Source organism: Myotis yumanensis, unplaced genomic scaffold, assembly GCF_028538775.1.
Source record: "Myotis yumanensis isolate MYYU_CA2020_CCGP unplaced genomic scaffold, mMyoYum1.0.hap1 SCAF_2, whole genome shotgun sequence".
Taxonomy (NCBI): Eukaryota; Metazoa; Chordata; class Mammalia; order Chiroptera; family Vespertilionidae; genus Myotis; species Myotis yumanensis.
The window spans coordinates 3,028,148-3,092,999 of NW_027223753.1; the positions used below are offsets into that span (position 1 = coordinate 3,028,148).

The window sequence follows — 64,852 nt, forward strand, 5'->3', positions numbered from 1 at the left end:
TGATGCAATGTATTAGCTTAGGAATACTTCCCCCATCGGTCATCACCAGTCATCACCGAGTGCTGAATGGATGGGAGGGACTGGTAACATTGACTCTTACCAGCTCACACCAGGAGGGGCGGTGGGGTCTCGGCCTTTTGCTTCCTGCCCAGCTCGCTCCCACTTGGCTGTAAGCTGCCACGAGCAGCCCCGCAGATCCTGTGTAAGGGCTCCGTCCACGGCTTCCAGGCAGCGTGGCTCTGCGCAGTGCCCGTGTTCCCCTTAAGAAGCCGCAATGGCACGAGAAATCTCCTGGCGGTTTCGTTCGAGGGCACTGGAAACGGCCTTGGCCCAGGAAGCTGGGGGAGTACCCAGAGAGCCCGCACCTCATTAACCCGATTCCCTGCCCGGCAGGCCATCGCTGCTAAATTTGTCCGGTTAAAAATAACCTGAAGAGCCAGGACCCGATGAAAGCCAGCCCCTTGCCAAACCCTGTCCCTCACCGGCTTATCTTCTATCCTGAAGTCATCGCGGGCCTCTGCCCTGGGACTGACTGCAAAGGAGGGCGCAATGTTCTCCCTGCCCCTCCGGACCTGCTCTGTCAGCCCCAGTGGCCCAGGGCTGAGCTCCTGGCAGCAGGAAGGTGGGCTCTGAACTCCAGGCAGGGGGAGGAAGAACAGATCATCACACTTGACACCTCACAAGGCCCGGGGCCCTCAGAGCTGCTCCCCAGCTGCTAAGGAGACAAATCCATGGCCCGGAAGGGGCCTTAGATCTGGGTCCACACTGGCTCCACGCGGCAACAAGTTTTCCTCAAAGAGCTGGGGGTGGCTGCCCCCCCCCCCCCTCCATCCTGCAGCCCTACTAAGTGGAGCTGATCTCACGGAGCGCGGTCTGGGGAACAAGGTTGGCTCAGGCCAGCAGTGGCCTTGGCCAGTCTGACTGCACAGCCCTCCCCCGGCCCAGGGCGGGTCCCTGGGTCTCACCCCAGCAGTCAGCGACCCCGCACGCCTCTTTGGTATATGATGACGAAATGATCAATTAGGCCGTGAAATCTAGAAATTAATACTATTTTGAGTTGGTAAAATGCTCTTTTGCACACATTTCCGGCATCTGGTACAGTTAACCGAATGTCCATTTTTGCGCAACTCTCACACAGTACAGATTCCACAATGTCCTCTGTCCTCTAAGCATTAAAAACGTTTGACGTTCTTCTGAGTCTTCACACCCCTGTGAGGTAGGCGGTATTGACCCCATTCTACAGATGGGGAGTCTAGGCACGGAAAGGTAGTGGCTCCTCGGAGGCCGCAGGTCTGCGCTCCGCCGCGGTCCCAGCGCCGCCGCCGCCTTGCGCGGAAGGATCTCATAGACCACGCTCCTGTCTAGTCCGGAACCAAACGAGGGTCTTAACAACTCATGTTTGACTCCTACAGCCAACCACTCTCCCTGAACTGGAAAGACAGAAACAGGACTCTCAGTCGGGACTGTTTGCTCTAGGTAAGACTTTCAAGAGTCGCCTTGCATTGTGCAGCTGCGCGAGCGCTCACACCCCTTTGGAAGACAGTTTGAAGTGGCATCAGGGACGATGAAATTTTGAGAACGAAACATAGAAATCAAGTTAATAGATTTGAATCAAAACACAAAACTACACGCTATGGTAAAAAATAGAACCCAAATCGATGGAGGGCAGTACTTCCCAGTGTCTGACAAGGCCTCGCACAGAGCAGGCGTCCAGGAACCGCTTCTTGGACAAAGGACTAAGGACACATCTCGGACATGCCTGCCACTGATGACAGCCCCACTGGGGGAGGGCAGGGGCAGGCCAGGAGGCCATGGGGGGGGCGGGGCTCCCTGGTAACACAAAGCCAATTGGCCAGGTGTGGATGCTTCCTTTGTGCCAAATAGGAGTTGGGGCTGTAAACACCGAGCCCCTCTGCACTCACACTGCCATTCATAAAAACAGGTGTGTCAATAGGATAAATACATGGAGAGCCTTATCAGGAAGCGGCTTAAAACTGGATAGATGCTCATGCGCCCACGGAGGATGGGAATGAGGTGGTTAGGGCTGGTTTCGGTTAAAATGTATCGATAACGCTAGAAAGCCCTGGTGCCCACGCCCCTTCCGGCGGAAGAAACCTGATTCCGAGTAATGAGTCCACCTGGCCCGGGGGCGGGGGCTTGGTTACAGCCCAAATGCAGCGAGGCCTCCTGTGGCCAGGACCGCCCCGCCCAGCGCTGCCGTTGTGCTGTTACCCGCTCCTGGTTCATCTTTCATCCCCATCCCAGCTCTCGATTCAGCCCAAGAACAGACGCTCCGGGAAGTTGGGGGAGGGGGCCTTTGGTCCTAAGGCCTCTGACCTTTGGTCTTGAGGGATGTTCCCAAAGAGGAAATGGTGAGTATAAAGTGATTAAGAGAATCCATCCTGCAGAGTGGCCCACCGGAGACCGTTTGTCCCGGGCTGCGCGGAGTGGGAGGCGCCGCGCCCCGGGGGTCATAGCTCCACCTTGACCCCTTTTATGAAGGGCAGGCCCGTGGGCACCCGCTTCTTGTACTCCAGGTACTCCTCCCCGAAGAAGTGGATCAGCGAGATCTCCTCCTCTTCCGTCCGGTCCCGGAAGAAGCGCCACACCGTCAGCGCGTAGCCCACGCCGCAGATGGGGTTGCAGAGCATCACCTGGTGGGGACACGAGGCTGATCAGGGTGACGGATACTGTGGACACGAGCGGCACCTGCTTCTGTCAGATCCTCAGGACTCCCCGCCAAGGGCCCGAGAGACCCTCGAAATAAATTAGATGAGGTGTCCAGCCGGCATGGCTGTCGTTGAGCGTCGACCTATGAACCAGGAGGTCACGATTGGATTCCCGGTCAAGGGCACACGTCAGGGATTCGGGCTCATCCCCAGTAGGGGGGTGCAGGAGGCAGCCGATCCATGATTCTCTCTCATCATTGTTGTTTCTATCTCTCTCCCCCTCTCCCTTCCTCTCTAAAATCAATAGAAATATATATATTTTTAAATAAATAAAGAGGACCAACAACCTTGCGAATACACTGAAACCCACTCAATAGTACACTTTGAACTGGTGGATTTTATAGGTACGGGAATTATATGTCAAATAAAAAAATATTTGAAGAAAACTTAAAGGAGGCCAGGGTTACCTCCGATACTGTACCTGGGTTCCGATACTCCAGTAAAACCACCCCACGTAAGAAGGGTGCCGGAACCAGGCATACACCCCGCTCGTCACCAGAGTGTGGGTTTCTGACTTTTCGTTCTGCACCACGTGGTTGAAGTTGGAACCAGCCGTAAACATCGCCGCTTTCCTCAGACACTCTCCGAAGACCACCATCAGCAGGCCCGTGGTGCTGAGCCAGGTGACCTGCTTCAGTTCTGCAGGGGACACGTGACAAGCGAACTGCTGAGTTCTCCCTTCGGATGCTTAAAATGAATCTATTTTCCAAGACAGGAACCGGGGACCGCACCTCGCTGGCTGGGCACCAGCGTTTGTCATCAGGTTAAAATGTAAGTACAAGCAAAACACATCCCCCTAAGTTTTGCTGTTCATCCGTTTAAAGTGCCAACAACCAGCCCAGCTGGTGTGGCTCAGTGGTTGAGTGTTGACCCAGGAACTGAGGTAGCTGGTTCGATTCTCAGTCGGGGCACATGCCCGAGGTGTGGCTTGATCCCCAGTAAGAGGTGTGCAGGAGGCAGCCGATCGATGGTGTTCCTCTCTCATCGATGTTTCTATCTCTCGATCCCTCTCCCTCCCTCCCTCTCTCTAAAAATGCTCCCGTCCTTCCCTTGGGGACAAGGACAGCAAGTGAAACACAGCAGGACCCGGCGCTCCCGCTCTGGCCATTCACTGACTCCTGGGACTACATACATGTGGTTACTTTGCTGCGGGAAGTTCACCTGGGGAGCAGGCTCCTGGTGCAGTGGCTTTTGCTAATAAAATCTCCGTGTGGAATTTCTCAAGCACAGAAAAGCCATGGGTCCAAGTCTCCTCCGACGGGGAAGTTAGGATTACAGCGATCAGAGGAAGGGCCTCGTCTCAGAGGGCGCACTACGCGCTGCAAGGCTTAAAGCAAGAGGTCACCCTGCCCTCGACTTGAACATCCAGAAGTGGGTGCACAGTCCCTCTATAAAGAGCTTAGTGAGGACGGAGGTCTGCGGAAATCGCTCCGGGAGATTAGGCCCGAGGGGAGAGCCCCCCCTCCCCCGTCACTGCCATGACGCCCGCGTGGAAGCCACCCCCGCCCAGGGGCGAGCAGGGCACACTGACCTGGCCAGAGCAGGTTCTCAAGGGTGAACTCTATCCAGGAAGAAAGGGCAGCCACGGTGTACTCCAGGCTGTGGTTCAGGAGGAAGGAGTCCAGGGACAGGCTTTTGGGGTTGTTGACCGCCGTGACCAAGTATTCCGAGTAGTGGAACAAGGACAGGGAGCACATGTACCTATTGACAGCAAAGGAGAGAGAGGTTAAACTTGAACTTTGGGGGGAGGAAATTTTAAAAAAAGAGACAGAGGTCAGCTGGGGCGAAGGAATCGCCATGGGTCCAAGCGCAGATCTGGGCTGTGAAACTACGCCCTCGTCCTGAGGAGCCGCACTGTCCCGCCTGAGGGTGGACCTCAGGCGCCCATACTAATCCCTCAGGCTTGCAGGCAGTGGTCGGTTTCATGGTTTTTTTACGATTCTTTATTGCTTTCATTTATTTATTTATTTATTTATTTTTTAGAGAGGAGAGGGGGAGAGAGAGAAACATCCATGTGGATCGGCTGCCTCCTGCACACCCCCTACAGGCATGTGCCCCGACCGGTATTGCACCCAGCAACCCTTCAGTGACCAGGAGGACGCCCAACCAACTGAGCCACACCGGTCGGGGCAGAAAGGGCGGTTTTAAAGGGACTATGCTTTTGAATGTCATATGCCAAACCAACAAACAAACAAACAAGTGAACAGGAAGGCATATGGGTCCTTCAGCCTTTTTGAAATGGCACCACACACAGTAAAGCATAAAGTGGGAACTAGCAAAATAAAGTAGTAATGCATGTCAAACACAAAAAATTTAAAAAAAAAAGAATGGAATTGAAACAATTCCAGCAACAGAATTGGATGGATCCGTGTTGATAACAGGAGATCAGGCCTTTTACCTTGCAGCCCGGGCTCATATCTAGGTCAGGGACTAGAAGGCTCAAGGGACTGCAATCATAGCTTAGGGACAAGTCCCAGACTGGCCGTGGGGGATGATGCACTAGCTGTGACCTAATAGAAATGAGAGACGCAACAGGCCTGTGAAGGCCAGCCAGAGCGCCCCTCCCCCTCCCCCTCCCCCAGGATGTCCCAGCAGCTGCCGCTGCAGGTGGGGGCACCTGTGGGGAGGGTGCCAGGGAGACCTGCTTCTGCCTGCAACAGAAGTGACCAATGGGCACAAGCTCTCAAGGTCCGAGATGCAGGAATCCAGGTGGAAGGTAGATACCTGGTTTCCACAGAACACCACCAAGCATGTCAAACTCGCAGCCGGAGGCACGTGGCCCTACCCAGCTTTCAGCCAGCCAGAGATGGAATGCCACGACTGCCCTCTGCTCTGCCGCCCTAGCCTCAAACCCACTGCTCCCAAAGGCCTTCTTACCAGCCAAAGTGATCCCAAGAAGACTGGCTGAAACTCAGCAGCACCCCGCAGCCGAACACGAAGCCCAGGAAGCAGGCTCGGACGGCGATCTGAAAGAGACCGGGAGGAGCCCTCAGCCGGCTGTTCCGGGGCACACACCCTGCTCCCTGGGACCCGCAGGCCACCGGCTCGCACCCGGTCTTGTTAACATCCCGAGCCCAGCGCTGGCTGCCTGTGTGGCCCTGGGCAAGTTACTTAACCTCCCTGGGCCCCAGTTTCCCCATCTATGCAATAGGTATGATAATTCCTACCTTTTAGAATCGCCTTGAGGCTTACCATGAAAAGCACAGAAGAGTAAATGCCACATAAGTGTTTGCTGCCTTTATTACTTATTGCTGCTATTATTACTCGGGGCTGTGGGTAAACTGTGACCCTAATTTATTGGGAGGATTCTCCCAGGTCCCCGCGGCGAGTCTGGTCCGAGCAGCCGGGACTGCGCCCGGCCCCCTCCACGGAACCGCGGGGCGCCTGACCTCAGACTTGCCAGCAGGTCGGTCTCCACACCTTCAATTACGTAAAAGGACTCGTGAGCTCGCTCCCTGCTCACCCCACGCGCGGCTGCCGCAGCTGCTGAACCGCACCAACTGCAATTCTGCACCCGCCCCGCCGGGTGGAGGGCCCGGCCCCACGCCCCTGAGCCCGGCGAGGCGCGGTCCCTGCTGCCACCGGGTGACTCCGGCCACGGAGCGCTCCGGGGAAGGAGCCCCGCTCCCGGCCCACCCGGCCCGGCCCCCCGGGAGGGTGCCGGCGTCCCGCCCGCCCGCCGGCCCGCCGGCCCCCGCCCCGGCCCGCACCTGGTAGCGCGGCGGCCGGTAGAGCAGCAGCAGCAGCGCGTTGAGCCCGGCCACGTAGAGCGCCAGCGCCGTGCGGCCCTGCAGGCCGGCGCGCGTGAGCAGCGGCAGCGCCAGCACCGAGGCGCCCAGCAGGAAGGCGGCCAGGCTGAGCCGCGCCTCGGAGCCCGGCGGAGCCCGCGCCGCGCAGCCCGCCATGGCGCAGCCGGCCGACAGCGGGCGCGGCGCCGGCTGTAGCCCCGGGAAACCCGCCCGCCGCGCCTGCGCGCCGCGCCGCGGACGCCGGCCGGGAAGAGCCGCGGGAGCCGCGCGCCGCCCTGGAGCTCTCGCGATACCGCCGCGCCGCCGGCCTGGGGCCGGAATTTGACGGGAGCGCCCCGCCCGAGGCCCCGCCCCTCGGCTCGGCCCCGCCCCTCCCGATCCGCCCCGCCCCCTCTCGCGGCCCCGCCCCGCCGGCCTCCCGGAGACTTACTGACCAGCGCGGCAGAGAAGTCTCCCCCAAACTCCAGAATCCCCTGCAATATGAAGCGACCCCACCCTCGGCGGCCCCGCGCTCGCCCCCCCAAATTCTCACCTGCCGCCTTTAGCGGGGCCGACCCCATCCTCCACGTCCAGGGGTCCGCACGCGGGGACCGAGCGCGGTGACCACCCCCCGCCCCCCCCCCCCCGTGGAGCCCACGCAGCACCGCCTCGGGGATACTGCCCTTGGGCACCCTAAGCGCGGATGACCGCCCACTTGGCCGATGGCGGAGCAACCAGGATTATGTGACTTTTTTAAGAGGCAGAAACTAGAACCTTACAGTGTGCTCTTGATTTCACTTGGGCAAAACAGAATCATTTCTGTGAGCCTGGGAAAATGAGTGACATAGAAGCCAAAGTTATCTAACAGCGGTTATCTTCCGGTGGTAAAACTCCGGGCGACTTCAATTTTCTTCTTTATAGGTTTTTGTATTTTCCATATCGCCCACAATCAACTTACAGTACTTTTTTAAAAATATATTTTTATTGATTTCAGAGAGGAAGGGAGAGGGAGAAAGAGAGAAAGACATCAATGATGAGAATCATCCATCCGCTACCTCCTGCACGCCCCACATTGGGGATCGAGCCGGCAACTCTGACATGTGCCCTGACCAGGAATCGAACCCTGTTCTCCTGGTTCATAGGTCGACGCTCAACCACTGAGCCACATCGGCGGGGCAACAAATTACTTTTATAATCAGAAATTGTCCTTTAAAGGGTTAAGAGTCCCCCCCCCCCCCCCAACCTCCCTCGGGAGCTAAGAAGCAATGGTGGAGGAGAAAGGCACGTCAACAAAGGACTAGAAAAGACTGTGCTGGGTGGGAATGGGGCAGCAGCAAGTAAGGATGGAGAGAGAGGGACCCCAGGGAGGGATCATGGGTGGGAGGGCCGCGGGTGAAGAGTCTGCGTGGGAGAGATGCTGCCACTAGGTCTTGGGGCCCTGGGGAACCGGCAGCCTGCCTGCCTGCCGCTGGAAATGAGATCAAGGGCGGCTAAGGGTAGGAAGGGGGGGAGGGAGGCACAGAGGCAGGAGGAAGCGAGCACGTGGCAGGATAGGGGACAGGCCCCCGGGGAGCTGGAGCCCTGAGTAGCGGGCCAGACATCCCTGAGGCCGGGCGGGCTGCGAGCTGCCGTCATCCAAGTCCTACCCTCCTCTGTCCCCACAGGACCTGTCAGGACGCCTGGGTTCAGGGAAGGATGGAGCCTGGGCTGGAATCCGGGCCCGGTGCTGCTGCGGTTCCACTTTGTGACCTCGGGCAAATCAACTCTTACAGTTTCTGTAAAATGTTTCTGTAAAAATCTGGGGATCCTGACTTCACAGTCAGGCATCGCTAACGTTCGGTAAAGCCTGATGCCATGTTCAAATGGTGCTCAGAAGGCAGGTGCTCTACTCGGTTGGTCAGAATGAAAAGGAGTGTTAATGTTTTAAAATCCAAAGTCGGCTGGCGCCATGTGGGAAGGAGGCCTGGGCTGTATGTTGAACCCCTCTCCTGCCTCTGCCCCAGTTTATCAAGGTCTCCCCCAGACTCACGGCTTCTCCCTCTGTGCCAAGAAGCCTTGAGGCCACTAGGGGGCGCTCATTTCCTCTTCGGTCCTGGGAGTGAGTCTGGTCCTGGGGCAGGGAGCCGCTCTCAGGAACCTCCATCTCTGGCCATTGACTTCTGCTCTCCACGCTGATGTATGGCCCTGGTTTCCCCCAGGGACCACCCCCACTCTAGGGGCACAGAGTCATGTAATTCAAACTGGAGGGCCACCCCTCTCCTCTGCCCACCACTTCCCCTTACACCAGTGGTTCTCAACCTTCTGGCCCTTTAAATACAGTTCCTCATGTTGTGACCCAACCATAAAATTATTTTCGTTGCTAATTCATAACTGTAATGTTGGTACTGTGATGAATCGTAATGTAAATATCTGATATGCAGGATGGTCTTAGGCGACCCCTGTGAAAGGGTCGTTCGACCGCCAAAGGAGTTGCGACCCACAGGTTGAGAACTGCTGCCTTACACCCTCCCAGCCCCATCTTGGAGAAGTTGAAGAGAAGGGGAGCAGTCCCCTCCTGGATAGGCCCGGTCGAGAGGGACGGATGGGGGATTTTTCACAGTCACTGGAGTGGCTGAATTTCTCAGGGCTCAGGGCTCACAGGCCAGTGATGGAGGAGAAAGGCAAAGCGCATATATCCACGCACTGGCATAGGCCCAGGGAAACCGAGGAACACAGAGAGATACTCACAGACAGACAGGAACACACACAGAGAATAAAGTGATCTGATCTAACACATCCACTCTGCACCCAGCTCTCCAGTGCCCCCTACCCCAGTCCAGGGGAACAAGCCTACACAAAATATAAGAAAATACAGGAAAACTGCTCCGCCCTGGGATGCCTCGCTGGCCTTTTTTTGTAAATAAGCATTTGAATGTGTTTTGTTCTAAACTGCAAGGCCAGCACAAAGGGAGCTTTCTCATGCAGGAAGGTCCTTCGGCAGGGCCCTCCCTCCGCCCTCTCCTCCAGCCCCCCGCCCACCAGCTGGGGCGGCTTCCATCCTCAGCCCCAGTCGGGGTCCCTCCTGTTTGAAAGAGTCCTAAGAACACCTTGACTTCCCCCAGTTGAACTGCAGGCTGAGATAACATTAGGCTTCCCTTTCTTCAACGGATTACTTGATTGAGCAAGAGAGAATGGGGCGGAGCAGGGAGCTGCAAGTGCAAGGCTAGGCCTTAACCAAGCACCTCAACCCACATCAGCTTCCCAGGGTGAAAAGTTTGCTCCTCTCCAAGCTTGGCACCAAGTCAGAGAACCGGGCCTCTCCCCCACCTCTGTGTGTGGGTCCCCAGTCACTGGCTGTTAGAGGGGCCTCCTGGTCCCCTCGTCACTCACAGGCTTCCTCCAATTCCCACGAGAAGGTGGGAGTGAGGCTGTCCAGTGTGGCTGCAGCCCTGCAGGGGCGGGGGTGAGGCGGGGGGGGGGGGGGGGGGGGGAGGACCCTGGTTCTCCGAAAGTGTTCTTTTCCCTCCCTGGGCCGTTCTGGGCTCCAGGCATTAAAGCCTCCTCTCCCGCCTCTGGAAATGGGTAAGTGACGCGTAATTTACGAGCACATCAGCCCAAAGTGCATAAGTCAGCCGTGCACAAAGCAGCCGGGTAAATATTTAAAGATTAGAGCCAGCTGGGGAGAGGCACAAAAGGCGGGGACAATGGGGGTCTCTCGGAATTCACTCTCCCAGGGCCGGGCCAGCCGGGTGCAGTGTTGATGCACTCACCGCAGTCCCAGTCTTTGTCCCCTGGAGGACCCTTGGCGGCCGAGCTGTTGGAGTCCCCACCCAGCTAAAGAGAGTTAAACAATCGCGGCCTCTCCAACCCCATCCGGAGACAATCGGCTGAGTCATTCCCGGGCTTTCGCTGTGTCCCCACAGTTAATTACATGGAGCAATCACCCCATTCCGCTTTGAAATGCATCTGCGCGGGGGCGGGCCGTTCCCGCACCAAAGGGGCCTTTGCAACACTCTCCAGTGAGCGCAGCCTAACGTGCCTGGGGCCGCAGGAAGGAAGGGGCTCTCGCCACGGGGGGGTGGGGTGGGGTGGGGTGGGGTGGGGTGGGGTCGGGGCTGCCCAGGGCTAAAGGGCCCTTGTCCGGAGGCCTGAAACCCCTCCCCACCTCGTGTCCTGACCCGACTCCGTCTGCAATTTATTTATTTATTTATTTATTATTTATTTTTGTTGTTATTGTTGCCAAAGTCAAGAAAGCCAGCCCGGCTGGCATGGGATCAGTGGCTGAGTGTTGACCTCTGACCCAAGAGGTCACAGTTCGATTCCTGCTCAGGGCATGTGCCCGGTTTTCGGGCTCCATTCCCAGTGGGGGGGCATGCAGGAGGCAGCTCATCCATGATTCTCTGTCGTCGTTGATGTTTCTCTCTCTCCCTCTCCCTTCCTCTCTGGAATCAATACAAATACATTTTTTAAAAAGTCAAGAAAGCCAAAGGGGAGAAGGGAGGGCAAAGACGCAGTTGCTCTCCGCCGTAACCGCCCAGCGTGAGGAAGCAGGGCCCGGAGAGGTTCCGGGAGCCCCCAGCGCCCTCCCTCCCCAGCGACAGAAGGAATTGGTTCCGTGAATGAGCAGGGGCAGCCTCGGCCTCCCCGGCGCTCGGCCTGGACATGTGCTCCTTTACAGGCGCCCTGGGGACCCCAGACCGTAAAGATGGAAGCGGGTTGGTGGCCTACATCCCAGCCTGCAGAAGCGCGGCCTAAGTTGGTCCATGCCCTTCGCTTTGTCCTGAGTGTACTCTGAGAGGACTTGCGCACCCCCCCTTCGGAAAACGCCTCTCCGCCCCTGCGCGCCTCGGGGGCCAGGCCTGCCCGGGTGTGCGAAGGGCGCCCAGAAGCCGCCTGGCCCACAGCAGGGGAGACGGGTGGAATGGCGTCCCCAGCCTGGGTGTCGGGAGGGACCTCGGTGGACTCATTTAGGATCCTCTCCACGGACATCGCCTTTAACCTAGAGGGGGAAGTGGCCGCCCAGGAGGAGCCGAATTGGGGTCAAGTGGGGAAGGGGTGGGGGACGCTGTCCATGAGTGCGGGAAGGGAGAGGGGGCCTTTCAGCCCTGAGTCTAGGGGAGGGGGAGCTGGGAAAGTAGATGGGGGATCAGCCCAGGCAGGAGGACTCGGCGAGAGGACGTGCGGCGGGTGGGGGTAGGGGGACTCGCGAGCGCACCGGGGTGGGGGTGGGGCTGGGGCCGCGGAGGCTCGGGAAGGGGCAGGGGCGGGGGCGGGCCTCGAGGCTGAGACCCCCGACCGCCGGCCTCGCCCCGGCAGCCAGAGCAGAACATGGCGAATTAGAGCGTTTTGCGGTCCATCTTGCGCCGCTTAAGAAACACTGAGCCGCCCACGTGAGCGGCCCCACCCTGCGCGGCCGGGATCCTCGCGCCGCAGCAGGAGAGGAGAGCGGGCCCGGGGGCCACGGGGGCCCCTTTACGGGGCCCTAACTCTGGAGAGGGGCGGCCCGCGCTCCCGCTGCGGCCGGAGGACCCGCCGAGCGCCATTGGTTTGCTAATGCGCCGCAGTGGAAAGGCGCGGGCGGCGGTTCCCGGGGAGGGGTCGTAATTAGAGAACAAATTGCCCCGCGGCCCGCGGGCGGCGGCAAGTGGGGGGCGGGGGGCGGGGCGCCAGGGCGAGGCGCGCGCCCCGTGTCGGTGCAGCTGTGCAGCAGCTGGAAGCCTGCGCACGGCGGGGCGCCCCGAGTTCGGCCCCGAGGGGGCGCGGCTTTGTGGGGCCGGCACAAAGCCCTGAACACTCCGCTGCCCCCTTTGTGCCCGCTGCGCCGCCCGCCGGCCCCGCGGCGCCCCGTACCGCGCCGTCCCCGCCCCCGCCAGAGCGCGCGCGGGAGGCGGCTCGGCCCGGCGAGCCCGGCGCTTCAAAGCCGCCCGGCGCGTGCCAGCGCCCTCCGTCTGGCCTGGCCCCGCCGCTCGCCCGGGCGCGGCCCGGATCTGGCCCGAGGTCCCTGCGGCCCGGGCGGAGGAGCACCCTGGAGCCGCTGGAGCCGCAGCTTCCGCCTGAAAGGAAGGCGGGGCGCCGTTCTCCTCGCCGCTTGGCGCCTGGGAACGAGGTTGCCCCGGCCGGACCTTCAATACCTCCCGGGCGGGGCGGGAGGGGAGAGAGGCCCCGCTGGAGGGAGCTGGGGGCCCAACCAGAACCTAGCCATTCCCTCCCCCCGCGGAGCCCTGCACAGGCCAAGCTGTTCATCCCTCTGCCGCGGGCTCCACTGCGGAACCCCAGTGCACAGACACTGAAACTGAGGCTGAGTCCAGGACAGGGAGCTGCATGAGTTCGAACCCAGTGTCTCCCCCAGACCTCAGCCTTCCTGTCAGCCACAGCCCCTGCGGTCCTGCTCCTGGGGCCGCACCCAGGCCTGCAGCCGAGTCCTCGCGGGGACTGCGGCCGGAGGCAGGTCCTCCTTCCCTGAGCTCCGAGGTGTCCAGCTCAGAGGTGTCCCAGACCTGCAAAAGCCGCAATGACGCTCCCCCAGGTGGTCGGTGGTCTTCCCACCCCCACCTACCCTCTGGGAGCCAGCGGCGGTGGGAATAAGCCCCCAGGCCTTCCCATGCGGGAGAGGTTCTCAGAGCCCGAGTCCGCCCCACAGCCCTCACACCCTACCGGCTCGGAGGCTGTTCTGCCTGCCCGGCCTGAGGCTGCAGCAGGCCCACCTCCCCAGGGAAGAGCGCGGTTCCTCGTGGCCAGAGGGCACTGAGCCCGGGCACTCCCAGGCCCCAGGCCCGGCGAGTGGGAGGCTGTGGCCCTGCGGGCGGGCTGCACGCTTTAATGGGACACATGTCCCTGTGTGGCCCCCGCGGGCCCGGCTTTGAGTGGCCACAGGCAGAAAATTGCTGCATTGTCCCGACATTAGGGCCACTAATGTGCGTGGCCAGCACGGCCAGAGCGTGAAGCCTGCTGGAAGCCTGGCGGGCGGGTGCTCCCGGCCTCGCATCTTCATCAGATCTTCACCAGGCCCGAGGCCCGGGCTCTGTCATAGTCGCTAGCGGGGCTCAGAGCTGGCTGGGCCCGTGCACCCCCAGTGGGACCCCAAGAACACTCAGAGGCAAGAGCAGCAAGGACGAGGCAGGTGGGCCTGGTGGCGGGGCCAGAACTTCGGGATACTGGGAGAATGGGCCTGGAGGGGATCCCAGACGCGGGAAGTGGTGGGGTGAGAGGGATAAGGGAAAGACTGGGAAGGGTGAGGGGTTGCTGGGGAGGGAGGAGAGGCCCTGGGGCAGAGCTGAAGCCTGGGCGGCAGGAGGGGTCGGGCAGAGGGAGGTGGGGAATTCACTGTGTGTCCCCTTCTCCTCCCCTCCCCCTCAGGGGTCCTGGAGCCCAGGATCCCTCATTGACATGTAAACGAGGGGCCCCTATAAAGGCTTGGCCGCCTCCCGCGGGCACGTACGCGACAACATGGGCACTGAGCCCGAGACCCAGGGCAGCTCTGGGGGCCCTGCGGGCAGATTCCGAAAGGTCCGGGGTGCTGAAGAGCTCGGGGTGGGGGCCCTGCCCGCCGGCGGGGGCAAAGGGCGAGAGGGCTGCAACGCCGCCCTCTAACAGCCTCTTGTCCACAGATCTCCAAGCCACTGATGGAGAAGAAGCGACGGGCGCGCATCAACGTGTCGCTGGAGCAGCTCCGGTCGTTGCTGGAGAAGCACTATTCGCACCAGGTGAGCCCGGGCGCGGTGGTGGGTGATGCGATCCAGCCCTCGCCTCTACCCACCGTGGGCTTTCGGCTGAGAGCCCTTCCCACCAACCGCAGATCCGGAAACGCAAATTGGAGAAGGCCGACATCCTGGAGCTGAGCGTCAAGTACATGAAAAGCCTCCAGAGCTCGGTGCAAGGTAGAGGGGGCCCTGGGAGGTTTGCGGGGGAGGAGCCCTGCATACACACGGGGCCAGATAACTGAGGGATGGATGGAGAAAAAGGCACAGGGCCTGGGCAGCCGGGCGAGGCGGGGCCCAGGCCACTGGAGGCGGGAGGCAGCAAGGGCGGCGGGCTGTGGAGTGGTAATCCGAGTGGAAGAAGGTCTGGACCTCCAGGTGGCCTCGCCTCCCTCCTCTTCCCTCCCTTCTTCTCTTCCTTTCCCCTCCACGCTTCTCCCCTCCCTTTCTCCCTCTTCTCTACAACTTTCCCTTTCTCTTCTCCCCTTCCCCTCTCCCCAGGGCTCTGGCCCGTCCGCAGCGGCGCCGAGTACCCGTCGGGCTTCCGTGGCTGTCTGCCGGGCGTTAGCCAGCTTCGGCGGCGCGGAGAGGGCGGCGGCGGCGGCGGGCTGCGCTTCCCGCTGGTGCCCGAGCGCACGGTGGGCAGCACCATGGACAGCGCCACTCCCCGCCCCGAGGCGCCCACGCGCTGCGGCCCCTGCGCCCCCGCCATTTGGGGCCCTAATCCGGGCGCCAGCGGCTCGCGGTGCCTGCCATCCAGGCTCCTCCTCCCTGGCGGTCTCCCCGGCCCGTCCACCCACGTCCCGGCACCGCAGCCGGGGTCTCGTCACGGCGCCGAGAGCCCGGAGTCCGGGATACGCCTGTGGCGGCCCTGGTAAGGCCCAGGCGTGGCCTCGGACTCAAGGGGTCCCCCGTCTGGTCTGCCGGCGCAGAGACAGTTTGCAGCGCGCCCGTGTGACGACCGGGATCTCAAACGTCCGTCCCGGTCCCGTGGGGAGGGTGGCCGGGAGGGTGCCGCGCGCCCGAGAACGCAATGAAACACGCGTGGCCTCGGTGGGCCGGGGCCTGAGCCTCTAGGCAGAATCCACCCCCGACCCCAGCCTCACTCACTCAGGCAGGACCCGCTCTCTGCTCCTCCCGCCCGAAGGGGCTGGGAGGGGTGTCCTGGGCCGCGCCCCTTGCCCAGGGCCCCAGCGGCAGCCCGCCCTCGCCCCCGCCCCGTGGCCGCGCCGCGGTGGGAAGGTCGCAGCCGGCTGCGGCGCAGAGCAGACCCCTCGCAGCGAGGAGAATCGCTGCCCCGCCCCGGCCCATTCAGCCGGCTGGGGACGCCCGGTTCCCACCGGCGCAAAGCACGCCGGGCCCGCCCCGAGGGCGAGGGGCCCCAGCGACCCCCACCCTGAGCCTTCTCTGCTTCCACGGATCCCCACCCCCTCGGCACGCAGCGCCGCACCCCCGCGGCGGGCGCGCGTTGCCAGGGCTGCGCGGGTGAGCAGCACAGCCCGGAGCCGCCCCGCAGCCCACTCCGAGCTCCGCCTCGCGCCGCGAGATGCTCCTCCCACCTCCCCGCCCACCCGACGCCCCGCCCGCGTGGCTCCAGGGGGACCCAGCGCACTGTAGCGCCTGTGTGAGGGGGGCTGGAAGGAAGCCGGGCTCCTCCCGTGGGAGTGTCCCCTTTCCCACTCGGCAAAGACCCCGCTCCGCAGAGTCCCCGTCTAGAAGCCCACGTCCTTCGACAGTCCTCGGAGGGCTAGGCACCTGTTTCGGGGGGCCCCAGCACGCGACGGGTATCCTGGGGGTGGGGGTTCTCGGGCTGTGCCCAGGAAGAGACTTTGACACCTCCTCACACCAGTTTGAAATGCAGAATAAAGACAGTGCGAACCTGAGAAATGGGTTCTCATTTATCCCACGCGGCCCACTTAGGCGCATCTCTTTGAACTACAAATACCAACTTTGTATAAAACTCTTCTCGTTCTTAGCTGCCCCTGCCTTGCTCGTGTGCTAAAAACCCATACAGATCAGATCGCGGGGAGAGCGCGGCCGGGTTCCCCCACCCGACCCAGCCGGGTCTCCGGAGCGAAGGTGGGGGCGGGGGTCCGGGCGGTAGCGATTTGGGGGCGGCCTGTCTGTCGGGGCTCCGGTTCCCACATTCCTAGATGTGGCTGGTGACCCTAATACCCCTTCCGGACACCAGGTGGCGACCTCGCACCGCAGACCCCAACCCGGGCCAGGGGCATGGTCACGGGGCACAACCGGTCCCGCCGCCCTGGCTCCAAACTGCCCTGCCCTTGTCGGCCTCCTGAACAGACCTTATGAAGGCTTTCGGCCCCTAAGCCATCACCAGGGCAGGGACTGCTCCTGCTATTAGGGCCTCGGTGCCCACCCACTGCTCCAGGCCCCTGACACTCTGTGCCAGTCAAACAGGGCGAGCCCAGCCCCCAAGAATGCCGCAGTAGTAGAGGAATTGGAGAGACACATCTGGGGGCGGTGGCCAGGGGTGCTGTTAGATTCTAGAAAGGTGTTTCCATGAAACCAGCATAGAAATGCCAGGTGCAAATCACAGGTTTTATTGGGTCTGTACAGAGAGAAATGCTTAGTTGTCAAAAAAAAAAAAAAAATGAACGGATCCCTGGCTGTGGGCTGTCCAACAGGGGTTGGACAGAACCCCTCCCTGCTAAGCCCAGGGTCAGGCTGCTATCAACGCAGCAAATGGGCCTGGGGGCCACACAGAGTGGGAGAGGGTCCAGGCCCCAGGGCCCTCCACTTGGGGTCCTGTCTCTTATTTTTGTAAAAACCAGGACTAGAGAGACTCTGGGGTGCCATGTCCCCCTGTAAGTATTGCCGCTGGATAGGAAAGTAAAAACCCCAAGGTGACAAATGGGCCAGCCTGAGGGAGGGGGAGTGGCTAGCTGATCACCTCATGACTGGTCAGTCCTGGAAGGCACAGCAGTACTGGCCGGGCTGGACAGCAGTCCCCTGCCTTGCTCACCCGTGGCCAGCTCATCCCCCAAGGTTACCCCACAGCCAGGGGCTGCAGGGGGCCTCTGAGGCAGAGATGGAGCCAGGCAGTCCCTCCTCCTCCCTCCTCCCAATGGCCTAGTCCGGGGCTGGGACCAGTCTGGGGTGTGCGGACGGAGGTCTGGCCACAGGAGGGGCAGGGGCAGAGCGGGAGGGGACGTGAGCAGGCAGGCTCCGCGCTGGCCCTGGGCCTGGTCCAGTCTGCGTGTGTCGGGGCCACTGCATGAAGGCCGGGGCCGGGACCAGACAGCCTCTGAACTTGCCCCTCTGCCACTCAAGGTCACAGCTGCTCCTGGGCCTCTCCTGAGCCTGTGCCTAGGGGCTTCCCCAACAAAAGACCCAGCAGGCCCTTCCCCAGGGCCCATGCCAAAGCCCAGGCCTGCAAGGGGCTGCCAGGAGGGAGAGCAAAGAAGAGCCCTGTCCACAGTTGGGGGGGAGGGGGAACCCTGTCAGAACCTGGGAGGCTGTGGGCCACACCCGTAGGGCGGGGATGGGGCGGGTGGGGGGGGGCAGAGTATGAAAGCCCACTCCTCCTTCGATCCAATCCTTCCCACCAGGGACCCGCGGCCTCCGTGGTGGTAGTCACAGAGGTGGCCACCGTGTGGGGACAGGCAGTGAGGACATAATAGTGGCAAGGTGGGGGTGGTGCCAACCGCGAGGATGTGTGAGTTGTGCTTTAGTAGGGGTGTGTGTGGTGAGTTCCCAAGGGGCCAGGGGCAGAGAACAGGAGGCCGCAGGCCTGGGGCCGCGGAGGGCCTGAGACTACCTCTCCTGCCCTGTCCGCTCCGTGGTCAGAGCACTGGGACCAGCACTTGTTCAGTCCTGAGTTAACCTGGTCGCCTGCCTCACAGACGGGGGCGCAGAGGCAGGACGGGTCGGCAGGGAGGCTGCTCTGAGCTTGCTTGGGCTCCGAAGACACTGTGCTTAGACCTCCGCGTCCCACCGCAGAGGCGGGACGGGTTAGTACCGGGTGGAGAGCGGCGGTCCGTGGCTCCCCTTCCTGCAGAGCCTGTGTTTGGGGTTGACAAGGGCTCTGTTCCGTCTGGGGGTGGCCTGTCCTGGGGCTCCCCGCCTGGAAGCGCTGGGCGCATGCAGAGCCTCCTTTACCCAAGCCCAGAGCAAATGCCCCGCACAGTCGTCCAGGGCAGCTGTCGCCCTCCGCATGCCCGCATCACGGGGACAAGGCTTCGCCCCTTCGCCCCGAGGGCTGGCCCTGCTCTGAGCTGGGGGGCAGCGGGCATCTTTGGTGCTTTGGCCCAGGGGCGGCCCTAGGTCGCGGAGCCCAGCGAGTCCGAGTGCAGCGTGACGTAGCCCGAGGACTCGGACGGCGAGCTCAGGAAGCTGCTGGTGCTGCCGCCGCCGCCCGCCACGTGTAGGCCAGCCGGCTCGCCCCACGACGCGCTCAGGCCCGGCTGCAGAGGCCGGACGTGCGCATGCGCGGCCGGGTGCGGCCCGGGACTCCGCTGCGCGCCGGGGCCGCCAGGGGGCGCCGCGTCCCCGCCGAGCGGGGCGGGGCCCGGGGCGTCGGGGGCCGGCGGGGCGGGCGGGCGGCGCAGGGCCTGCGGTTCCCGCTCGAAGGCGGTCAGCGCAAAGGTGTCCGGCAGCCGCGAGGCCGAGGCGGAGCGGGCGCCGGGCCCGGGGCGGCGGCGCGGGCTGCCGGGGGGCGAGCTGCGAGCGCGGCGCGGGCCGCCGTCCAGCCCCGGGCGGCGCAGCGGCAGCAGGCTCTCGGCGGAGCGGCGGCGCGGGCGGAACGGGGGCGCGTCCTCCGCGGGTGCCCGCGGGCTGTCGCGGCGCCGGTGGGGCCCAGCGGCCTGCACCAGGGCGGCCAGGTTCTCGCCGGAGCCCCAGCGCGGCAGGAAGGCGGGCAGCGGCACCACGGCCCAGAGGTCCGCATCTTCGTGCGAGAAGCGTCGCGTGGGCGGGACCTGTGGGGACCGACGGGTTAGCCCGGGTGCCGCCTAGCAAATAGGGACCCACGCGGGGCAGGGCGCCTTGCGGATCAGCAACGACCCACACCTGACCTAAGGGCAGGTGTCAATCCCTCCCTCCGAGGCTCAGCGTCACCTGTGTCTTGGGTGGTGAGGGGACCCCTTGATTGAGGCGCTGAGCCCCAAGGAAATACCAAGCGCCAGGTGCACACTCTCCCGGAGCACAGGGCGACGGGGCAGGGCTGGGGCGCCCACCTGCACAGGTCCGTCCCGGGCTGCCCATCTGGGAGGTGAAGGCCCAACCCCCCCGCCTCCCCCTCCCCCTCGCCAGCTGGCGCTCAGAGGGGAGAGGCCCCGGGGACAGGACAGGATGCCCTGCCCGCACCTTCGGAGCCCGCCCCGCCCCGCCCCTACCTGCAGGTACTGCATCTTGTCCTCCTGCAAGGGCCCCAGCGGGTAGAGATGGGGCAGGGCCCCCTCCAGGGGCAGCTCGTAGTTGGCCATTCTGTCCAGGGCCACAAAGTCGCCCCCACAGCTGTAGTCCAGGGAGCGCTCCAGCACCAGGTCCTGGGGCAGGCCCCCCTCCAGGCTGGTGTCTGTAGGGCAGGGCAGAGGCTTAGGGTCAGGGGTCAGGGAAGCCTGGGGGCATCTGAGAGCTAGTCCGGGGTCCCCCACAGGCATGCACAGGGCCGAGGGCTGGTTAGTGGGGAAGAGGAAGGGCCGGGTCCTGGGTACCGATCCCGATTCCCCACCTTCCAGCTTTGGGGCTGGGGAGCCAGTTTCCTTGTCGGTGGGGGTGCGACCTCAGGAGCTAAGTACACACAGGGGCTGACAGTGCCTGGCACGTAGCAAGCTCTTGGCTGAGGATAACATTCCCATTGCCGGGGAGACAGGCCCTGGGCCTGCGGGAGCCGAGCCGCTGGGCACCCCTGAGGTTGGAAGCTCAGAGCACATAGTCTGGGGCACAGCCCTGCCTGGGGCAGGCAAGTGGGACAGAGAATGCCCCCTGGGAGGGACACTGAGGTCCCTTAGGGGTTCGAGCGCATTCGGGAGTAATCCAGGGGGTGTTTGGGGTTGACGGTGGGACCTCAGTGCCATGGGGTGGCCACCTCACAGCTGTTATCACAGTGACTCCAGTGACCTCACCCAGATGCCCCCTCCTCGGGGGCCACTCTCGGGGTAGCCTCACCATCGCCCGAGTCCTCGTCGTTGGCCATGAGCGCGGTGCACTTCTCCCAGACGGCCTTGAGGTCGGCGCGGTAGCGGTCGCAGGCCCAGAGGAAGATGGGCAGCAGCAGGGCCTGGGCCACGGAGCACCACAGCACGCACAGCACCATCCAGGGTGCCGAGGCGTCCGCCCGCAGGCTGCTGAAGCTCACCACCTGTGGGCACAGCGCTCGCCTGGCACCCGGCAGGACCCTCCACCGCGTCCCCTCCCAGACTGGCCTCCCATCTGGGTGGCATGGCTGTGCCCACCTGCCCGAGGAAGGGGGTGGCGGAGACAGAGCGCTAGACTCTGGGGTAGGAAAGAGGCAGAGAGTGAGGGCGGAAGTCCCTGCCCCTGAGAGCTGCTGGCTGCCAAGGTACCCACCCAGTCACTGCCCAGTGTGCCTGGCCCCTCACTGTGTGCCAGCAGCCCTCGGCGTGCCTGCCCTCACGTCATCTTCGGACTGCCCGAGGACAGGGCAGGGCAGGGCATAGGTTCCCACCCCCTTTCTGGGAAGAGGAAACGGGCCTGCAGAACCACATTTCCAGCCTCCCAGTGCAGGGACCATTCTGTCCTGCTCACTTCTGTCGTGGCCTCCTCGGCCCTGCCCCTGCTCTGGGGGGCTAGGCCTCAGGCCCCAGAGGACGAGACTCAGAGCAGTTTTGGAGGCTCAGAGGGTTGGGATGTAGGGACGAGGACCAGACAGGTGGCCTTTGGGTCACTGCCCAGGGTGCCTCCTTCCTCCACTCCCACCCCCCACCCAGAGAGGGAGAGGCACGGTGCAGACATCACGCTGGTTCTGCCACGCGAGCTGCGTGCCCCTCAGAAAGGCACTGAACCTCTCTGGGACTCAGTTTCTTCATCTGAGAAATTGGCAAGAACACCCTATAGGGTGAGGCAAAGCTTCCGGGCATTGTACCAGGCCTGCAGCATGGAGTGGGCTCCACCCCTTTTCTGCCCTGAAGAGAAGCTGGGGGTACAATTTCATACACACTCCTTCCCTCCCTCAGCACAGGGACGGGGACCCCAGGCTCCGCTGAACACAGGAGGACCCCATCCCTGGGGGGGGGGGGGGGGGTGCTGGGCCCACGAAGGTGGAGCCGCAGGTGGCTGGAGACTGCACCCTGACTGTGAGGCTGCCACCCACCCATCACCTTCTTGAGCTGTGTCTACAGGGCACAGCCCCACCCAGCGGCTTGGGCGAGCCCTCTGGCTGGTCCTTGTCCCTGTCCTGCTCCAGACCCTTCAGGGGGCTGGGCTAGGGGCCCACGGTGGGGAGGCCCAGGCTGGCCTCACGGGCAGGACCCCAGTTGGCTTCTATGGAACTTGGACCCTGTTGGCAGAGCCTTCCTCCAGCCAGACCTCACCGTGACCTTCCTCAGCCCCTGGGGTGAAGTCCAACTCCCCAGCAGACATCCAAAGCCTGCCTGGTCCCCCAGTGCAGGACCAAAGCCTCACTCCGCACACCTCGGACCTGGAGCCGTGACCCCACTTTCATGCCTGCTGCATCCACTGGGCCTCACTCAGGTGGAAAAGTCCCCTGTGATGTGGCGGGAAGACCCTGGGCCGAGAAGGCCCCCGAGGTGGTTCAAGTCCCACCACGGCCGTCCTGACTTTGGCTCCTCAGTCCTGTCCCTCTCTGAACCTCGTTTTCCAAGCCTTTAAAGTGAGGATGGGGATGATGCCCCCCCCTTAGAGGATTGGGTGTGAGGATCTAAGCACCTAATGCCCGCAGCGCCCCTGCCCCAGAGCCCCCCACAACCACAGGCTCACCCACCAGCACGGGGAAGCCCATGAGGCAGTCGTAGATGAAGACAATGGTGGCCACCAGGCCCGTGATCTGCAGCGAGGTCTTGGCGGGCTCGGAGCCCTCGATGGAGGAGCGGCGCTTGCCCTGCGCATCCTCTACCACGATGGTGGGCACCGTGAAGGCCCGGCGGCCCGCCCGGCGCCCCGCCCGTGCGGCCAGCGTCTGGAAGAGGGCGATGGCTGTGCACACGGCGCCCATGGCCACGCTGCCCCCCACCAGCAGCAGGAAGCAGACGCCGAAGCCCAGGCCGATCTCGGCCACGATGAAGCGGCAGCCGTGGGCGTAGAAGCGCTCGCTCGTGTCGTGCCAGCCGACGGCAGGCAGGGCCGACAGGGTGAAGGACACCATCCAGATGCCCATGACCGTGTGCACCGCCTGCTTCTTGGCGTTGCTCAGCCTGACACGGGAGGGGGCAGGACAGAGGGACGCCGCGTCACTCACCGGGCCTCCGGGAACCACAGACACCGGTGCACGCGCCCACGCGGGGCTCACCTGTAGTTCACGGGCCAGCGGACCATCCACATGCGGTGGTAGGACAGGGAGGTGACGGAGAAGCAGGTGGCCAGGGTGAGGGTGTAGAAGGTGGACACGAAGACCTTGCAGAGGCCCTCGTTCCACTCGTAGCCGGGGCGCTGCCGCCGCAGCTGCACCACGGCGTAGGTGGCGATGGGCACCGCCACGTTGAGCATGTGCGTGGCCGCCAGCGTGCACAGCAGGAACTCCAGCGGCTTCCACTTCTTCTGCTTGGCACCCACGCTGAGGATGCCCCAGGCGTTGGCCAGCAGGGAGAGGCCCCCGCACGCCAGCCAGCCCACGGCGCTGCCAGGCGGCCGCTGCTCCTCACTCATGGTGCAGGCGGGAGCGGGCGGGCGGCCGGGGCATCCTCCTCGCAGCCAGGCCTCGGCTCGGAGCGGCTGCCCTCACACCCCGCGGCCCGGGGACACCAGGGACCAGGAGCATCTGCAGGGTTGGGGGCGGGGGGACAGGACAGTGAGGCTCAGCGGCTCTCCCTGTGGCTGCGGCATCGGGGTCCTGCGGAGGAGATGGGAGGCGCCCCCAGGTGCCATCACCTGTTGGTCCGGCTTGGGCTGCTCTCCTCTCCTCTCTGTGGCCTCCTGCCCGTGTCCCCGGCCCCAGGGGCTACACAAAGGTGCCTGATAAGTGCCCGTTTCCTCACTTCCAGCCGCTCCGGGTGAAGGGAGGAATCTGGCTTCCTTCCAGCCACCTGTGCCCTCAGGGAGCCAGCAGGCTGGCTCAGGCGGGCATTCTTGTCCCATGTGTGCCCGGGCCCTGGCTGGCAACCAGCCCTCTCGCCAGCAAACGTCCCCAGGTCCCAGGGTAGCCCTGGCAAGGCTCCCCCAGCGCACGCCGGGGCCTCGCCGCCATTTTCCCCTTCATTTGGTAAAATGAGGATGTGCCTGGGAGGCTGAGTCCCCTAAACCCCCCGTGCGAGGGAGGGGTGACCTGGTGACCACTTCCATGGCCACCCCGGGGAAGGGCCGCCTGTGCTGCCCGGGTCTGCCCCCAGCTGGCCCAGAAGGCCCCGCACTGCAAGGCTCTGCATCCCAGCTGCGTGGTCCCAGTGAGGTCCCTGCACACATCCTACACTTAACAGGACAAGACTTCCTCCGGGGGAGGCTGGGTGGGCACGTCTTACACACGGTGGTGCTCTGGGTGGTGGGCAGTGTCACGTCACAGACGCCTTGGGCGCAGCCCAGGGATAGGCCTTGACCCAAGAGGAACCGCCGACGGCCTGGATGTGAGCCAGGAGAAAGGATGGCAGACAGGAGGCACGTGTCGGGAGGCGCCGCATGTGCTGGAGAGCTGGGCAGAGGTCCCTCCCACCCCTCTCCACCCCCAGCCCTCAGCTGCCTCCCACAGGGAGTGCCGCCCCACAGGCCCCTCTGGCCACAGCCTGGAGCAGGCAGCGCGGGGAGAAGCAGCCACTCCGTGAAGGCCCACTGTGTGCTCTGCCTACACTTGGTCCTTTCTCACCGGGGAGCCTGTTGAATCTCATTGGCCACACTTCTGGCCCGACACCCATGGGTGCCTACTGTACCCGACACATCACGTGACCCCCAGGAACTGGTTCCAGCTTGGGAGGGACAGGCCACTGCAGGACCCCAGTCGGGCTCAGGGCAGAGGACACACCCCCAGCAGCCAGGCCTCATGCTTGTCTGGTCCCAGGTTCTTCTGGTCTGTCTGTGGCCTGAGCCCTGGACCCTGAGGGACCTGAGGGATGTGTCTCATTCATCACGGTGTCTCTGCCCAGAGCCCCGGCCCAGGGGGGGTGGTAGTGGGGGGAGTTCACTGGAACACACCCCAAGGGGCTCGGGGACTTCTGGGGCCGGGACTACCTTCTCCACATGAGGCGTCTGCGTGCAGCATGGCCTCCCCTTCCCCATCCCAGACCCAGTGTGGGAGGTGGTGGCCTGTCGGCCCCTCCACCCCGGCTACTCCGGTGTCCAGCAAACCTCCCTGACCTTAGCACGCAGAGGCCAGTGTGAGGGACCGGCTGCCAGACTCCAGCGCCAGCTCCCCACCAGCTACTTCCCTCCGCCAGGCCTCCGTTTTCTCATCTGTAAGCTGGGCATGACAGTCCCTACCTGGAAAAGCCTTGTGGGAAGTCAATGAGCTATGCAGGGAAGTGCTTAGCGTGGAGCCGGACACAGTAAGCGCTCAATAGACGCTTGCCATGCAGACGGCTGCACCCAAGCCCCCCAGCTTGCTGCGCTGCCTCTTAGGGGCCAAGACACTGAGCGTGGCGGTGTGGGTGACCCTCAGACCTGTAGGCGGACAGGCTGACTCCCTGACAGCACTTGGGACAGCCCAGCTTTGGGGGTGACGTGGCCACAGGCTGTCCCCAGCCCCATGGGGTGCCTGGCAGCCTGCTGGGGGTGAGAGCAGGCAGAGGGTGGGTGCTCCCGTGGTCCAGAGGCTCCAGTCACCAGTGATCCTCATCATCAGATAGGAAACTGGATCCAGCATGCAGCTGGTGGGCCAGCACCCTTTCCCATCTGCACAGGGCTGGGCCGTGGGCCAATGGGAGGCCTTCTCTGAGGTGTCCACACAGCTCTGTCTGACCCTGGGGCCCTGGTGAGAGGGTGGGGAAGGAGCCACAGGCTCCCACTGGCACAGCCCTTCACGTGCCAGGGGATGCCCTGTCTGGCGTAAGGGTGCCTCGCTGCAGGGCACGGCTCTTTGTCTGCCCTGTGGGTGGAGGGAGGAGTTATCTTCCTGGGAACAGGCACACTCTACCCTCTGAGCATCTCCAGTGATTGTGTGTGCTGACAATGTCATTATCCCCATTTTAAAGATGGTCAAACAGAGGCAAAGAAAGGTAAAACCATTTTCCCAAGTTATTATGTGCCCGAGCGAGGATCCAAACTCAGTTTGCCTGACATAAAAATCCTGGCTTCTCAGACCTGGCCGGGTGGCTCAGTTGGGTAGAGCCTCGTCCGGATACACCAAGGTTGCAGGTTCTACCTCCGGTCAGGGCGCATACAAGAAGCAACAGTGAATGCACAAATAAGTGGAACAACAAATCGACGGTTTTCTCTCTCTCCCTGCCTCTCTCTCTAAAATTAAAAAAACAAAAACATCCTGACCCCTCAAACCCCAAAATGCTCGAGAACAAGTCACTATTATTATTATTATTATTATTATTATTTATTCCTCAAGTTAAGATGGCTTTTCCGAGCCTCCTACTTCTGCCAGGTGGGCCCGCCTCTGCCCATACTGCAGAGGGGAACACTGAGGCTTGCAGCCCAGTGCAAAACAGGGAGGGAAGTGTGAGGGCGGTTTGGGGCCCGGGACTCCTGGGCGTGGGGGCCCTGGGATGGGAGATGAATGGCACGGGGTGTGGGTGGGGCGTGTGTACCAAGACCTCCGGATTCAGAGTGACAGGGGGCTGGCTCTGTGGGGAGAGGGAGTCCCTTTCCTCCAGGTGGTGACCTACAGATCACACCCCTTCTTCACGAACAGGGGGCACTTGGGGCCCCTCCATTGGGGTCCGCACCCAGGGCTGGGAAGTTTCTCCTGCATCACAGCCAACGCATCCCCACAGCGTTTCCAGATGGAGCTCCCCGCCTGCGCCCCCATCTCTAAGGGCAGGCTGCAGATGCGCAGGCCTGGGACCCACAGCCCAGAAGACTCCCTCCGAAGGGTCTGCGGGGCGGGCCCGGCGTGACGTCACGCCCCCCGGCCAATGAGGCCGCATGGCCCCCGGGCTGGATTGCGCAACAAAGAAGACCTCGAACTTGAAAGGATTCCCCGGGCTGGCCGGCCGCCCTCGGACTGCGCTCCGCCCGCGCCGCCTCCGATCCGCCCGCAGGGCCCGGCCTGGCCGCCCAGGGCGGGGTCGAAGCGTCTGGGGCACCCCCACCCCGCGGTCCCCGTCCACCGCGCTCAGATCCCCCTCCCCGCCCGGCCCAGCGCGACCCCGCCCGCCTGTCCAGCCCCAGCGGGGCCCCCAGCCCTGCCCAGCTCCGAGGGTGTGTCCAAGCGACGGCGGGAGCCGGACGCAGGCGGGACTGCGGGCCCCGGACGCACCCTGACGACGCGAGGCAGGACGGGGGCTCCCAGCACGGCCACCCTCGCCCGTGCCAGCCAGACCGCGGGCGGCGCTGCGCAGCCGGAGGCTGGGGCCGAGGAGGGACCGGCCTCTGGAAGTTAACTCCTCAGCTCCCCAAGTTGGCGGTGCGCAGCCCTAAGCGGTGCCTGGCCCCTCGGACAGACGCCGCGACCGAAAAGCCGCGGAGAGCCGCTCCCCGCCCGGAGTCCTCCCACCCGGCCCCGGGTCCTCCCGCCCGCCCGCCGCGAGCCCGGCGGCGCTCACCGTGCGTTCCCGCGTCCAGGGCGCCCGCCCGCCGCTCCCGCCTCCGGCTCCGGCTGTGGCTCCCGCGCCCCCGGGCCGAGCGCGGGCCGCCGGGGACGGCGGGGGTGGCTGGCGGCGGGGCGGCCCGAGGGCCGGAGCATCCTGGCGGTGGCCGCGGTGGCCGCCGTGGCCGGAGCGTTCTGCTCGGCTCTGCTGACTCGGCCGCGCGGTCCCTCCCACCTCCCCTCCCCGCGCCGTCACCGCCGCTGCGCTCCCGCCGCTCGCCGCTCGGCTGGCTGCGCCCGCGGCCGGGGGCGGGGGGCGGAGCAGGGCGCCGTCTCCGCGGGCGCCTCCGCGCCGCCCCTCGGCCGCCTCGCCCCCAACTCCCGGAGGCGCGGCCCGCAGTCGCGTCGGTCCTGGGGAGAACAGTGCCCCCCAAAGCGCCGGGGCCGTGCCGGGCCCATCGCCGCCCTCTCGGGTGGGTCCACGCTCCGGACCCTGACGCTGAACCCACTGGGCCAGGAATGGATAGTGAGAACCTAGGCCCGGGGGTGGGAGGCTCACGGAGGCCTCCCTGGAGGAGGCCGCATCACAGGTGAACAATGGTGTGGAGAAGAGCAGGTGCAACTTCTAGGAACTGGGGAGCCGTTCAGGGCCAGGCACCGCGGTGCGATATAGGCTGGGTTGGGCCAGGATTCGACACCCTCGGGCACTAGGGATCCACCCCAGGATCAAGTAAATGGAGCCAGGAAATGTTCTCAAACTGGAACTACTGGCTGCGCAGCTAGGAGAGGCCAGGACCCCGCAACCAGAACCCCTGACCTCCTCCCTTCCCTCCTCCCCAGAGCTCCCCCATTAGTGCTCCTGAGGGGGTACAGCTGCATCCCACAGGCTGGGGGACATCTGGGGGTAACCCAGTTAGTCCCCTTGATGGGGGCCTCTGGAGACCGTTGAGTCCCGAGAGTGGCCACTGGCCTCCTGGCCTCCTGTCCAGGCAGAGGACCCGACCTGCCTCTTCAGGCCTCCTGTGACCACGCACACCCTGGGCAAAGGCCTCGGTGCCACTCGGGTTGGCCTGGCTCTGTACCGCCTTGCCCCGTGGTCGGCAAACTCATTCGTCAACAGAGCCAAATATCAATAGTACAACGATTGAAATTTCTTTTGAGAGCCAAATTTTTTAAACTTAAACTATATAGGTAGGTACATTGTTATTAATTAGGGTACTCCTAAGGCTTAGGAAGAGCCACACTCAAGGGGCCAAAGAGCTGCATGTGGCTCGCGAGCCGCAGTTTGCCGACCACGGGCCTTGCCCAGTAGCTGGACGTACCCATGAGTGGCAGCCCTGTCTGGAGGAAGGCGGACACCTGCCCAGGACACTGCTCCACTGCCTCCTGGCTCCTGGCTCCTGCCCGTGCCACGCCAGCCAGGTCCACACCCCTCAAGTAGCGAGAGAGTGAGGAGCAACTTCTAGGGGGAGGGAGGATAGGAGGGACTTTGAGTCAGTCCTCGGAGGCAGAATGAGGGTGTCTGTATAGGGCGGCTCCACAATGAAGTGGGACTGGGCAGGGGGAGCCATGTGCTCCATGTGTGTGGCTTCAGGGTGGACAGGCCCGCTCCCTGCCCCAGTGGCCCTGGTCATAAATAGGCCACCAGCAGGGGAGGCTGGCAGGGAGCATGGCATTTCTAAGGCAAACGGGCGATCCAGACCTCCTGAGCCTTGGGCTCCATGGCTGCCCCAGGCCTGTGGCAGCAAGAGCCCCTCCACTGGCCCTGCTCCCCCGCTGCGGTCTAAGAGTGCCCCTGCCCAGGGCTCCCCTGCCCGGGGCACTGCCTTGGGAGGTGGTTGGGAGTGGCCAAGCCGAGGCTGAACTAGGGAGTGAGGCCAGGACCCCTTATGAAAGGATGTGGGTGCCCTGGGCCCGCCTTCCTCAGAAGCCCCAGAGCTCAGGCACCGTGGGTCCGCGGGCAGGCTCTGGCTTCAGAGCTCGGCTTGGCTGGCCCAGGCTGCTGGGGGAGGCCTCCTTGCTCCTAGCCCAGGGCACTACCAGTCTTCAGGAGGTTGGCACAGGGCGTGGGTGGGGCTGGGGAGGCTCCAGGGGCTGAGCAGGGGTGGGGTAGCCGTGGCCCTCCCTGTGGGGAGCCTGTTCGCTCCTCCCCACCCCGCTCCCAGGCAGGAAATAACCAGTCAGCGGGACTGGGGCCCAAGACAGATTCCGAAGCTCTTGGCCCGAGTTCTGCACATCTGGAGCCCAGTTCCTCTCGGGTCCGCGGGAGCCTGTGCGCGGCCCTGCTGGCGGGGTCTCCGTGTCCAGGCTTCAGGGACGAGCTGAGGGGGAACATCCTCCCAGGCTCCAGGTTGCTGGTGGAGGGGCCTTTCTCAGCTGGTGGGACAGGCGGCGGCCCCCGCAGTGGCCTGGGCAGTTCATCTGCCCCGAGGCTGCTGGACCGGATGCAGACACAGATGCACACAGGTGTGCACGCGGGGCTGTGCACCCACACGAGCGCACACCCTCACACTGGTACCACTAACACACTGGCTCCCAGACCCTCACCCCACAGCCAGGCCAAACCTCCCCCCGCCCTCCCCCCTTGGCTGGGGAGTTTCCACATGCGCCACGGGCCTGGCACAACCAGGAGGCTCCTTCCCAGAGTCCCTGCCTCTTGCTTCAGAGGCCACAGCTGGCTGAGCCCAGCCGCCCCTGCTCATGGCCTCCCCACCTCCTCACAACCCCGCCCCAGCTACGGGTGTCACCCTGCAGGACCCAGACAGACCTCGGGGCCAGGACATGGAACCAGGGCCTGGGGGAAGGGGTGCTCTCTCCAGCCAGCAAGTCCTCAGGGAACGTGGGCGGGCGTTGCTGTGCCTGAGCGTCTGGGGCACCAGCAGGCACTGGCGGGCGGACGAGCCCAAGGAGCCCCAAGACAAAAGACCACCCAGACCGAGGTCCAGCTGAACAGCAGCTTTATTAGTGAAGCTGGAGTCCTGACAGACCGCACTGCGCGGAATGCTCCCCAGCGCCAGGGCGTGTGGGCCGGGACGATGCTGTGAGGAGGACAACGGGATATATAAATAAAGCTTTGGTGTGTATTCGGGAAGGCAGGTTAACACTGCGAGACAAACACTGCACACAACACCAGCTCTCAACGGGAAGTGGGTTTTGGCCAAGGGGGTAACTTCTAAGTGATGGGGTGCTGGGGCTGCTCCGAGCCCAGCAGGGGAGGGGGCATCTAGGGCTGAGGGTCCACCTGGCCCTGCCGCTTCGCCTTCATCTGCAGGTACCGCCCTTTGCCTTCCTCAAAGCGCTTCTTCTCGTCCTCGGTCTCGGGCTGTGGATCACACACAGAAACAGGCAGGTGAGAGACGCGCGGAGGCCGGGGCCCTGGACCTGCCCAGCTCCACTGGCCGCCTGGGACCCCCCCCCCCCCCCGGGCACCCAGCGAGGCCTGTCTGCCAGCCATGCCACCTCGAAGGGCCAGAGCTCTGCAGAGGGGACGCCAGGAGAGAAGACAACTGGGAACGGCCTAACCGTGGGCACCCCCACATCACCATTCACACAGTGAACCCCACACCTGGTGCCTCTTGGTAATGAACTTCAGCTGGAGATGCTGCTGATATGAGCCATTGAGGGAGGGCCCAGAGCAGAGTCGAGTGAGAGGAAGGGAAAGAGGGGCCCTGCTGGGGCCCCATGTTGCTCCATCCCTAGGATGCCAGCTGCTGGCAGTCTCGGCCCCAAAGGACAGTGGGGACAGACACTGTGGCCATGCGGCCTTGAGAAGCCGTTTCATTGCACTGGAGCAGCCCGATGCTTTGTGGGCACGGATGCCCAGGAGGTGGCACCTCGGTCTGCGTCACCCTTCGTCTCTCCTTCCTCTGAGCAACTTGAGAAGCAGGTCCCCATATTGAGGGGGCGGAGCCAACTGCCCAGCCGGGTTGCAGGGGCCGGTGCTGGCTCATGCCTGTTGACCTGGGTGAGGATGACCGGCGCCCCCTTTCATTCAGGAGGGCCCGGCTGCTCACTGCTGTGGCCCCTGGGCGGAGGCCCACCTCCTGCCGCTCGGTTCTCGCCTCTTGCCTCCTGGCTGGGATTTAGGATTAAAGAGCCTGGCAGGTTCCCCTGGGAAGACACTTCCTGGCGATCTGAAAGCCGCCTTTCACCACAATGACACACCGGCGCTATTTTCAGGCGCGAGGGTTTAAGACAAATGGCGTATTGGAAAGAGAGCGATCCCCGTAGACAAGGAGGAGGACGCCGCGTCAGGCTGGACCAAGCACTCCCCGTTCTCCTCAGAAACCGGCTCCCCAGGTCACCAGGTGGGAACCTTCAGAGCTGGCGGCCTGGAGCCAATGAGCCCTGACATTTAATGGACGAGGGGCGAGCGCCTGCAGCTCTGGGGCCGTCCCGAGTCTCAGGAGCTCGGGTCCTGCTGCTCTGGCTGACTTTTAAATATAAATATATATATGTTTTTATTGATTTCAGGGAGAAGGGAGAAGGAGAGAGAGAGAGAGAGAGAGAGAGAGACACACATCAATGATGAGAGAGAATCATCATGCATCATGTGCCCTGCCCGGGAATTGAACTGTGACCTCCTGGTTCATAGGTCGATGCTCAGCCACTGAGTCACGCCAGCCGGGCTGGCTTTTTAAAAATGAAATTGGAGGCTCTGCAGTCTGATGTGAAACCACCCGGGGAAACAAACTTTCTCAGCTCGAGCAGCAGTGCTAAGGGGGCAAGACCCCTGGGCTTCCGGGGCCGGAGGACTTGGAGCCACCCCCGCAGGACATGGCCGGAGGCTCCAGGCAAGAGCAGGGCTCCTCCAGCCGCGGGCCCTGTCAATGCAGATCCTGGCCCAGGGTCTGAGGCTCAGACACAATTATTTTTTAAAATTCATTGATTTTAGAGAGGGAGAGATAGAAACATCAATGATGAGAAAGAATCATTGACTGGCTGCCTCCTGCACATCCCACACTGGGGATCTAGCCCACAGCCTGGGCAGGTGCCCTGACCAGGAATCGAACTGTGACCTCCTGGTTCATAGGTTGACGCTCAACCACTGAGCCATGCGGTTGGGCTCAGACTCAATTCTAAGAAGCATCCAGGTAATGCGATGCGCTGGTCTGTGGACCACTTAGGGTCGCGGGCCCTGCCCCCCTCATCCAACCCTGTCCCACATGGGGAACAGCTGACATGGCCAAGAATGCAAGGTCAAGGCCACTAGGCTAGGAAGGAAGGGTTCTCCCCCTCCCCTGTGGCACCTGCGTGTGTGGCTTCAGAAACGTGGCTCCCATCCCCCCACACAGCCAGAGGCACGGCTCACAGAGCGGCGTGGCTGGCCCTTGCTCGGGGGGAGAAGGGGCTGCAGTGAAAGCTTCCTGCCTGCCACGCAGAGGACCCCACGGTGGGCCGTGCACGTGGGTCCCGGGGCTGGCGGGGGTGGGGAGCCGGAGCACATGCTAGGGTTGCTCCTGCGGGTCCAGCCCCGGTGCGGTGGGTGGGTTCTGACGCAGGCTGGGTCCCGCTGGCGAGTCCCATCCCCGGGGCCGGAAAGAGCGCAGAGGCTTGGGAAGAAGAGCCCTTCTCCAAAGCAAGAGCGTGTGCCGGCTGCTGGGCAAGGCAGAGGGACAGGGCACGGCGCCGGACTCCTGCCAAGCCCTGCAGCCAGGCCCTGCCTGACGTGAGGGGCTCCGTTTCCCCAGCCCACGGTGTTCCTGGAAACTGGGAGGTGTGGCATTCCAGCAAGGAACTTGACCCCCAAGTCCCCGGGTCACCAGCCAGGTGCTCTTGTGGCTCGAGGGAGCTGGGAGGGGCTAATGGCCCTGCGGAGCCGATGTCATCAGCTTAGGAGCCGTCACCAGGGGTGCCCTGGATGGCGGGCAGGAGTCACCCGTCGGAGGCGGGCTCCTCGGGGCAGGCAGCTGGCACTGGCTGAGGAAGGGCTGCTGGGCCAGGAGAACCCAGGGGCCACATCACTCTCTGCAGCCAGCACTCTGTCCACCTGCCATCGTCCGTCTGTCCACGCCATCCCCTTTGGTTCTTTCCCCGAGGACATGTGTCACTCATGCACGTGTGTCCCCGACTCTGGACGGGACATGGAGCCGTCCTGAGGGTCTGTGGCCAAATGGGCTTGGGCACCTGCATGCTGATGGCCCCTCACAGTGAACACGGCCTCTGGGTCAAGGTTCTGAAAATCCTGAAGATAAACCTGCTTAACTTTGTTTAATCTGCTTTCCCAAACTGACCTGGCCAGGGACCCCTTTCCTAAGGAACCCTTCTTGGAAAGTGTTCCCCACATGCTCCACCATCAGCCGGCCGAGTGGGCCCTCAAAGCTGGCCTCGCCCGCCCTGGGAGATGCCTGGACGGGCAGTGGCAGGCTCTGCCAGCCTCCAGAACTGGGTCACTTCTCACACAGGCCAGCAGGGCAAGGCCAGGGCACGAGCTGGACCACCTGGGACCCCACACACCACAGACCTTCCTGGGGTGGCCTCTTCATTCTGCTCCAGCCTAGTCCCCCCCCAGGGCCATCACGGGCGGACCACCAGCCTCCCCTACTTTCCTCTTCTGTAAAACGAGCTTGTGTCCACCCCACAGGTTGCCATGAAGACCAAAGTCCTCCTAGCTGTCCCTGTTTGACACCAGTAGTTAAAACTCAAAGCAGCCCTGGCTGGTGTGGCTCAGTGGACAGAGCGTCACCCTGTGGACTGAAGGGTCTTAGGTTCGATTCCTGTCAAGGGCACATGCCTGGGTTGTCGGCTCAATCCCCAGTAGGGGGTGTGCAGGAGGAAGCCGATCCATGATTCTCTCTCATCATTGATATTTCTATCTCTCTCTCCCTCTCCCTTCCTCTCTGAAATCAATAAAAAACAAACACACACACCTCAATGCAAATGGCAGACTGCACGGTGCGTGAGTCTCTAGTAAAGCTGTTCTGAACCACGGCCGCCTCGGAGGCCAGAGCGCGCTCCTCAGTTACAGACTTACAGACGACGAGGGAAGGTTCGGGGGCGGTGCCCCACCCACCCCAGCAGAGGGGCCACTGGGTGGAGGGAATGCTCGCTCCGTAAAACCAAGCACCACTGCCTCCCTCCCCATGTCCCTGCAGGCACGCGCCACCCCTGTGTGCGCAGGGACCGGGACCCGCCTCGGAGAGCAGATCTAACTGGGCAGGCTATGTACCTGCGGGGAGGTGCACCCGCATGGCCCCAGGACGAAGCACAGCAGGGGGGCGCGAGGGGCAGGTGCTGGGGGTTCCCGGGAAGGCCCTGACCCAGGGCCCCAGGGTCCTGTCTACAGCAAATGGCAGAGGCAGGGCCCATAGGGAAACAAGCCCTCGGGGCGGCGTGCCAAGCCGTTCCCGTCTGTAAGGTGAGAAGAGTGGCCCCGCCCCCCCGCCAGTCCGTGTAGATCGGAGGACCAGGGAGGCTTCAGCACGCGGGGCCCCCGGCAGCGGCCGGTGATCTGCCACTGGGGTGACCTCAGGAGACCCAGGGTCCTGGGGGTCTCCCCGCACACGAGGAACGCTGGTCCTGCAGCTGCCGCGAGCAGGAAGGCCCAAGCCCAGGCCGCGGCCACCGCCCAGTCTACCAGGGAGGCTAAGCCAATGACTAGAGTCCTTCTGCCTGAGAGACCCTGACCTTCACCGTGTTTGGCGCCAGCTGCACAGACAGGACCGCCTGCCCTGGACGATGTGATCTGAGATTTGCTTCCAATGAGCCTGGGTGGGGAGGCGGCCGCGGGCCCCGTGTTGATGACAGTTCTCTCTTCCCTTCATGTTTGTGTGTACGTGAATCCCTACAGTTCGTAGGGGAGGAAAGTCAACTAGACCCGTGGTTGGCAAACTGCGGCTCAAGAGCCACATGCGGCTCTTTGGACCCTTGAGTGTGGCTCTTCCTAAGCCTTCGGAGCACCCTAATTAAGTTAATAACAATGTACCTACCTATATAGTTTAAGTTCAAAAAATTTAGCTCTCAAGAGAAACTTCAATCGTTGTACTGTTGATATTTGGCTCTGTTGACGAATGAGTTTGCCGACCACGGGACTAGCCCATGAGGGCAGCTGCAGCCCTAGAAAGCCTGGCCCGGCCCCGGCCCCGGCAGAGGACATAAACTGGGGGCTGGGGAGCGTTCCCATGGGAGCTCGAGTCTGTAAGCAGGGGCGGCACAGTGTGGGTCTGGGGGTGAGCGAGGGCCTCGTTGCCCATCGGGGCTGTGCACCTGCAGGGTGGCACCTCGCTCATCTGCCCTCATCCCATCTGCTCCTGAAGCCCGCTCCCCACCAGACCACCCCAGCCGACTGGGCCACTCGCCCTCAGCACACAGGCCGCCCAGGGTGCCAGGACGTGAGCCCAAGGCTCTGGATGTTTCTCACTGGAGGAGGGGCAGGGCGAGGGGCAGGCAATTCCTGTCTGTGCTGCTGGCGCCAAACACGGCGAGTCCTCGTGTCCGCCCCGTGGAAGGAGATGCGGCCCCAGTGCCAGGCCCACGGCTGCTCAGACACGACCCGATGCCCAGTGCTGTGCAGCCAGCCCATCAGCCAGGATCCACCCTCAGACAGGACCAGCGCCTCTAGTGATGGGCATGGAGGCAAGCTGGCCGCGGTCCAGCCGGACACTGCAGGGCCTGGAGGAGGGGCCGGGGGCTGGATGTTGCTGGCTCGAGGGCATCAAGCCCACCCCACAGCACTGCTGCCCCCTGGTGCTGACAGCCCGCCTCCGGCAGCCTGGGAGGTGTCTGGCCAGGGCAGTTCATGGAGATGGCCAAGGGCAGGCAGTCTAGCCACAGGGAAACGAAGCAAGCACAGGGGGCAGGCACGCAGCCTCCCAGGGCGTCAACAGTCCGCCTGCCAAGTGACTAGGAGGGGCCCCACTCCCCGCTGGGTGTGGACCTGACAGCGACACATGGCTCCCCGCACACCCAGACCCACGGCCCAGCTGCCACCTCCTCGCAGCCGCAGCTGCAGCCGGCTCCTCCATCCGGCAGAGTAAATAAATACACAGTTGCTGGTTGTTGCTGTTTTTAAGGGAGGGGGAGGGGGAGGAAAGGCTCCCCGTGGGAAAGGAAATCACTGTTTCCAGTGCCTGAAGCTGAAGGGGGAGGGCGGGGACCAGTCACCCCGACAGTCCGAGCAGGTCCACCGCGTGGGGGTCCGTGCACATGCCGGGGAGAAGAGGGGACGCAAGGGGGACACCGGCAGCTCAGGGCGTGGCGACCCCAGTCACCATGGCACAGGCCCAAGAAGCTGCCTGCTGCTGGAGGGGCAGCGAGGGCACAGGCTCTGGGTCCCAGGACCTGGCTGTGTGCCTCAGGGGTGCCGCCCACCTTCCCAGGCCAGCTGCTCCCACTGTGAAGTGGGGACTCGAGGTGACACTCGAGGTGCTTTCTCTCCGCGTGGGCAGCGTGGCGCTCCTGGCTCCACCACAGCTCAGCCCCGGGAGGAGGCGGCTCTGAGGTCACCTTAAGGGGCAGGGCCTTTGGGTGCCTCACTCCCCGACACAGGGACAGGAGGGTGGGGGGACCCCAGGGCAGCGGGAGAAAGCGCCCTTGCCCAGCTCAGGGACCCCCACGGCCGCAGGGGCCTCGGAGTGCCTCTCGCCTTCCTCCGGCTCCTCCCACGGGTGGGGTGGGCGAGGCCTGTGGCTCCCTGAGCCTAACAGTGCAAACCAAACGTTCCCCCTTCCATCCTCTGCTTTGAGAACACACATCCGGAACTTGGCGCAGTGGGTGAGTGGCTGGCCCAGCCTTGGCGAACCGATAGCGCGTCCCTTAGTAACTGGTGGGTGTCCGGTGCCAAGAGGGTCCCCAGCGGTGACAACTCCCCGAGTGCCGGACGCAGACCTTGCGGTTAGACAGCCACGCGGTGCACCCTCCCTGGCGCTCAGGATGGAGACACAGGGGTCATGGGACAAGCACGCAGGTGATTAGGAGTCTTCAGCCCGGTGAGGGCAGTGCGTGGCCGGCGGGGATGAGCTCGGCCAGGACCCACAGGCTCACAGCGGACATGGCCCCGAAGTGCCCGCCTCCTGGATCCGGGGCTCCTTAGCGAGCGCTTCCCACGGGCGGCGGCGTTGGCCCCCGTGTGCTCGCTCTGCCTCATCGGTCTTTCTTGCCTTCTGTCCGAGGCCAGCACATGCCTGGGCCACGGAGTGGGGGTGAGGGGGAGCATTTGCTGAGTGAATAATGATCGAAGAATGAAGTCCAAAGCAAGAGAGTCTTCACTCCAAATCCAAACTGGTGTGGTGTTTGTGTCAACGATTCAAAACCGGTGGCTGTGCTCAGTGGACACACGTTCAGGCTTCACTGTCCCCGCTCCCAGAGGTGGCACGGCTGGCGCTGGGCCACTGAGCGCTGTTCTCCAGGTGGGGGCAGCCCCCCCTCAGGTTTTCACGTTCTGGAGAAATCAAATTAGCAAGACGGGGCGGGGAGCTGAAGGCATGGGAGCAGCAAGAAGCCGCCACGGCCTGTGCGGGGCCTCCCAGTGTTCAGCGAGAGGGGTCACTGGCGGGACGGGCCGTCAGGCGAGTGGCTGCTGACGCTGACTGGTGGTTTTCAGAGCGCTGGCTGTGCCGCGTGGAGCTGTCAGGACCAGCGGACCCTCAAAGGACATCTGCAGAGTGGACACGCTCAGCTGTCAAAGGGGGGGTCCGGGCTCCCGGCAGAGCAGCGGGAGAGCGGTTGGTGGGGGTGCGGCTCTCACTGGCGCTCCCTGTGGCCCACACACCCTGGTGCCAGGGGAGGCGGGACGCGGGCCACTGGACGTGTCGAGCACCAACCATCCAGCTGACAGAGCAGCTTCAGGGTTCCGGCATTTTCCCACCACGAGGCAGATTTGTGCTGAGCATCCAAACCCAGGAAGGCACGGCGGTCAAGGAGCGTCAGGACCCTTCCGGTCCGACTCCCCGCGCTCGGAGCAGGAGGAGCGGGCGCGGCTTCCCTCGCTAACAGGGCTCCCCACCCCCAGGAACAGACCCATCCATCCTCTGTCAGTCCTGCCGGCCCAGCACGTCTGTCCGAGCTTATTCAGTGAGGGAGCAATCACATATCACTCCGCCATGCGGGGTCCAGGACGCTGCACGACTGCCCGAGGCTGCTGAGCGATCAGGCCCGCTCACTGCGGCATTTGATTCCATCATGATCCATGGAAGCTGCTGTTTTCCAAAACCCACGTCCTCCACGAGCTTGAGAAGGGTTCTGGGCTCCTCCGATGCCAAGGGCGGGAGCGAGCCCTCCCCTGTGTCCACGCTTCCTCTGCACACCAGGCCGGGATGCGGCACCTCGCCCTTGCACGTCTCCTGGGGCCCTCAGCAGCAGCCACAGCTGGACCAGGGACGGCACTTGCTGTGGCTCCAACACAGATGCCATTGGGTTCTCATGATCCTGGGGACACAAGGCCCCCACCCCTGGGCTGACAGAAGATCACCCACCGGAGGTGCCCGGGTCCCAGGGAGCCACCGGGTGGCTTCCCCATGTCCCTGTGCATGGCCACTTGCAGCCCGGATCAGAGGTCTGCGGCTTGACCCCACCCAAGGTCAGAGGGCACGGCCACAGGGAAGCCTGTACAGGGAGGCAGGGCGGCGGGGCCTGGCCTGGGTCAGAGGGCAGCCTGGCTCCTCGCTCTGCGTCTGCCTCTCCTAATAATTAGCCTGGGAAGTGCCTGCAGCTGCAGGGAGCGGCTGCCCTCGCCCTCCCCAGCATAAAATATGCACCAGGAACACTCCAAACAGCACCACCGCCTCCGTGTCAGCGGCCCTGGGGATGGAGCTAAAAATAGGCAGGAGCTTGAAGAATTGCTGACAAGGGGGGAGGCTGGGGGGAAGAGGCTGGGCCCCCCGCTGGCGCGCACAGGCCCGGGGAGCACACGTGTGCTGAGACAGACGAGACAGACGACCCTCACCGCAGCCCCTGGAGGGGACCCCTCCTCCCCACAGAAGCTATTTTTATCAGCACCAGTGCGCCCAGGCCCCTCAGTGAAGAATCAAAATGGCCTTTAATCGGTGAGAAACCACAGTCTGACGGACACAATGCCAGGCACAGGAGGGTGTGGTCACCGCCGCGCTGGCCCTGAAACCCGAGGCTTCGGTCACCTTCCTTCAAGCAGGTGTCGCTCCCCATCCCCTTCAGCCTCCCCACCGTGCCCAGCACCTCCTCCTCCACCCACAGGCCCGGGCAGCCCTGTCCAGGTCGTCCACAGAGGGCCCCCCTGACCACAGGCCACTCCTGGGGGGCCGAGGCCCTCCTCCCAGAGCGCACAGACTGCCGAGCCTCCTGGCGGTGGCACTGGCCTCCCCCGCCAGCTGAGTTCTGGGGTGTGTTGGGGAGCAGTCGTGGCGGCTGCTGGACCTGGGCGAGTGCACCCCTGTACTTGGCTGTGGCAGGTACTGCAGACCTGGTCAGAGGACCTGTCCATCATTCACTCAGCAGGAGCCTTTCCAAAATGAAGACATCACTACCCCTTGGCCATCTGGTCTTTCGCCCATTTGGGGACCCTGGTCACTGGGGGCGTAGGTGCCTGCCTGCCCCTCTCCAGCCCTCGAGTCTGTGCTCCTTCCACCCGGACAGCTCCCTGTCCCCCCACTCCAGGCCCAACCAGAGTGCACTCTCCTCATCTCCTTACTGAAGTTGCAAGTGCTCCCCCCAAAACACGGGGCCCCCACCTCCTGCTTTCCCTTTGCCCCCCTATCACGCTCTACTCTCCCCACATGGTGACTCCCCTCTGCCTCGTAGGGCGCACGCTCTAGCGAGGAGGGTCCGAGGAAAGACAGTGAGGAGCCCCTGATATAAACCAGCTCGTGGGACCCTCCCCACCCTGTGTGGCCCATGGGAAGCACCTGCCTGAGATCACAGAGCAGGACCCACGGGCCTGACACCAGGGGCAGGTCCACTGAGGGAGGGAGGCTGGGGATGGAGGGACTGCGGCTGCCGCTCTATCGGCGAGGGAACAAGCCTGTGATGCTCCCAGACAGTTCCTGGCCCGGCTCTGTGCCAGAGTCCTGCTCATGGCCGGGGCCGGGGCCGGGCCGAATAACTGATGCGCACGCACTAGTCCACGACGGGAAGGAGTCGCCCGGTGCGGGAAGGCTTCACCCAGAGCAGCGAGGGCAAGTGTGGGAGGAGCTGGCTCTGTGCCCACCTGCACGAAGGTGTGCAGGCAGCAGAGCACGTGCAAAGGCCCGGGGGCTGGAGGAGTTTGGGGCTGAGGAGCAGAGGAGGCCAGCTGGGCTGGACCCAGGCCCAGGGCAGTTCAGGTGGAAGAGGGGATGAATCTGATTTGTTTAACAACCTCGATGGCTGCAGTGTAGAGCCGGATGGAGGGCAGCAGGGGGAGGACAGCTCAGGGCTGAGCAGGACACAGCAGCAGGGACAGGGCCTGCGGACACTGGGGTGGGCCGAGTAGGAGAGAGGAGCCAGCCAGGTTCCCATCGCACGAGGGGCGGACACACGAGCAGTGGAATTTTTCTCAGGGGAAGATAATGGCCTCGGTGTGGGGTAAATCGGGTGTGAGATGCCTGCAGAGGCCATGTGGAGAGACAGAGCTGGCAAAGTCGAGGTGGGAAGGGCACAGGCGGGACCTGTCGGAGCCTCATGCTTAGGGGGACTGAGGGTGGCCCAATGAGTCATTCCAAAGGCAGGGAGAGGCCAGCGAGGTGCAGACGGAGAGCGTCCTTGGATGTGGCCACCCTGCTGGAGCCAGAGGCCGGGGACTGGGAGGAAAGAGGTCAGGGACCCCCGAGTGTGGCGGGACGTTAGCACACAGGACAGAGATGCTGGGGGCAGCCTTGCTCACAGTAGGGCGCATGCATTTTTCAGAGAGCTCCCACTAAGTGCCAAGACTGTCCCAGGCCTAGTGACCCATTAGGAGCAAACCCGTCCCAGGCCTCAGGAAGCTCGGTCCGGGCCGGGGGAGACGGGCTATCAGCTAGCCACCGGCTACCCCAAGTCCCGCGGCGGTCGGGCTCCAGAGGAAGCAGGGCAGGTATGAGAGGAGAGGGCGACGCGCACGCTGGATGGGGTGTCCTCTGAGGAGGTGACTGGGGGCTCCGGGTGGGGGGTGGGGGAGCAGGCTGGGTGGGCGGCAGGAGCTTGGACTTTAGGCTACATGCACCAGACCCAGGGGCTCTCAGCAGGGAAGGGACCAGATGAAACAGCTGAGAGCCGCCACCTGGTGCTGAGGAAGGAGGCCGTGGGCAGGAGGCTGTGGTGGCCCCGGTGCCACCAGGACGGGCAGCGGAGGGCGTGAGGGGTGGAGCCTGGGAAGTCTCCGGGACTGTGAGCCCTGGGACCTCAGGTGTGCACAGCTGACAGGGCAGGGAGTTGTCAGGGGAGGAAGTCATGAGGGCTTTGTTTACAGATAAACCCCCAGTGAGCCCCCCGCCCCTCCCCACCGGGCCCACAGCAGCCTCGGCATCGTGCCGCCGTGGTGAGTGTCCCGCTGGGGGCGGTGACCCTCCAGGGTCAGGCCAGAGACTTTTCATCAGCACAGTGCACCCCAGACCCCTCAGAGGAGAATCAAAGGTGGCCCCCGCTTGGTGGGAAAGCACAGCCTGGATGGACACATCCAGCTCCGCCCGTCTCTCCTGCACCCAGGCCGAGCCCAGCCAGGTGCCGAGGCAGCGCAGGGTGGGGGGTCCCCCGGGAGCCGCCTGCGAGGGTCCTCCCTCCAGCACCGGCGCAGGGCAGGAGCCCTTGGCACGGAGCTCACCCCTGAGAGGAGCCCATGACGAGGGGCTCGTGAAGGGGTCTCCCTCGTGCTGCCTGCTCGCCCGCCCCCCCCCCCCCCCGCCCTCTGAGGGCCCTGGCGGCTGACCTGCACCACAGCCAAGGCCGCTGGCTCAGGGTGTGGCGAGGAGGGCCCAGCTGCCCAGAATGGGCTCACGTGACTCAGTTTCCCCTGGGAGCCCAGGGAGCAACTCGGGGGCACTCACCACGAGCTGGGGCACTGGCAGCGACCTGCCCTCCTGGCTCAGGGACACGTAGGTGAAGAAGGCACTGGCCGCCCGGTAGCGCGGCTGCGTGTTGTCCACCACGGGGTCGGCGTCCACCAGGACCTCGATCTCCATGGACTTATTGCTCGTGAAGGTCATGCGCCCCGAGATGGTGATGACATAGCCTGCGGAGCGGGACAGCGGGTTAGGAGGGCGAGGCTGGGGGGGTGTGCAGGATCAGCGGGACGGAGGACGCTAAGACACCGGGTTAGGCAGCACAGGCCACTCTAATCACTAGGACGTTCACAGGCAAACCATTAGTACCCACGCACGTCCATCTCCTCGCGACAGGCAGACTCGTCTCATTCATGGAAGAAGTTAGTGGCATCTTGGGCCCTCCCCGAGCCCCCTGCGCTGGGAGTGGCAGTGTGTGTGTGTGTGGGGGGGAGATGCCTCCTCACTCCTGCCCCTCAGGGCAAGCCCCACCCACCTGCAGGCAGCCCTGGGGAGCTGGTTCCCTCCGGAAGGCTAAGGCCCAGTCTGCCACCTGCACTGTCCATGCTGTGGCCTTGTGTGCCCACTGGAGCCTCAGAGCTGCTCCCCACGCTGCTCTGAGCACCACGAAGGAACCGCCTTCACGTCCCCCCCAGCTCCCTGGCTGCCATGTCCCAGAAGCCATTGGGTCGGGCCACGCTGCCACCCTGACCGGGGTCCTGCATCCCTGAGCACTGCCTGCACTTCAGCCCCAGCACACGGCCACTCGCACCCAGGCAGGACCTGCGGCCCCTCCTCTGAGCAGGGACATCTGCCTCCTGAGACCCTGTCCTGGCCGGAGGCCCGGCGCTCACCACCTCCCCGCAGTCTCCCTTGTGGAGTGTGACGAAGTCTAAAGTCACGTGTCCCCATAAGCGTCCCGGTGTCCTCTCTCCCTCAACCCGACCCCTCCAGACTGCCCACGCCCTGGGGCCTCGCGCCTCTCTCTGCCCCTCGCCTCCAGGTCACGCGCTCTTCCCTCCACCGAATCCCTACACCTCACGGAGCAGCCACCGTGGGGATGGGACGGCATGAAAGGGCCAGGTGCTGAGCCGTGCGCCGCAGCCATGACCACCTGATGGGCTGTTCAGGACCACGCGGGAGCACTAACCCTTGGGCTTCCAGGGGAAGGGCCAACACCTGGCCGTGCCTCCCACATGTGGCCGTACCCGCCCCCTCCCCCATGGCCTCACTCTGGCCCGGCTCAAGGAAATGCCAGCCGAGGCCGGCCACACGGCTGGGACCTGCTCCCTGAAAGCAGTGCTGGCTGTGGGGACCCTCAGTGCCCCTGGGAGCCTGTGTCCCAGCTCCAGGCATGTTCAGAGACCCCAGAAGACAGACAGGTCGGGCAGCATGGCGACTGTTAGGGGAGTGAGCAGGCTACAAGCGGAGCAGTTATTCCAGGTTATAAAGTTCCAGAATGTTCCATGCCACATTTAACTGCATACTTACAGGGAGCTCTGCGGGTTGGGCACAGCCATTTCTGGGGGAAGGAAGGCCACGTGGTCAATGACAGTGGCATTACAGGGGACAGTCACACACAAGCATCCAGGGCACACCTGGGTCGCTCCTGGTGATGGCCAGACGGACTGGTCAGCCAGGCCCCAGCCCCCGAGGCCCCGCCCGAGTCCCCAGCTCCTGCAGCCAGACCCATGCCAGAGCCTGGGGCTTCTCGAGGGACAAGGCCCCCATCTCCCTCCGAAAGGGGAAGAGGCTGGAGGCTGGCGCTGAGTGTTCTCTCACTTTCAGGAGGGAAGCGATTCTGTCCTGTAAGTGGCACCTTCGGCAGCCACGGGTCTCATGACAGCCGCGTGGGGACGCTGACCCTCGGCGCCCGCGCAGGCATGGAGGATGGACCTGTGAGGCTGTGCTCACCGCCCGCCGAGGCTGACGCCCAGGCCGAGGGCGGATGTCGGCCATGTTCACACCTGGTGGTGAGAAGGCCCCAGAGCCCAGCCCCAGATCCGAACAGGCCCCCGTCTCGCTGGGCGGGCGTGGGCACGTCGCACCAAGCACTTAGCACGCCTGGCGCCCGGCGGTGAGCAGGGTTAGGGTGAGAGCCAGGCCGGCGGGTCGGTGGCTGCGCCTGAACCCCTCGCCAGTTTCTGTCTCTAAATCACTGCTGAGCTGCCGCAGCGCACGGCCCGGCGCCTGGCAGTGCCCACCGCTCCCCCAGCAGCTGGGCAGACCTCAGCAGGATGCCAGGGTTTGGAAAAACAAATAGAATAATAAAAAATTGCTCTTGCCAGGACTGCAAAGTTGCCAAATATTTCAAACTTTAAGAGCAGCTCAGCGTTTAAGCTCCAAACAGCCGTGGCTGTGGACGTTCTTAAAAGGCACGGAAACCGTGCAGTGACGTTGGTGTTTCTGACATAACACACCCAAAGCCCTTTCTAGAAGGTTCATGGTTTCCCACAGTCTGCAGAGCTCATTCTCCACAAGAAAACTTTGGCTTTCGGTTCCCGCACCCAAGGCTCCGAACCATCCCATCACAGGGACCTGTTTTCTCCTTCACCTGTTCTCCACGGCTGCCTTGGCATTTTCACTTCTCAGTTAAAAAATATTCAGAAACGGAGCAAGTGACCTGTAGGAGCGCAGGACATGGGAGGGGGAGGGGGTGGACGGTGGCAGCGCCGGCCGAGGCCTCCACCTGTGGAATTGGACACAAACGTACAATTCTGTGTCTGAGGCCGCGCGGCCAGGCCGCTGCCAGCGCTGAGCCCTCCACCCGGGCGTGACTGTGGACAGAGCTGTGGTGCAGAGCAGAGCCCACGCCTCTCGTGACAGTGTCCACCGGCCCAGAAACAGGCCAGGGTCCGCGCTGGGATGTTAGTTTGGCCCAAATTCCTTCCCACACAGAACAAGCCGTGGCCTGAGAAAACAGACGGTCCCTGCTCCCAGGGACCCCAGGCCGGCCGCACGAAGGAGCGCTGGGTGCCCCCCCACCCGCCCCCCTCTGCTCAGCGACTGAAGGCAGTCCACCCGCAGTGGCTTCTCTTAGAAAAGACCCCGTTCTCTGTGTTTTGGAGCAAGAGTGAGCTTTGAGGAAGGGGAAGTCTCTATGCCAGACCCCGTGCCAGCTGCCCCGTGTGTCCAGGTCGCTGACTAATCCCCAGACAGGGCTTCTCCTCCGACTGGAGTCCACGTCTGCCCGCGCAGCCACGCCCTGTCCCCTCCCCGTCCCCTCCCTGCCCCCCCCCGTCCCCTCCCCGTCCCCTCCCTGCCCCCCCCCCCGTCCCCTCCCCGAGGTTAATTCCGGGGGGGCGGGCGGCTCAGAGCGGGCTCCTTAGGTGGGTCCCCTGTAACCAGGCGGCCTTGCACCTTTGCAGCGGCCCCAGCAGCAAGCACAGCTGCTGACCAGGCTGGCGCCAGGGAAGTGCTTTCTCCGCCTCAGTTCCCAGGGCACCGGAGCCACCGCACAGGGCGGGCGCCATGGACCGTCCTGGTTCCCCTGTGGAGCCTGAAGCCTCCCGAGGTACTGTCCCCAGGAGTCGCTCTAGAGAGAGTGGCATGGCATCCTTCCCCGAGTTCCCCGCGCTGTCCCTGGGGCCACGGAGGGCAAGCAAGGACAAGGCCCGCGTGTTTGGGGCAGATCCCTTTTCCCGAAGCCCCGAGCCCAAGGTCAGCAGCTTAACTCGCTCTGGATGCCGCCAGGGCGGGGCGGAGACCCTGTGTCCTTCCCATCACCCGCGCTGGTGCTCAGGGGCCAGGTGCGTGCAGGGGCGAGCACCCCAGGGCCTGGGGAGGCCTCCGCAGCTTGGACATGGCATCGCTCCGGCCAACGGGCTGCTTTCACGGCAAGGCTCGTTCAGAATCAACGCCGCCTGAACCCCAGTGAGTGCTACTTCTCAGGGGCGCAGGGCCTCACCTCTGAAGACACCACAGGACAGAATGGCCCCATGCCGGGAGGTGACACTGGCTGCACGTCTCCACAGCAGCAGCATGTGAGACTGACCAGGGAACTGCGCCCGCACAGGCCACAGGCAGAGGCACGAGAGACGCATCTCGGTTTCCAGGCCGGGTCACCGGCCGGCACTGGTGTTGGGAAAACGAGCCAGGCCAGCACTGCCCCGGGGGGGGGGGGGGGGGGGGGGGGCGGGGGGCGCAGGCGGCCGAGGCTGCGGGGGCTCCTCTGCACAGACCCTGCCGTTTACCCCACAGACCACCCGCTCCTCCCGGAGAGGAGGGCAAGGCAAGCGATGGCTGGCTACAGTGAGCGGAGCATCTCCGCGGGCTCTGCCCACCCCGCTCGTGTGGCGCTTCAAGAGCACGAGTTTCTGCCGCTCCAGCAGGACGAAGGCTTCCATCCCGTCGGAGGGACGGCCTTCACCAGAATGAAGTCATTGCAGCGAACCCTGGGCTTCAGCTGCCTCCCCAGGACAGAGCGCGAGCCTGGCCTCCTGCTTCCCATGGCGAATGGGCAGACGCCAGGGCCCGGGCCACCCTGGTGTGAACCAGAAGCTAATGGCTTCTGCCAGGGCCCCAGGCAGCCGCAGGCACCCTCCTGTGGGCAGAGCGCTGTTACCTTTTCTGATCTTGTCGTGAAAGTTGATGGCGTCCACAGAAGCCGTGACTATGTTGGTCTTGCAGTGCCGTGCGGCCACGATGCCGGCCACCTCGTCCATGAGCTTCATGGTGACGCCTGCACAGAAAAGAGGCACGAGGCAGGTGAGGCGGGGCAGGGAGCTGCTTCCCACAGGGAACAAGGTGTGAACACCAAGCCCTCCCAGCTCCCACCAGCGGGGGCTGCACAGCGCTGGGGGCGGGCGGGCACGGGGACTGGTGAGGCTGATGGAAGCCTGGCTTCCTCAGGAGCTTTTTAAAATTGTTTTTAAATATGTTTTTATTGATTTCAGAGAGAGAGGAAGGGAGAGGGAGAGCAAGATAGAAACACTGATGAGAGAGAAACATCGACGGGCTGCCTCCTGCACGCCCCCTACTGGAGATCCAGTCTGCAGCCCGGGCGTGTGCCCTGACCGGGAATTGAACTGGGGGCCTCCTGATAGTTGGGACGATGCTCAACCACTGAGCCACACCAGCTGGGCCTCCAGGAGCTTTTGAAAATGACCCCAGCTGAAGTTCCAGGTCAATAACAAAATACAGTCCTCTGTCCTGCCCTCTCCAGAGATGTCCCCTGCCAGGACAGTGTCCTTCCTGAGTGGCTGCACCAAAGTCAGGTCCCAGTGCGGGGAGAACGTGGTGGAGTCAGACCCTCGGAGCGGCTGGGAGTGGAAAGTGGTGCGACGGCAGCCACTTTGGAGGTAAGTGGGAGTTTCACCAAAGGCGAATTCCGCGCCACACGAGGCAGCCAGCCCACCCCCAGGGCACACCCGCGAGAACGGAAAGCATGTCACACCCCTGCGTGTGGATCTCATGACAGCGTCTCCCAGCAGCCAGACCGGGATGTCCCCCCACCGATGAGGGGACGAAGGACTGAGCCCATCCGTGCAATAAAAACAGACAAAGAACCGACACTCTACACATGGGTGAGCCTGAAAACATGACGCTGAGCGAGAGAAGCAGGCACAGAGGCCAGGCGCTGCGAGGGGCCCGGACAGGCAGGTCCCGAGACAGGAAGTAGGTCCGTGGTTTTCCGAGGATGGGGAGCAGGGGGAGTGGGGAGGGCCTGCTCATGGGTATGAGTGTCTCTTTGGGGTTACGACAATGCTCTAAGTTGCTTGTGGTGGTGGCAGTGTAGCTGATTACACTGGAAACCAGTGACTGGTGGTGTGAATTGTGAGGTCTGTGACTTCCTCTCAACAAAGCTCTTCTAGGAAACACACAGTCAGAAGGCAGGCTGCACCGGGCTGGCCCCGCCTGCTAGACAGAATCCCTACAGCACACCTGCTAGCTCCGGCCCGATCTCGCACCCCAGCTCCCGATCTCGCACCCCAGCACAGCGCGTGATGCTTACTTCACATTCACAGCTTAAACATGCCCTTCGGTTGCGCTACTGAGACTGTCCCCAGGAAAGCAGCAAAGGGTACTGGTCAGCTCACAGCCTCCGGAAACCATAGTCACAGACCCACCCAGGACACAGGGGGCTCCCGGTTGGAGAGGCAGAGTCAGCCCCCGTCCGGGAAAGCGGGCTCCCAGGAAGCCTGCAGGGACGGGCGGCAGACAAATGCCGACACCACGCCACCCAGACGAGGGCCCGAGCCACCAGCCTGGGCTCTTTGTCTGTATGAGGAGCCTGCCCGTGTGTAGACATGGGATTCGTTGCTTGTTTGCCGTGTGGGGAAACAAAATAAACACCACGTCATGGAGAGGCCAGGCACTCGTGCTGAGCCTCAGGGCCTCACAGGGTTTGGGGGACGCCGCTCTCTTCTCTCCGCGTCTGCATACTGAGCTTTTCCAGAATAAAAAGCGTTGTTTTTTGTAACGAGTGTCCTTGACTTTAAGAAAGTGGGCTTCCATTACCACGACTCTCACGGAAGGTTCCACTGAGGACCACGGTGCTTGGCTCGGTGGGTGGTGGGACCCCGCTCGGTCTGCTGAGGTATCAGCATCCCCTCTTCCAACTAACTAATGGCAAGGCTCAGGCCCAGAGGTCAGCTCTGGAGGGAGTGCAGTGAGCCTGCGGTGGGGGAGTGAGTGCTGGCCACCCAGCGCCATCCGCTTATCACAGCAGGAGCCGGAGGCACAGAGGCCACAGAGCTCACTCGGGAAAAGTGGGACCAGCCCATGACCACAGGCACGAGGCCGCACAGCGCTGCCTCTCCATCCATGACTGCGAGACGGGGCTCCAGGTGGATTCCTAGCTGCGGGGCGATTACGGAAAGGGGAGCTCAAGACCATGGCGAGGTGGGGGCAGCACGGTGGTGTGCAGGTGGAAGGCCACGGGCTGCGCAGCCAGCTCCGGCCACCAGACGGCGTCATCGACCAGGGGGTCTAGCTGGGGCAGGAGGGAGGGTGAGGAGGTGGGACAGAAAGGAACACCTGAGCTGGAATGAACGTTTAGAACAGAAGATACAACGAGCCCTCTGTGTGTTCCTGTAGGAGGGGCCGGTGAGGATGGAGGCGTGAGTGGAAGGAGTCAGAACCAGCCGCTGGGAGCGGGGGTGCTGCCCCATTTACCGGAAATGCTGGTGGAGGTCCCACAAGGCGTCACTGTTACTAAGAACAGCGCAGGGCCAAGTGCGCCAGGGCGTGGCCGTGGGCCCAGGCGGACGGGAGGTGTGAGCAGCTGGGCGCTCCCGCTGTCAGCCCGGCAGCCCCGGCCCAGCACCCAGGCCTCTGCACCACGTGCGACAGAAGCCCTTTGAGGCCAGCACTTGAGCTCTCCGTGTAGCGAGCCCTACAATCTACCTTGATTACCGGGGTTCGCCATGTGAACTATGACGGCGAAAGTGTAGACCTGCTCCTCGAATACTGCACTCATCAGGGTTAGAAAGGAAAAAACAAGACTTGCTTGGCCACTAACATATAGACCAGGGGTGGGCAAACTTTTTGACTCGAGGGCCACAATGGGTTCTTAAACTGGACCGGAGGGCCGGAACAAAAGCATGGATGGAGTGTTTGTGTGAACTAATATAAATTCAAAGTAAACATCATTACATAAAAGGGTACGGTCTTTTTTTTTTTTTAGTTTTATTCATTTCAAACGGGCCGGATCCGGCCCACGGGCCGTAGTTTGCCCACAGCTGATATAGACAAACATCGGCACCAGAGGTAACATCTAACTGCCTACAGGTTTGAGTTTTGAAGTATCAACAACATGCTGAGTGGCCTAAAAGAGAGGCTTCATCTTCTTTCCCGGGCCGACTGGCTGACGGGGCCGCGCTCGCCGACAGACCCACAGCAGCCGCGCTGTGGTCGGCGACTTGAAATGCCCCGTTTCTACATTTAATTCCGGGGACGGAGTGTGGGGCCAGCCCCTGAGATGAAGGCAACGGTAGTAGTGCAGCCATGGTGACGAGCCCCCGTGGTGACCTCCTCCCCAGACAGTCTGGCCTCCCGCCCAGGCTCCACACGGACCTGCGGGCACCTCTGTGCACGGGACCAAGGGCAGAGGCGCACTAAAGGGAATCAATAAGGATGATTTTTGGCAATTAATGGGCAGTGCGATAAAGATGATAGGTTTCTAACACCAAAACATCAAAAGCGGGAAGTCTGCGGAGGCCTCGGGCACAGCCGACCGACCGTGGCTCCCGTGGGCCGGGCATCGCAGACCAGGGGCCGGGGGAAGGGCCGCCGCATTTGGTCGCTCCCTCTGTCCGAGGGAACTGGAGACAGTCCCTGTTAAATCTGCCGGCGGCTGGGTGGGGATCAGTGCCTGCCCCGTTGTGAGCGAGGCGGCAGGGGAAGGAGGGCAGGCGAACCCTGCATGGAGCCGGGACCCGGCCACCGTGTGTGCAGGAGCCCCACCCCCACCCCCACCCCCACCCGCTCTGGGGAGGTGGCAGCCTCACCTGATTCCATGCAAGGTCAAGGTCACATCTTTGAAGGCCAAGAACCATTCCACTGGTGTCCATTTCCTCAAAGGAGTCTAGACTGAAGTTGGGGGTGAAGGCTAATCCTATATAATAAAAGGCTAATGTGCACATTGTTCCCTCGGGAGTATGACGGCTCGCTATGGCGTACGCTGACCACCAGGGAGCAGCGCAGAATGAAGGAAGGGCCCGGCCGGCCGGCAGCCAGCAGCAGGGGGGAAGGAAGGACCCAATCGGCTCTGATCACCAGCCAGGCCTAGGGACCCTACCTGTGCATGAATTTCATACATTAGGCTTCTAATCTATAATAATAAAAGCATAATATGCTAATTAGACTGCACGTCCTTCCGGACGAAGCTGGGGCTGCAGCGGGATCAAGACAGCTGCCGTGGCTGCGAGGGAGGGATCCAGGCAGCCACGGCAGCTGCGAAGGCCTACTCTTGCACGAATTTCGTGCATTGGGGCTCTAGTGTTTAAGAATTCTATGTTCAGCCCAGCCCGTGCGGCTCAGTGGTTGAGCATCAACCTATGAACCAGGAGGTCACAGTTCAATTCCTGGTCAGGGCACACGCCTGGGTTGTGGGCTTGATCCCCAGTGTGGGGCGTGCAGGAGGCAGCCAATCAGTGATTCTCTCTCATCATTCATGTTTTTATCTCTCTCCCTCTCTTTTCCTCTCTGAAATCAATAAAAATATATTTTTTAAAAAAGAATTCCTTGTTCGTGATGTTGAGTAGGAAAGGCCCTGCAGGGGCCACCTACCACGTGTGTCCCTCACGATCGCAGCTAAAGCAGAAGCAGGCGAGTTAATATGGCATCAAAGGCAGGGGACCAGCAGGCTGGGGGCTGACCGTGTCTCCCAAGCAAAGCGCTCTGAGCTCCCAGAGGGAGGCCCACCCCGCGGAGGAGGGGCTGCTGAGAGGACCCGAGGCTGGAGGAAGCCAGCTCCGGGGACAGGGGTCAGGGAGCAAATCCCACTGCCCGTGTCTATGCGGGAGCTCCGCTCAGCGAGGCCACAAAACTGGAAAGGCGCCTGTGCCTCCCTCTGTATTGTTCGGTGAAATCAATTCCTCCCACAAGTGCAAACACTGCGTTTCCACAGCCGCCCACCAGAACCGCGCCCAGAGCATCTGCTCGGGAGGCTCCCCCCAACCCGGCACCTCGCCTCCCAGGCGTCCTCTGCTCGGGCCACCTGCCTCCCCTCCAGGGCCTGCAGTTCCCCCGGTGAAGCTGTGCGGTGCCCGGCCTTGGGACCCCTGGGCAGCCACGTGTGCGCGCCCCCAGCCCCAGCACACGCACAGGCGCATGCTGCTCGGGTGGCGGCTCCTGCTGCCGCCCAGCCTGCCTCTGCGGTCCCTTCTCACACAGGGGCCGTCTCCACTCTTCCCAGCCCCTCATCCCACACGCTGCATGTCTGCTCAGAGCCGGGCCCTGTGCCCAGTGCTGGGAAGCAGCCGAGAGAAAGACAGACCAAGTCCCCACCCAGTGAGCCTCCATGCGGGGCGGGGGGCGGGGGGTGGTGGGGGACAGCCGACAGGAGACGCCTGCCAGGCCCTGATCTGATTCTAGAGGCAGAAGCGCTCCAGTTTAGGGGTCCCTAACCCCTCACACCACGTCCTGGCAGAGTGGTGTGGGTTCCCTGCAGGAAGGTGGCCACCGCGGGCACCACGGGCCCCGGGCACAGTCCGTCCTCTGGGTGGGAAGAGCCCCCCTGGCAGGCGATGAAGGACAGCGGAGCCACATGCCCGTGACTCTCACAGAGCAGCTGCCAACGGCCCGGGCGCAGCCACCCGGCAGCACCACCTCCAGCCTCTTTCCGAAAAGTCCTTCCCGCACTCGGTGGACGTTCCAGGTCCTGAGGACAGGAGAGGCGTGACCTCCAGGAAGAGAAGCCGGACAAAACGCGTGCCAGGAGCAACGACGGGTCCTGAGGAGGACGGAGGTGGCCTCAGCGTGGGGGGCCCAGAAGCACCGGGCAGGTGGGGCTTGGGTGGAGCAGCAGAAGCAGAAAAGCCGGAGGCACGTTTAGGGAAACAGAGTCACAGGGGAATAAAGAGAGGCCCGTGGAGTGGGAGCCAAGACTGATCTGGCTGCGGGGGGTCGGGGAGTGGAGACCCCCAGGTGGGACCCAGGATGGCAATGAGGGGTGAGGAGGGGAGGGCGGGTGGGGAGGGCTCTGACGGCTCAACATGCACAGATTGTATATAAGGTCGTGAGGCTCTGCACGGGGACCAGGTGGGGACCACGGAGATGGGGGGCAGGGGGCACCACCCTGCCTGGCACACGGGCTGCGTGTGGAGCACTTACAGAGCGGCTGCAGGGGGGCAGGGCACACGAGGCGACACCGAGCCTCGCAGGACAAGCCCACAGCCACGTCATCTAGCGCTGGACTTGGCTGGGCGCTGGCTGTTTACACGGCATAAGCCGGAATTTCCGACGAGAGACGGCCTAGAGCCGCGAGCCCGCCAGCAGCAGCCGCGAAGGCTGCGAGGAGTGGGGACGAGGGCAGCTGTGCTCTGTCAAAAGCCATCTGGACCATTTCCACAGGATACTTGGGTTTAAAATAATTTTAAAATAAAAAAATGAAGTGCCGAAGAAATATCCAAGGCTGCAAAGAGGTCAGGAGCGAGGAATTCCGTGGACGCTGGCGTCCACCCGGGCTAACCCCCAGGAAGCCGCGGCCGCCCCTCCCCTCCCCCGGGCTGGCCAGGCCGCCGGACTTGGGAGCGTGTCTCCTCTCGGCCTCAGCTGGCCCTGAGCAGGGACTGCCCAGCCCACATGGACACAGCCCGGAGGCCAGGCCAGGAGGGCCCCAGCGGGAAGCAGCCAAAGCCAGGGGCAGCCGGGGGCCACAGCGGAGCGGGACACTCAGACAATGAGTCCAGGAACAGACGCCACAGCAAACCCCATCTGTTACCAAACGACCAAAGAGTGACGTTTCATGGGATAGTTAAAATCAAGGCATAAAAACACATTTGAAAACAAACACCTACAAACAACAATGAAAAATTGTCTATTTCAGGTGAGGTTTTTTTTAAGCATTACTCATTCTGTAGGCTGTTCCCTGACTGAATTCTCGCATTATCTGAGTTATTTTCACCACTGGATCCCGGGTGTTACTGTGCCATCTGGGAAGACAGACAGCCGTACCTCCTTTCTGCCAATTCCTGTGCCTGGAAATGTCTCCTCTTGTTTAGCTAAGTGGCTAGAATCTCCAAAACAAGGCCACCCAGAGTGGGCGGCGGGGGGGGGGGAGGGGGGGCGCCCCCGCCTTACTCCTGAGCTCAGGGAGGGGCCTCCAGCCCGCCGATGTGTTTAGCACGAGTTTATCACGTTCAATCGATTCCCATCCTCAGCGCGCGTTTCATCGAGGATGGTGTCTGGGTGAGCCTGTAAGGTCTTGACTGTTGCACGTGCCGAAAGCACCCCTCATGCCCGAGTCACCGCAGCCTGTACTCCCCCTCGGGGGAGGGGGGCACGGAGGGAAATGGCCTTTTAGGAGTTGAGATCCTGTACTTTCAAGAGGAGGAAGAACTCTGCCCAGTCACTCAGGACTCAGAGGGCAGATGCCAAGAGCCAAGCTGGCACCTGTGGTTTCCAGCCACGGAGCACTGCCAAGACCTGTGTGTACACATGTGTGCGTGCATGTGCATGTGTGTGCACACGTGTGTGTATGCATGTGCATGTGTAAGTGGCAGGGTAGGAGCTAGGCCTCAAGATGGACTATCCAAAGTGTGAAAGTCACAGAAAACGGGGCCAGGAGTTCACCAAAAGCGCAAACACAGCAGAGTCACTGAAAGGCCGAATGAGCACAACCCCGGCCACTGTTCCCTCCTGCGGGCGGCACCCACTACACTCCAGCGTGGAGAAGACTGCCATTGAAATGCGTGTCCACCCGCCTGCCGACAGCAGTCCCCCTACGGGAAACGGGGCGACCGCGCTCCCAGTGTCGACCTCGTCCTCCACTCCTGCTGAATTACTGGCAATGTGCGAGACAACGGGTTTGGTAAAATTATTAGACTGTTTTTAAAACCGTGGGCACAAAAGCCCTACTGACTGGCATCGCACACACTTCTTAAACACGCATTAACAGCGTGCCTGTGCCAAATGGCGCGGCCGGGGCGCCGTAGGTGACACGAGCTCCGTGAGCTGCCGCTTCCGGGGTCCCGGCAGGTCTCCCCCGGCCTGCACTGCACGGCGCCCCCCCACGCAGAGCAAGGAGACAGCACTGGTGTGGACCCTGCACCGAGCACATGGCGATGGCGGAGATGCCACATGCATGAACTTCCACCGTGTGGGCGAAACTACCAACAACTGCAGCACGGAGTTCCACAGGTTCCAGGCAGGGTGTGCTCTGCGGGGCTTCAGGCCAGTCCTTTGTTACAGAAGCTGGGCTTCTGGTGGTTAGGCTGGGAAGAGGGGGCTGCCCCCTCCCAGGAGAGGAACAGAGAGCTTACGAAGCCAGAGCCGCACAAGCCATTCTGTTCCCTGATTGTCACAATACTCATGGGCCTGGAAAGAACTGTTCGTTATAAAATAGAGCTTTCCTCGGGGAGGACCTAAGCTGACCAGATCTCAGGGCACTGCAGCGGCATTTAGTTGAAGAGGAAAGAATCATGAAATGGAAAAAAGAAGCAGCAAACGATCAGTTAAAAAAGAAATGACCTTCAGAAACGTAGGTCAAATCAGGGCCCACTATCCCAGCTCCTCACCCCGAATGTTACGTGCACCTCTCATTCAGGGAGCCACCTGAGCGGTCTGTGCCTCTCACTCTATGGGAGGCCCTGGAGCCAATACGATGAATAAGATAAAGCCCTGCTCCTGAGGCATCCCGGGTAGAAATAGCAATGCGACCCTGCCGCATGGTACCATTTGAGCCGGGTTTTGAAGGATGAATAGGAGTTTTCTGAGAGGAGAATAAAGGAAGGCCTGGCTTCCGGGCAACTGGAAATGAGAGTGTGAATGAGTGACATTGAACAAGTGCCCGTTCTGCTTGGGAAGCAGGACTAGCTCCTTCCACCCGAGCAGCGCAGTGCAGCCCAAGCTTCCTCACCCACACACCACGGTCACGTTTCCGCGATCGTCTGCCATGTAATGACCTTTCCCCTTATGCTTTTCTTTAAATCAGCTTGTTTTTTGAAGTTTACTTTAATGCCATCAAAATGATAATATCCATTAATTTATGAACTTGATGTATACTTAAATTTTCCCTAAATCACAAAAAATAATTATACATCATTCAAGTAACAAGTGTCCCTCCAAGAACCTGCGTCTAATAAGTCCTCTTGTGTGCCCGCCGTGTTTCCCGAGCTGGGAACTTCAAGGCCTGTGTTGTCTGAGCAGGAATCTGACCAAAGGAAAACATAAACGCAGACATCAGCGGCAAAAATGGCTTCTAGCGGCCAGTCAGTGCGCCGTGGCTGTACTCCTGAGGGTGTGGGCCCGGCCCGCCCACGGCAGCCACTGCGCACGGGTGGCTGCGCTCCCAGGGGTGGGGTAACTCTATTAGGGCACTTCCATCTGACTTTCACTCCCAATTTTACAAACAGTATTTCAGTACTTATTATGCAACTCCTAAAAGTTTAAATGTACGCTTCATTGAACAAAGAGTCATGAGGGCCTGGCAAGCGGGGGGAAGGGAGACGACAGCCTGGGACCCTTACCTCCGTGCACGAAGCCGTGCAGCGTGCAGTCCGAAGGCCCCACCAGGTGGATCAAGCTGGACTGGCTGTAGCTGACCGTGTTTGGCTCTGGAATTGCAAAGGAGGCAGGTCAGGCCAGGGACAAACGGGTCCCCTTGCTGAACGTGTGACTGCTGCCACACCAGCGTGTACGTGGTCCCCGGGGCTGCCGGCAGCTTAGACCTGGGATCTCTAAGGAAAACTGGCCGCAGAACAGGCTGCAGTTGGCGAAGGGGAAGGCTTTTGAGGATTGATCAGCCACTCCGTTAGTGGGCCATGATGCCACCCTCTGGGACAGCAGTGTCCCAGCAAGGCCCTGCCCCAGCCACAGGCAGCCACTGGGCACCTGGTGGCGAGCTCCCAGGGCTGCCTGCGACCCTCTGTGAGGGCGCTCTTCATCTGACTCTCATTCCCCGTATTGTAAACAGGCGCCAACCGTCTTCAGGAATCTGCTGTGGAACCTCCCAAGTTCACCTTACACTGCACTCTGCACCCCCGCGGCCTGGTGCCTGAGGCCCCCTGGCCGGCCCCGGGCTCGCTGGGAGGCCTCCTGCAGGAAGAGCAGCGTCACCGAGTCAGGAGCCGGGCGGAGGCAGAGGCAGAGTCCCTCCCGAGACGCCACGCTCGGAGGCTTCGTCCAGCCCACCCTCAGCACGTGGGCCAAGCGGTCCTCGCGGGTAGGCAACTGCACCAGGGGTGCGGGGTCTCATTCACGGTTCCTGGGAAAGGCTCTCAGTGTCCCCTGGGACTGCAGTCCGTGCAGAGGACCTGCGGCCTCAGCCAGGGGTGTCCAGGCGGCCTGGGCTGGCGGAGAGCCGCTGGGCCTCAGGGCAACGTGGCACGCCCGACGCGCCATGCGAGGCCGGAGAAAAGGCCAGGACTCAGCAAGGCCCAGTCCCTCATGTCACTTGTGCTCTGTGAGGGGCGGGTGCCAATCCCTGCAGGTTAGGTGCACCCAGTGCCGCGCACTAACCCCAGGAGGACGTCACGGACCGGCACCTTTGTCACCTGCCAGCGGACATCAGCCATCTACCCCGGGCCCCCGCCGTACCTGGGTTCAGGCTGGGCTGGACGATGTCCCCGTTCCTCCACTTGGTCTCCATGCGCTCCAGCTTCTGGGCCTCGTAGCGCCTGCGGCCCTCCTCCTCCTGCTCCTGCCGGGAGTACTGCGGGGCAGACAGGGGGTCAGCCGGCCGCCCGGGCCGGGCTCTCCTTTCTCTAACTGGCTCCATCCTTCCTCTGATAACACACATTTAATAGGAACAACCGCATCACAGAGAGGGAGAAGATCTCAGGCAGCCTCCCCGCTGCCCGAGATCATATCCTGCCTGAATCATTCTCATGCCCATCTGCATATAGCAGTTCTATCATGCTGTTCATGGACTTTAAAAGCCACAGTATTTAAAAAAAAAAAGTAACAGTACTCCCCCTCTTGCTGTATCAACATAATGTATGCGATGGAGCCATTAAAAAGGGGCATTCAGCGTGCTCCCAATTTTCTTCCTATTAAAACGTTATCATACTGACAATCTCAGCCCTCATTTGCCACCCGCCCCCTTCCTCCCTATTCGTTCCTGGGCACAGAGCTCAGAATCCAGGCCACACCCACTCTCCTGCGATACAGGTGCCCTGAGTGCCCCCCCGCCCCCCCCACCCCCGCACCTGGCAGCCCGGCTCTGCTGCCCCCTGGCCGGCCAACAGGCTGCATATTGTGAGGAACATGCAGGTGAAGCTAAGACGGCCCCGCTGAGGCCCAAAAGCTGGGGCTCCGAGTCCTTTGGGGTAAAGGGGGGTATTGCACCCTTCCATACCCATCGTCCTCCGGCCGTGTAGGGAAGACCCCCAGGGACCCCTCAAAGAGGCCCCAGGTGGGCCCATGGCCCCTCTGACTGCCCACTTCCCCAGGTGCCCTCTCCGCCTTGCTGACCACGGCCTGGCCACTCTTTTTTTTTTTTTAAGGGAGAGAGAGAGAGAGAGCAACATCGATCAGCTGCACCCTGTACACCCCGACTGGAGATCAAGCCTGCAATCCAAGCTTGTGCCCTGACGAGGAATCAAACTGGCGACCTATTGGTGCACGGGATGTCACTCAACCAACTGAGCCACAGAGGGTGGGCCCTGGCCACTTCCTTTTGATTAGCCCCGCCTTCCGCCCTTTCATTGGCTCAACCAGTATTTCTGTGGAGAAGCCACTGAGCTCGGGGCCCTTGGGCTCCTCTGCGCCCCCTCCCGCCCCTCCTCGCCCCAAACCCATCGGCTTAAGCAGACCCAGCTCGGAGGGCACTGCAGCCTCTTTCAAAGCCGCTTTAAGCGCCCGGGCTTCCCTCTGGGCTCTGCGCCACGTGTGCCCAGGGTCTGAACACCATTCCGTTATCTCGGCCTTCAGAGCCCGTCTCCACGGGGGCTGAGATAGGAGCTGAGTGGTTTGTCCAAGAGAAACGAACTGGAGTGTTCAGCTGCAGGGACAACTCAACCTCGCCCTCCACAAACACTGGGTTCCCAGCCCCCAGCCGTGGCTGCAAAGGAGAGCCTGTGCCGGCCTCATCGAACCCGCTGAGCGTCGCTGTCCTCAGGAAATGCCTTTTCACAGACTTTAAAGAGCCGCCTCCCGGGGTCACATAGGGCCCGGCCTCCAGTCACAGGGGACGGATGAGGCCGCATCCTGACCCAGGCGGCGAGGACAGGGAAAACGCACCTCCCTCCAAACGCTTCCCTGCTGGCTCTAAATCTTGGGGTAAAATCACTAGAACATTCTAGTGATGGGCTGGCACCCAACTCTCACCTCCAAGAGCTCAACACACCCACTGATGTGAAGCAGAAGACAGCTCAGCCCAAAGGTCCAGGACGAGTGGAGTGTGAACAGCTCTGTACCAGGGAGGGGTCACGTCAAAGGTTCCCAGGAAAGGCACCCCGGTGTCCCCTGGGACTGCAGTCAGTGCAATGGCCTGTGGCCTTGACCTAGGGGTGTCCTTCGAACCTCCTAACTCAAGCAACGTCAAGACCACGAGAAAGCCAAGTGTCCATTCTCCAGTGGCCTCTAGGCCGCAGCTGCCCCGCCAGCCACCAGCGGCCTCCGTCTCCCCTCAAGGGCCTGAGGTCCCTGTTCCCTGGGGAAGCAGGTGGAACAAGGTGCAAAGTCCTGCACGGATGACCCTGCACAGGGCGGGCAGCTGGGCTGCTTCCGAGAGAGGCAGGCATGCAGCGCACCCACGAGTGCGCGTGTGTGAGAGGGAGGGATGTGTCAGAGATGTGTGCCTGAGGTGCCTTATGTGTATGTGGCATGGGGTATACATGTATGTAATATGCATGCGTACATGCAAAAGGACTCCAGCTGGCTACACTGCGGGGGTCTGGACTGACCACAGCACCTCCGAGGTGTGTGCAAATGCCCAACCAGGACTGAGGCTGGGCCCGGCCATGAAAACAGACAACAGTTCAAATCGACTGAGGGCTTCTGCGTGGGCCTCGCCCGCGTGGGAGGAAGCAGCTCAGACCCACAGCAGCAAAGGCTGCAGCTGGGAGCCGTGTGGCTCTCCCGTGTGGAGGGAGCCTCTACTTCCGCTCAGAGGGACGGCGCCCACACAGCCCTCTCGAGGGCAAGGCTGGTCTTTGTCTCATCAAACCCCCTAAACAAAGGCAATGGGGAGCCACTGGGGCTCCTCCAGGATGAGGGCGAGCAGGGGAGGGGGCGGTGGGGGGAGCTGCCCTGTCCCTGCGGGGAAGGGACAGGAGCCAGCAGAGCCGGACATTGCCCCTCCCTCAACTGACCAAAACCCAGCAGCACAGCACATGGGCCCCGAGGAGCCAGAGAAGCAAAAGCTCGTGCTCGTCCCGGAGCCCCCTTCCGTGCCGCCCCTTTAAGAAGTATCACATGGCCCGGCCAGCGGGGCTCAGTGGTTGAGCGTCGACCTATGAATCCGGAGGTCACGGTTCGATCCCCAGTCAAGGTACAAGCCCCGATCGTGGGCTCAGCCCCCAGTAGGGGACTGCAGTAGTAGCTGATCAATGATTCTCTCTCATCATTGATGTTTCTATCTCTTGCTCCCTCTCCCTTCCTCTCTGAAACCAATAAAAATCTAATTTTAAAAAAAAGTATCATATGGCCCTAAAGCCAGAGACACAGCCTGCTAGAGATTTCTAAATTCTGTAGCATCTGAAATTAAATCAGTAAAAATACTTGTGTGGGAGTATTTACATGGGATGTGACTACTTCAGCACCAAGGGCTTCCTGGGAAAGATGAAAGCGTAGGTACACAGTTTCTAACAAGGACTCACTGCACCTCAAACTCTCCTGGTTCTTGGGTCTCAAGACCCCCAGTGAGTGCGGCTGGACAGTGAGGCGCTCCCGCACATGGGCAGACAGCGGAGCCCGGCCGGGCGGGATGAGGCGGGGAGGGGCCCGCGGGCGGGCTCTGGCCGCAGTGTCGTCACATTCCTGTCCCCCTGGAACCTGCACGCGTGGCCCTTTGGAACGAGGGTCTGTGCAGGTGCAATGAGCCGAGGTCACACAGAGCAGGAAGGGCCTGGTCAGTGACTTGTGTCTGGATAAGAAATAAGGAGCCTCCCTCTCTCACATACAGGAAGGGCCATGTGCCAACGGAGGCAGAGCTCGGAGTGATGTGGCCACAAGCCAAGGAATGTCAGGGGTCCATAGCTGTCTGGTTCCAGTTCCGTTATTGAAAAACGTGTTCTATACGCATCTCGACGGCAGGAAGGAGCCCTCGCGCGGGGCACGTGCCTCGAGATCCCAGATCTGGTTCCCTCTAAACTGCTTTCTCCTCCAGGTGTGAGAGCAGAGAGCAGTGGCTCTCACGGACGAGCCATGCACGCGTGTCCTGGGAACATCCAGCCACACGGGAGTTACAAGAGGAGGAGGTGAGGGAGCGATTGTGGGGAAGGAGAGCCGAGCTGCCCGCTGACCCTGCCTCCCAGAGGCCCCCAGGAACAGACACGTCGAAGCCTCTGTATGCAAAGATGCGTCTGCCCACAGCAGCCGCCGAGGGAAGCCAGGGGCTGTCTTAAGCTCAGGTCCTCAGGGGCCCAGAGGGACTGAGGGGCAAGGCTGCCGGCGGTCCTGGCTCTCAGCTCGTGAAGATTCGTGAACAGAAACCTCGTGAAATTGGAGGTGGGGGGCTCCCCTGCCTTCCGCTCACCCGCTGCCCCCCTCAGGGAGAAACACCCACCATCTCCCACAGGAAGGCCTTTTCCAGCCACTGCTCCAGCAGGGGGGGGGGGATCTTCTCACCTGGCAACCACTCAGCCAATGAGCAGCAGCCACACTCTGGACTCCCAGTTTCCCCCAATGGACTGTCTGTTTACAGCAGCCCCTCTGCACCCCTCTTCCCTCTATAAGGGAGCCTGCCTCTCCTCTGTTCTCCGGACTCGTGGGTGACGCCATTAGACTGTGTGTCCCTAATTGCCATTCTTTGCTGTTCCTGGGTAGACCCAGTTTGGGGAGAAATGTCCAGCTGTCTGTCTGTCTAAGGTCAACAGGCAGGAGGACCCTCACCAGGCATGGCCGTCGCCTGCCTTTTGTCTGGTCAGAGAGTGGGATAAAGGGCCCTGGCGGGGTGTCCCTGGGGTCTGGGCCAGCCACACTCACATACCCAGCTTGAATGAAACCTCCGCGGAGAGACAGGGACCCCTCCCCGGGCCCCACCTGGCTCTCCGGGGGGCCTCCTACCATCAGAGTGGCCGGGCTTCTGTCATCTGCCCCGTGAGAAACGGAAGGGGCCTCCTTACCACAACCGGAGGCACCTCCAGGACCTTGTCCACATTCTTCAGCGACAGGGGCACGTACCACAGGGTGGCCTTATTGGTCAGCTTCTTGGTACCTTCAGAGAAGAAAACCACATGAGTGAGGGCCTAGGGAAGGAGGGTGGGGCGCCAGGAACGCCACCATCTGACCCCTGACCCCCAAGGCCCTTAGCCATGACGTGCAAGCATAGACCCCCAGCAAGGGGACACTCCCCACAATCCTGTCTTTCCCAAAGGCTGCTGGGAAGACTTCAGATCACCTGGTTTAAGGTGTGTGTGTGTGTGTGTGTGTGTGTGTGCATTCCCCAGGCCTGTCGGCTTTCTGGCAGTTGCTAACACGGAGGCCCCAAAACCAGACACGCTGTCTCTGAAGGGGTTTAAACAGAGGGCAAAGTGGGGCTGCCCCATCGCTGAGAAACCTGGGCCAAAAGAAATCACTTGGTCCATACCCCTCCCGTGCCCAGGGATGCCTGAAGCTCAGAGAGGTCCACGGGTTTGCCCTGGGTCACACAGCAACTCGGTGCCATTCTGAGTACAGGCCTAGGCTTCCCGGGTCCCAGGAATTTCGGGGAAGTATTTGCAAGGATGTCTTTTAAAAATTGCCTCTTACGCCTGGCTGGTGTGGCTCAGTGGTTGAGCATCGATCTGTTCCTGGACAGAGCACATGCCTGGGTTGTGGGCTCGATCCACAGTCGGCAGGAGGCAGCCACTCAGTGATTCTCTCTCATCATTGATGTTTCACCTCTTGCTCCCTCTCCCCTCTCCTCTCTTTAATTGCCTCTTCCATGTGAAACCAAGTGAAATGGAGAGGAAGCAGGAAGGCGAGGAGCGGCCCAGTGACCTGGGAGCCCCTCTAGGCGCTCACTTCCTAGCAGTTCCTCCCGACCTGCCTTCCCAAGGTGAGCCCGGGGCTGCGGCTTCCTCCCCTCACCTGAGGGGATGATTAGATCGATTAGAACGAGAGAGAGAGAGAGAGAGAGAGAGAAAGGCCATGGGGGCAGCTCTGGCCCACAGCACCTGGGACAGCAGGCTCCGCGTGTGGGAGCCACAGGAAACATGGGAAGTCTTTTCACTGAACTCCGACTGAAAGCGAATCTGACAGCCTGCTTTTGGGAATAAAGATTTCCTGTCTGACTCAGCTAGAGCCAGCCTGACGAGCTGGTTTCCATGGAAACCCCGAGTGGCCCTCCTCTGGACCCAAATGAGCGCCATGGAGCAAATGAGGCAAAACATACTAATTGCACTTTCCCCATCATTTAATAAAACCATCGAAAGGCAGCTGTGGCATTAGGAACGTCTACTTCAGAACCTAAGAGCTCCCAGCTACTTTCTGGAGCAATTTACAGCAATCACACCCCAGTTAGCGGAATATTTTGACAGTTACCGGAGATGAAGAGCCGTCTGCCTGCCTGGGTGTGTGCTCGTTCAAGTGCCTCCCAACAGGCAACGCGGCCCGGGCGGAAGGGACACACAGACGGGGTTGAGAACAGAGATGCTGCGCAAACAGCTCATGTTCAGCTTTGCCGGGCTGTTCCCCTGCCAACCTCAGTCTCCGTACCTGTCAGAGCTCACCGCCCGCCCGTGGTGCTCGTGAGGGCCCGGCACTGCTCGGGGCGTCGGGGACTGCGGTGGACAAGGCAGCCACAGCCCTGTCCTCAGAGGGCTCACACCCCAGGGGACATGTGGGCAAAAAGAGACACAACAGGACAGGGAGGCCTTGGGAGACCAGGGTCCCAGAAAGAGATGCAAACCGATCCAAACATGGGGGACCCAGGCGAGCGTCAGAAAGGGGAGGCTCTTTAGCGGGGTCCAGGGCAAGATGACCAGGACGTGGAAAAAAGCCCAGCGCGTCAGAGCTGGGCAGTGCCACCCCGGCCTGTCTGAGCGGCTTCTCCGCTCTCCTCTGGGGGCAGTGCAAGTCCTGAGGGCCATCTGCAGGCCTCGGCATGGGAGGCTCAGGGAGGCGGCGCACCTCCTCAGGGCAGGGCTGTCTCCTCGCCCCCGCTGCCCTCACGCCAACGAGGGCTCTGTGCCACAGCCTGAGACCCGCAAAAGCTCCCTTTGATGCCAGAGCTACCTGCCCTGTGCAGGGCTCGGGCCATAGACGCAAGGCACAGGCACGCTGACCACTCCCCCACCCAGGCCCTTGCTCAGCTAAAGATGCGGTGTTCACTGCAGCCAGGCCTGCTGAGGCCACCGATGTCACAACCCAGTGCTCCTGGTCCTGGGGGAGAAGCCTCTAGCCGCTCCCCGAGCTCTGAGCTCAGCACTGCAGGCAGCCCCAGCCCAGGAGGGGGTCATCGGGAGGAGGGGCAAGGCCCAGGCAGCTCCCTCCTCCCGAACCGGTGGGCTCGGGCTCTCCTGTGCCTGGGTGCGGGGAGGGGGGAGGGGGAGGCAGGAGCAGCCAGGGGATGGAGGCCCTGTTCCTCAGCAGCAGCCGGGCTATAAAAAGCAGCCAGTGCCAGTTAGAAGCAAAGCCACACTCCCCTACAGCGCCCAGTGGGAGGATGAAAACGGGTTTCCATGGTTACCACACCGAGGAAGAGAATATTCGGATCAAACCAGAGTCAAAGGTCGCCCGCCCGGTGAGCTTCAGCCTAAACCTGGTTTGGGGCAGGGGAGCGGGGGTGGGGGGGGAGAGCGAGAGGTGCAGAGGGAGCGGAGGGCACCTGTGCCCTCCCAGCCACTCCCACCCTCTGCCCGGGATGAGCTGCCAGAGGCAGGGCAGGCAGGGCTCCCACACTCAGACCTTGGGCTCGCCTGGCACAGGCTGTGCCGTCTCCGTGGCAGGAGCACCTGCTCACTTTGTGGGGGGAGCTGGGACCAGCCCCCCGAGCGGGGAGCGCGCGGTCACCTGTGAGGATGTTCTCAGACATGACGTGGACCTGCACCTCCACCGAGTGCTTGGACGTGTAGGTGATCTCCGCGCTGACGTGCGCCACCTCGCCGATGCACATGGGCGACAGGAAGTCGGTGCGCTCGACCCGGGCCAGGACGGCCACGCAGCGTTCCTGCAAAGAGCAGACACGGTCAGCCCGGCCGGCGAGCCCCCAACCCGGAGATGCTCCCCCAAACGGCCCTGACTTTTTCACACATTCCTAATGCGACACCACGGGAGCACACACCTG

The 64,852-nt window shown here is 62.5% G+C and overlaps 4 protein-coding genes across 7 annotated transcripts in view; 1 reads left to right on the plus strand and 3 right to left on the minus strand.

Annotated features, from left to right (window-relative positions):
• Nucleotides 1-1,033: 1,033 nt before the first annotated feature.
• Nucleotides 1,034-6,668, minus strand: ICMT (isoprenylcysteine carboxyl methyltransferase). The gene is made up of 5 exons (XM_070403965.1): nucleotides 6,440-6,668; nucleotides 5,607-5,695; nucleotides 4,261-4,430; nucleotides 3,151-3,368; nucleotides 1,034-2,654 (listed from the first exon to the last, which is right to left on the minus strand). The coding sequence occupies exons 1-5, from the start codon at nucleotides 6,632-6,634 to the stop codon at nucleotides 2,472-2,474; spliced, it is 855 nt and encodes a 284-aa protein (XP_070260066.1). The 5' UTR covers nucleotides 6,635-6,668; the 3' UTR covers nucleotides 1,034-2,471.
• A 6,829-nt stretch (nucleotides 6,669-13,497) lies between these two features.
• On the plus strand, nucleotides 13,498-15,011 carry HES3 (hes family bHLH transcription factor 3). Its single transcript, XM_070403111.1, has 4 exons — nucleotides 13,498-13,556; nucleotides 14,044-14,139; nucleotides 14,232-14,313; nucleotides 14,635-15,011. Exons 2-4 carry the CDS (start codon nucleotides 14,059-14,061, stop codon nucleotides 15,009-15,011), a joined length of 540 nt encoding a protein of 179 aa, XP_070259212.1. The 5' UTR covers nucleotides 13,498-13,556; nucleotides 14,044-14,058.
• Nucleotides 15,012-16,676: 1,665 nt separating this feature from the next.
• GPR153 (G protein-coupled receptor 153) lies at nucleotides 16,677-27,107 on the minus strand. The gene is made up of 6 exons (XM_070403112.1): nucleotides 26,931-27,107; nucleotides 22,586-23,053; nucleotides 22,061-22,490; nucleotides 20,266-20,458; nucleotides 19,491-19,672; nucleotides 16,677-19,073 (listed from the first exon to the last, which is right to left on the minus strand). Exons 2-6 carry the CDS (start codon nucleotides 22,939-22,941, stop codon nucleotides 18,417-18,419), a joined length of 1,818 nt encoding a protein of 605 aa, XP_070259213.1. The 5' UTR covers nucleotides 22,942-23,053; nucleotides 26,931-27,107; the 3' UTR covers nucleotides 16,677-18,416.
• A 2,940-nt stretch (nucleotides 27,108-30,047) lies between these two features.
• ACOT7 (acyl-CoA thioesterase 7) overlaps nucleotides 30,048-64,852 on the minus strand; it is a 68,816-nt gene continuing 34,011 nt past the window's right edge. For 3 of the 4 annotated variants that reach the window (XM_070403116.1, XM_070403114.1, XM_070403117.1), the window contains exons 3-9: nucleotides 64,579-64,735; nucleotides 61,710-61,801; nucleotides 57,019-57,133; nucleotides 55,950-56,036; nucleotides 46,382-46,498; nucleotides 41,824-42,008; nucleotides 30,048-30,236 (exon numbers count right to left, since the gene is read on the minus strand). In XM_070403116.1, the coding sequence (XP_070259217.1) occupies nucleotides 30,138-30,236; nucleotides 41,824-42,008; nucleotides 46,382-46,498; nucleotides 55,950-56,036; nucleotides 57,019-57,133; nucleotides 61,710-61,801; nucleotides 64,579-64,735 (852 nt within the window). In that variant the 3' untranslated portion in view covers nucleotides 30,048-30,137. Of the gene's footprint in view, nucleotides 30,237-41,823; nucleotides 42,009-46,381; nucleotides 46,499-55,552; nucleotides 55,634-55,949; nucleotides 56,037-57,018; nucleotides 57,134-61,709; nucleotides 61,802-64,578; nucleotides 64,736-64,852 lie in introns of all 4 variants that reach the window. The other variant, XM_070403113.1, reaches the window with a different exon arrangement.

What these genes read in the sequence shown, in the direction of transcription:
- HES3 (XM_070403111.1), top strand. Translation starts at nt 14,059, where the DNA reads ATGGAGAAGAAGCGACGGGCGCGCATCAACGTGTCGCTGGAGCAGCTC. An exon ending in AGAAGCACTATTCGCACCAG is followed by an intron (nt 14,140 to 14,231) that starts GTGAGCCCGGGC and finishes CACCAACCGCAG; the next exon opens with ATCCGGAAACGCAAATTGGA. An exon ending in CCTCCAGAGCTCGGTGCAAG is followed by an intron (nt 14,314 to 14,634) that starts GTAGAGGGGGCC and finishes CCCTCTCCCCAG; the next exon opens with GGCTCTGGCCCGTCCGCAGC.
- ICMT (XM_070403965.1), bottom strand. Translation starts at nt 6,634, where the DNA reads ATGGCGGGCTGCGCGGCGCGGGCTCCGCCGGGCTCCGAGGCGCGGCTC. An exon ending in TGAGAACCTGCTCTGGCCAG is followed by an intron (nt 3,369 to 4,260) that starts GTCAGTGTGCCC and finishes TGTCCCCTGCAG; the next exon opens with AACTGAAGCAGGTCACCTGG. An exon ending in ACTGGAGTATCGGAACCCAG is followed by an intron (nt 2,655 to 3,150) that starts GTACAGTATCGG and finishes TGTCCCCACCAG; the next exon opens with GTGATGCTCTGCAACCCCAT.
- GPR153 (XM_070403112.1), bottom strand. Translation starts at nt 22,941, where the DNA reads ATGAGTGAGGAGCAGCGGCCGCCTGGCAGCGCCGTGGGCTGGCTGGCG. An exon ending in CGCTGGCCCGTGAACTACAG is followed by an intron (nt 22,491 to 22,585) that starts GTGAGCCCCGCG and finishes CTCCCGTGTCAG; the next exon opens with GCTGAGCAACGCCAAGAAGC. An exon ending in ACAAGATGCAGTACCTGCAG is followed by an intron (nt 19,074 to 19,490) that starts GTAGGGGCGGGG and finishes CGGTCCCCACAG; the next exon opens with GTCCCGCCCACGCGACGCTT.